The sequence below is a fragment of the Biomphalaria glabrata genome, chromosome 1 (assembly GCF_947242115.1).
Source record: "Biomphalaria glabrata chromosome 1, xgBioGlab47.1, whole genome shotgun sequence".
Classification (NCBI taxonomy): domain Eukaryota; kingdom Metazoa; phylum Mollusca; class Gastropoda; family Planorbidae; genus Biomphalaria; species Biomphalaria glabrata.
The window spans coordinates 24,252,794-24,324,882 of NC_074711.1; the positions used below are offsets into that span (position 1 = coordinate 24,252,794).

Here is a 72,089-nt window from a genome sequence, read left to right on the forward strand (position 1 = left end):
ACAATGCCGATTTTTTTTTATCGCGAGTAGCATTGGCGTTGTTCATATTTAATGACACCCCAAAATGACAATTTTGCCTGTTTTTAAGGAGATTTGCATCAGTTTTCAGATTTTAATAATTTAAGATTTTCATGACTTTTTCGTATATTTTAGAACTTCAGAAGAATTCCAGGAAGCCTTTAATAATAAATAAAAATGGTTTAATTCAATAATGTACACCTAGAATTCGCGCGGGGCCTATGAAAGTGAGGGCCCACTGCGGCCGCATAGGTTGCAGTGACCTAAGATCGGCCCTGCATGGTAGACATCCCCATCGTTTGCAATGATGCTGCTTATAAGGTATGTGAACTTTTCCAGCTCTTCAAGCTTTGACTCACCAAGCCTGACGGAAGCACCCTTTGCTTTATATCCCACTCGCACAATTTTAGTTTTATCCAAGTTTATGCGGAGGCCAATTTTGATTGCCTATATATCTATATTTACATGTAGACCCGAGTAGTGCAACGTTATCAGCGAAGTCCAAGTCAGTCATTATAATCTATTTACGCCTTGGAATACCAAACGCAGTCTGATTCATTGCTCTCCTCATTATGTAGTCGATGTTTAGGAGGAAAAGGAAGGGAGATAAGATGCACCGATGTCCTACACCTGTCTCGATGCTAATTAAAAAGAACTCAGTTGTTCCTTGTTTTAATGCAGTAGCTATATTGGCTGTTAAGGTGTCGTAGGATCAGGTAATCTCCATAGAGTTTTTCTTCTATAGGGATGTTGTGATATTTAGATGATTCTCTTTCAAGTTTCATTTGCGTAAACCCTGACTTGGCATAGAGTAGCCTACCGAGAATATCTTCGAACCTGGAATGTTAGTGATCACATCTTAAATTGTTTTTATAGTGTGAGTTCCCGGTTGATTGCTTTTTTTGAGATCTTTTGGATCAATGCATTTTTGTAAAATATTTGTCATTCCTGAAAGATACAACCACAGTAGAGCTAACTCATTCAGTAAGCTCGACATGTACTGGAGTAATAAATCCATCGGAATGCATTTCTTTGTTTTTCTACAACTTTCTTTTTGCTAAGCGACGTGGCATTCACCGCGAACTGGATCTTGTATTCTGGCAGCATTGCAGGGAATTCTGTTTGTAACTCGTCTTCAGTCTTGGATTCTATGCTGTTTATTCGTTGTAATAGTCCTAAGCATTGTACCGCGTCACCACTCAAAATGTTTTCTTGACTAAAGTTAACCTCAAACCTTGCTTTCATCTCTTGGGTATTACTTTTCAAAGGTAGCAAAAGTCTTAATCAGATGATTTGTATAATTGTACTTGTGTGACTGCTGAATAAGCAAGTTTTTACTTTTCAGATGTTCAAACTCTTGACTTCACAAGAATGTTACACCTTGCACAAAGTGTCAATACGGAAAATTAATCTTTCACTAGTTTTTCAGTTCACTTGTCTTCTATGACATGTTCTCAATTTTTTTAGCTCTGAAAATTTTATTTCAATAGTTTCTTAAGTTTTTAAAAAGTAATATTCCAATGAGAGCTCAAAGAATCTCTACAATCATTTTTACTAAGCCTCTAATTTTTTCTTACCATTAGCGAATAATTGGTGTTATATGAAAGATACTTAACAAAATTAAAATTAAGACAATTGAAATCAACAATGGGGCAGACACAACTTTCATAATTGGCATTTCTGTCTATTGAAAATGTAGATTTTATGAATTTATTGGTACGTTTAAAAGTTTGAAATCTAGAAAAGGGAACTTTTAATTTGTGATAGCATTTTATTATTTTTTGTACTCTTTTAACTGCTAAGTTTATTTGATATTTTTGTAATGTTTTTTTTTTCAAAATAAATTTAATATATTTTCCGAAAGGTTACAGTGTGTGATTCGTCCTTCCAAACTTAATAGTATAAGGTAAAATGGTTTCCTCACGAAGCTCTTTAAAGTCTGATAAGGAAAATGTGTTAATTTTAGGACAGTTTCTTAATTTTAAATACCTTTAATAACAATTTATCAATGTTATGAATGTAGGCAATTAGCTCAATGTATTATGGTTGGACAAAAGGACAAACCAGCGCATGGATGGTGGTGGAAGGCTTGCACCCTGCGGGCTCTTGCAATGGAGAAGATTACTTTGATTTACTTTTATTGTGAGAATCCCAAATACACAAACAATGTAATCTCTAAGGATAGCACACAAAAATCTAGAGTTATACTAAATACATCAAATGGAAAATAAAAATAATGGAAATGCAAATAACAAAAAATAGAAACATTTAAAGAAGATGAAAATATAGCACATATAGATCTATATTTAACAAGAATGAAACAAAAATAAATATTTTGCATCAGCTTTCTTAGCTCCAGGAAACCAATACTTACAGATAATTTAAACCAAGTTAAAAAAAAAAGGAGATATAGATTGACAGTGAAAAGAAATCTATCAACTTTTAGCTTCCAAGCTGAGATTTAGTTGTCTAAGTGTCTTTCCAGTTGTGATGTCATATATTCTTTACCATTTTCTGCATGTAATTTGAAAAAAAAATGTATAGTAATAATTTTGTAAAAATATAACTGAATTGCAACAACAGCTAATAAACTCATCTCTAATACATTTACAAATCATTCTAAACTGAGTATTTTGCATGTTACTCTTACTATAGTAAATATACTGCAGTAACTAATAACAATACCAACAATTATCAATTGCTAAATTCAGCAAAATGAGGAATGTAAATATAAATACAATTTAAAAAAAATTACTTTTAGAAAACAATTTTGAATGATTGAGCTAAAGTAATATAAAATATAAAATGAATAAAATTATCCTCATGTTGTTGCCCACCTGTATATGAAAAGGAAGAGAGTTTTTTTGATAACCTAATGCAAATGGATTTTGATCAAGGTAAGTGGACAAACTAAGTTATCCACATCAATACAGCATCCCAATTTTAAGGTTCAGTGAAAAAGTGTAAAATAAATACAACATTTTTAAAAAGTGTAGAATGATTTAATCTAAAAGTGTAGATAAAATTTAAAAAAATACAGATTCTGTAATAAAAAATTATAGATATGGTATGCTAAATGTGCAAGTCTAATTAATTGTTTAAAAAGTAACAAACATAAAATAATATCACAACATTTGTAAAATATCATTAAACTCAAGTTTTCTTCTATAAAACTTATATAACAAATATTATACAATAGTATCAGATCTTTGAAAGTAAGAATAATAAACGCAATATCAAAAGCTGTTTAAAAAAAAAATCCACTCCACACAAATGTGATAACAGAGACAAAACCAGACATTTATTAAGAAGCAACTTCAAGAGAAGTGCATAAGATGAACAATAGTTTAAGAAACATGGATCTAAAAAATATATTTCTAATGAGGCTAAGTAACAACCAATTTCGTTGGGGAAAAAAAAAATAGCAGAAGGCAAAATGATTGCAGAAAATGACAAAAGTTCAGGTTTGTTCTTCATCATGTGACTGGTTTTTTCAAATGTAAGTAAGTCTTAATACCGCTACGAAGCAGAAGCAACAATACAAATGTATATAATAAAATAATATACATATTTTCAAGCATTTGTTGTTACTATTTACAAAACTCAACTGTAAATCAACATTGGAGCATATTACTTTGTTTCTAAAGTCCAGAAAACATAATTCTCTACTACAATTTTCTTCTCTTTTTTTTGACACATTTGTTTAAATATTTTGAAGCTAAAATAAAGGTTGACATTAAAATTTTAAAATCGAGCTAGTAGTCTTTGAACTCTGTTTCACAAAATCCAGGTCCATTGATTTCTTCGGCAGGGAAACCTCGTCTATAAATTTAGTAATAAAAAGTAAAAAGTTATTATAAAATATAAATTTATGATATTGGTAAACTGTATCATTATTATTTGTTCATCCTATGGAATGTTAAGTTTATAAAATCATATTAACAGTAAGTAGTTCTTAAAGTATTTCTCAACCTTATCATTCTGCATCTGTGTTCTGACAGCCGAGGAAGAGCTGCTTGAAATTCATTCACTTCAACTGGACTCCAAAGTCTCTCTGCAACAACTGAAGCACTTGGCCTAAAATAACAAAAAAAAAAACACTAATGTAACTTAAATGTATTTGAAAAGAAATTAGAGTTGAAATAATTGGATTATTAAATTTTTAACTATACATGGAAAAAAATATATTGAAGGATAATCAAGAATCCTTGTCAAAAATTGCTCTTCAAACTACAAATTAAAGTACCGGTACATATTAAATAGATTTGTTACAGAAAAGGGTAGCTAAAATGTTTGATAATTATAATATTAAATTTCTCAAATTGCTTTGAATTAATGTTTCTTTTTTTGAAAGTAAATAGATAAACATTTATAGAATGTAAAACAAAACAAAAAACCCAAAAAAACTTACCAAACTCTAGACAGTACAACAGTATCATCTACATACTCTCCCCACATACAGGCTTCTCCTCCAACTACTAGAGACTTTAGCTTGTCAGTACCTAAAAATGTAGTAGTTCTTTTAATACAAATTGAATTAGACATAATATTTAGACAAAACCTTTACATATATGCAAAAAGAACAAAAAATACCATTGAATTTGAGTGGCTCACAGTTGTAATTATCAACCCAGTCACTGCCATAATGTATATCATTCAGATACCAGCATGATGACAACAATGTCTGATAGCCCAGCTTTGTGACTTTGCTCATCTCATCTTGCCAGCCATCTTTCCAAACATGAACAATAGTGTCCTCATTCATCTAAAATAGGGCATTCTCAATGTTACTGACCAAAAACCAGGAAAAACTTTTTTATTTTACAAATATTGATAGAACATACAAGTAATATTACTTCTGATGAAATGAAATAGTCCTACTTACTTTGACCCCATTGTCAACTACTTCCTGCCAGACCATGTAACCTTTCTGAAGACTGCCAACTATATCCAAAAGTCTGGTGAGTCATAAGTATATTAAACTGAGGTAAAAACTAAAACAAATTATGCATTATCAATGTCAATAATTAATTTGTTCTAACTCCCACCTTTGCATGTAATACTCTTCCAACTGTTCAAACTAAGTAAAATTCATGCTTAACATGAACTTCTTCACATCTGGGTTGGTGCTCCTAGAAAGAAATAAAATACACCCATCTTTGAGACTGTAAAACCCTTGTTCATTTGGAAAACATATATTCAGTCTATCACACCACCATAATGTAGAAACTCACAACAGTGGTGTGCAGAGTGGGGGACAGTGCAACAGCCTCAGCAAATTAATACTAGAATTGAGGGTATAAAACATCTAATCTAGAGCTTGGAGCTTTTTTTTTTTATTTCAAAGCTTAATATCAAGTATAATAGTTGGGAATCACGGGAGATATCAACCTATCTATTTATAAACTGACAAACATCAAAAACTTTCAAATAGAAATAAGTTATACTTTTTACAGGCAATTTATAAAACTTTAACCAGGAATAATCAACACGAGGCACTACAAGGTCAAAATAATATAATTATTTCTATTAACTTCCTTACAAAAACAAAATAAAAAAATTTAAGTTTTTAATCCTCCCACATCCCATCCTTTGTTTAATTGATAATATATATATGCAATGTTATCAAATTACAATGTATTCTTAGTGGAATCCAGAGAATTCAAACTCAAATAAAAATTATGCTTTATTCAAAGTCTTTTCATCAATTTTCTTTTTCATTATTTGTCCCTAATTGAAAAATGTGGTTGATTGAAGGTCAGTTAAGCCTGGTTCTTAATCATTTGAAAAAGCACTGAAAATGATCTGTGCACTTCAAACCTTTTTGCACAAACCCATAACAAGCCAGTAAGTAGGCTTATGGCAGTCATAAAACATTCAACATGCCAGTCCGTTTTTTAGCATCACTTTGTATTTTTGTGTGTATGGTAGGTTACATCATGTATATGCATGAAGAGGCATATTGTTTGGGTGGGTGGGCCTAGTGAGGGACCAACACTGGAAGTGTGACACTTCTCCACCATGCCCCTCTTCTTCTCAGTCAGACAATAAACTATAATTATTAACACCTGCTGTATTGTTGTTATGCTAAGTTCTAAACAAAATGGCAGCACTAAGTCCAATCCTATGACCTAATCAAGCCTATAAGAAAAAATTATAGTGAGAAAAGAGGAGCCCCCACTGTGTTGTGATTGTAACTGTGGCCTCATGGTAGAAAGATACCAGGACATTAGAAGAAAATATTTTAATTCTAACAACCTAAAAACACTGCTTGACAATGTAGATCCTGGGAAAGTATTGGGTTTTATCTGGGAAGTAGGACTGACTGTTAACATTTAAGAGATTTATGCACACACACACATATATATAAATACAATAGATTCTTATTAAATTATTTTTTAAAAATTTAATTTATGAATTATAAACTTATTTTAACACTTGAAACAGTAACCTGTATAGATTTTAATGTTCCTACTGTTGAATGGAGGTGGAGGACTAAGGCAGGGTTTCTGCACCAAAGTCAATATGAAATTCAAGGAGTTTTCCAGGAGAAATTTTAAAATTCCAGGACATAAAATTTGCGCAAAAATATTACATAACAATTGTCTGATTATTATTATTGCTCATTAATCTTCAGACTCGAAGAGAAGCCTTATACATATATATATATATATATATATAAGTAAGTTATCTTTTAATCTAGTAACAACTTGACTGTCATCCCAAAACCTCAAACAAACATTTTTCTTTTCAAAGATTTATTAAAGAACATTACAAATGTTTGCTATTCCATTTTTTTAAAAATAAGAAACATTCTTAGAGTTGCCTTCTCTGTGGTGGAAATGTAGGCTACATTTTTAGTTCCTATGTGTATGCATTTTTATTAACTGTGCTTAAATCATCCTCATAAACAGAGCCTGTAACTTACAGGCCTATTTGTGTGTTTAGTAAATAGCTTACTAAATAATGGCTTTTGGATTATTTTTTTTGGGGGGGCGAGGGGGAGGTATTAAACCCATTAGCGTTTTTTTTTCCAAGCACAATTTCTTTTTCAACTCTATAGTTTCCCTGTCTTTTACAACCGAAATAACTTTAACGGACTTTCACAGCTGTGTGTGAAATATTTTCCTTAAATCTACAGTAGATCTAGAGTCTAGATCTAAGTCACAAAATTCGCGGACTTTTCACGGCTGTGAGTGAATTATCTTCACTAGATTCTATGATTTAGTGTAAAATTTAGAGTCTAGATCTAAATTTAAGACACTAAAATTTGCGACTTTTCACGGCTGTGTGACAATAATCTTCCCTTAATCTTTAGATCTAAGTCACTAAAATTCGCGGACTTTTCACAGCTATGTGAGAATTATCTTCACCGAATCTACCGTAGCCTAAATCCAGACTCTAGATCTAATTTAAGTCACTAAAATTTGCAAGTTTTTCTAGGCTTCAGTACATTCTAGAGCTAGTGATTTAGCGTAAATCTAGAATCTAGCGTATTTCTAGAATAATCTAGAAATTAGATGTATCGAGATCATTAAATGGACTAAAATTCACAAAGTTTTCAAGTTAGGTGTAAATTATCTTCACTACATCTAAATCTAGATACTATTTCTAGCTAGAGTCTAGATGATTTACGCAAAAACACTCTGTTACAAAAAGATTTTAGGTGAGGGAAGGCCCTTCAGAAAAATAATCATTATAATGCCAGGTGAAATGCCCTTGCTTTTAGCCAAGGCCATCTTCAATCACGAGAACACGCTTCACAAGTGGGTGAAAGGCGGATATAACCCTAGCCCGTAAAAAGTTATGGAACGTAGTTTGGATGAAAATCAACGTGCTCAGTGAAAAAGCGATCCGATAACAATACTAATCTATAAATAGATTAGATCTATCTATTGTCAAGGAGCAGTATCTATTTCCACCGCGACGGCCCATCCACAGCAACGGTGGCAATTTTTTTTTATACTTTTTTTTTTTCGATCGGTGAAATTCAAGGACATTCAAGGAGATATTTTTAAATTCCAGGAGATTTCCAGGACTTTTATATTTTTTCTGAAATTCCAGGAGATTCAAGGACATCCTTGAATTTCAGGAGGCCGCGGACACCCTGCTAAGGGCACGACATGGCCTAAATTGTGCAGATGTGCCATAAAATAAACAAAAATGTTCTGTTTTAATTAAAGAATACATTACCAGCAATCAAAGCTGACTTCATCTCCACCCAAATGAATGTAGTGATCTTTAAATGTCTGGCTGATCTCCTTAAAGAAAGCTGACAGGAATGTAAATGATGATTCCAAAGCTGGGTTGATTGGTCCATAATTTCCATTAAACTTGCCTTTTGAGTAGCACTCTGTTAGCAGGTTATCGTGACCTTTTCCCCAGGATTCAGTGTGACCTAAAAGATGAGCAAACTCTTGGTTAGTCACAATTCAATTATTATGCCTTTCCCAATATTTGACAACTGCAAATGATGTTGCAAAAAAAAACCTGCATTTATAAAAAAAAATATTATACTGCCTAGTATGCCAGTAAAAAAAATACAAGATAAAAATATATATATATATAAAAAAGTAAAGTTCCCCTTTCAGACCTTGTGGTCTAAAGGGCAGATGATGTAAAGGTCATCCAATTCTGTGGCCTACCATTTACAAGGGTGTCATATGGCCAGCACAATGACCAACCGCCTTTACTTTTCTCCAACTAATGTCAGGTACCCATTAGAGCTGGGTGGACTCAGAGGCGCCCAAAGATCCCGAAATTAAAAATCCCAGTCTTTACCAGGATTCGAACCCGGGACCCCTGGTTCAGAAGCCAAGCGCTTTACGGCTCGGCCGCCGCGCCTCCTAAGATAAAAAATATAAAGGACAACAAACGTTCAACAGTAGATCATCAAAAGTGTACCTACAATACTACTCGAAAAGAATTTCTGGTGTCATTTACTCTTTGGCATTTTACGTCTCGAGAGAGAATCTTTTCCCTTTGCAACTTCTTGTGTGACTAAAGAGGCCAATCCTTGATATACAGCTGCGGTCACAGGTTGGGCATATGTAATCACCATGTGACATTGCATTTTCACCCTTCTTACTAATGCTGGCATCTGCAATCCGAGAGCCTTCCTTGATGCTTACTCTCCGTGTGGATATATCCAGTGCCACTTTTCCCAGCTGCTAGTGTCGATTTTGAAGAGCTTCATTTCTGATTCAGATCTGAATACTGTAAAAGTGGATGACCAGCAGTTCTCCTGTCTTCTGTAAGATCACCATACAGAATATCTTGTGGAAGTTGATCTACTGGCATTGTATGAACGTGGCCAAGCCAGCCAAGGCGTCTGCTGCTGATAACACCGTGGATGTCCTGGCACCCTGCTCTTCTTCTTTCAGTTTCAGCGTCCAACTTTCACAACCAAGAGTACAGAGACCACTAGCAACATACAAAGAGAAATGATCTATCAGAGATTTCAGTACTATAATCACCTTCAGCCAATAATAAATAAAAAAAAATGGTTCCTAAGCGAAACAGGATTTTTATAAATTCACCAGAGAAACATTCAAACCTATAAAGGAGAATTAAAATTCCAATGACAAGAAATCAGGAAGGATTAATTTTTTATATAATATAGTTTACTTATGTTTAAGATATATAATTTTCAAAATAAAATAACTTTTTGAAAAAAAAAGCCATATTTCATAAAATATTTTACTTGATAACTATTTCACAAGACATAACAATTATAATTAGTCACTAACCAATTGAAAGTCTTTAAAAAAAATTAAGGGTAAAAAAAAATATAAACAAAATAAATGTAAAAATGTGAAGTATAATATCCTTCCAAATCACAGGAAAGGTTGATTCTAGTGATGCCATGTTTCTCCCTCAAAAGTTATGGTTTGCAGGCTTTTTCAGTGGAACAAAGTTAGGGACTCACTTCCCATTGATCTCACATTCAACATGCTTCACTACATTCAAGAAGAACATTAAGACCTATATGTTCAAAACTTTTTTAGATTAGTTTGTCATTTTAGCTCTAGTGTTTATATTTGTAATATTATCACAGTGCCTTGAGTCTACATTATATGTTTGAAAACAGTGCTCTGTAAATTAAATTATTTAATGGAAAAACATATATAAATTAAAACATCTCACCAGGAGTGTCAAATTCAACAAGGACACGGATCCCCAGAATTCTTGCATATTCAATGACACCTGAAACATCTTTAGGTGTGTAAACATGAGTGTTGGCATTATATGCACCCTGGATTCAGGGGAAAAAAAATCAAAAGTTTTGTTTTACTTGTGACAAAGCAGTCTAAGAGAATTTTGGTAACTGATATATTTATATATTAACAATTTAATTAATTATACTTGCTAGCCTTTATTTCTTATCCCAACATTTACCTTCAAACTGAGATTTGGAAAAGTCTGGCTGACGTATGGAAAAGATGGGTCATCCACAATGTGCCAATGAAATACATTGTACTTATTTTGTGCCATAGCATCCTGTAAATAGTATGTTAAGATACAGACATTTCTGGGTAGATCAAAACATCAGTCTTCCTAGCTCTTTTTAAAGAACTGAACAGTATATTTGATTTTTTTTCCATAGAGTAACATAGAATAAAATGCAGCATAAAATGTTTATAAATTTCATATTAAATTTTTGTTTTTGTATTTCAACTATTAAAAAAACATTCTTTTAAGAGTTATAATAATCAGGAAAACAAATGGCTTAGAAGACTTGAAATCTGTATTTAATACAAATGACTAGTAGGTGAATTAATATAAAACATGATAATTTTCTTTTTCAAGGAACATAGGTAGTTTAGAAGATACCATATATAATAACTATCTAATAAAGTAATAACAAATGACATTTTACTTACTAGAGTTTTTAAGATGTAATGTTTAGAAATGAAGTGTCTGGACGTATCTAGTAGGAGTCCTCTGTGTGGGAACCTTTGAGCATCCACTACAACAGATTGGTTGACAGCAAACTGATTAGAAGGAAAATTAGTTTATATTTTTAATATTCTGATTTACATATGCATAAAATATTTAATATAATAATATATATATATAATAATATATATATATATATATTATTGTAAACTAAAGCAAGCAACTCAACAAAAAGGAATCATAAAAGATGAGGATATAAAATTACAGAATTAAGGTGAAAGGATGTTTGATTAAAACACATAAAGGTTCCCCTTCAACACACAGTTCCATTACTTGTAAGCTCCCAATTATAAACATCGCCAGAACTCCTTTTACAACAAAAAAAGTCCATTTCAGTCATGTGTAATACAACATACAAGATAGTATGCACATTGTGCATTATCTGCATGGTGGTGTGTAAGGCAGAGTTTCAACAATAAAATATTAAATTAGTATATATTATTTTCTTTATATATATATATATATATAAATTATTATATGTTAAAGAAACAATAAACAAAAAATAAGAATAGTGTATGACTATAAAACTTTAACATTATTAGAAATAATGATCACCACTAAAAACTAATACAATAAATGAAATAAACAGTTTCTAATTTAAACTATGATATTTTAAGTTCAATGAATTCTTTTCAAAATTAAAAATGTATTTATTTACTGCGCCTGAGTCTAATCGATAAACAAGCTGGCTGAAAGTTTCTAGACCTCTAAGTGCTCCCCATACTTCTTTAGATTCAATGCGAGATGAGCCAGGAGAAACAATTAGACTGTCTAAAAAATATTTAAAAAGATAAAAAATTAAATTAAATATTATATATATATACTACAATAACACATAGATTAAAACAGTATTATCTTGTTAATTTGAGATTAAAAATGGCTTATTCTAGAAACACAACTTAAAAAAAACAAAAAAACTATTTTATGAGTTAGCCCAAATGTAAACTAAAAAATATTTTTTTAATTTACTTTTACTTTCTGAGTAGTTTTTTTTTTTTTTTAAAGTTATGATTTAGTTTTTAGTGAATTACTGCATTATTTAGTCCTAAAAAGTTTCCAATTTAAGTAATTTAAAAAACTTTTATGTTAACCTAAAAACTTGCTTAAGATTTTTAAATGTTTAAAAAATGTGGGAATTCCAAGAGGAAATTTTATTTTTTCAACATCCATGTTTAATGATTGCTATTTAGTTACATTATTACCATGACCACAAGAAGCATTTTTTAAATAATTTTTGTTTAGTACTACCTATCTGATTGGAAAGCTAAGTTTAAATACATTAAACTTTATCTCTGCAACTCATCCATTTCTATTCTTTTGCAATATTTTAGTATCTTGTTAGGTTTTTTTTTTGGTTTTAGTTATCCGCAAAAGTTTTTCTTTTGCTTCAGGAATATTGTCATATAAGCTAGCATGCAGGGCCCAAGAGATTAGCTTTTTTTAAATGCTTTGTATATTATAGTACTTGTGACAGATCTATGTTGTATAGAAGGGATATTATATTCCTCACTTAATGCAGAAAATATCTAATTTCCTTTTACACCACCTGTCCATAATATTAAGTGTTTTTGTGTATTTGAAAACTTAAGAAGCTGTAATAAATAGACTAATTTAAAATATGCTTCAAATCTGCCTAGAATATATTTATAGATAAGCTGTTATTGTCCAAAGTGATTATGTATTATTTATTTAGACCTACCATTGTCATAATGAATGTAGGACAATGGTATAGCTAAGAAGTACTGTATTAGTTTAATGCTAAGTTCTAATGGTATTCAAGTCATTTTTCAACATTAAATCTATAATTATTCAAATTAATTACTTAAATTGTTTTACAATTTCTTCATCAAGGAAGGGAATTTTATAATGATGTTTTAAAATTTCAAAAGTAAATTTCCAGAACTAAAATTGCTACAGAAAAGTCATCTGTCCTCTTAAAAATGTGTCATATTGTGAAATTTGTGAAACTTACAAGATTCATCAGATTGAAAATTAGGATAGATTGAGCCACTGCATGGTGTCTTGACAGCCATTTCAAGCACATTCATTGTTTTATCCCATTTAGAATATGACTTGCTGATGAAATAGAAGTACAAATGTTTTTTATTTATTATTTTTTACTTTTAGATAATAACTTTTATTATTATAAAACTACTGGAAGATAAGATTGCTTAAGTAGGTCTTAAAGGCTAATCTGACTGGTTAAAAAAATACCCAAAAAAAGGGTTGGGTTACTTAATACTAATAATAGTATAAACTGAAATTTTACTTAATTTGAATTTTTTTTATTCTTTACTCAAAGTCACTTGGGCCTGCTTCCAGATTAATATAAATATCCCTTCTAAAGCCTATCATGGCGTCTCGACTCCATGGACATGTCCATAAGGAGAAATGGATAGGCTAATAATGGATAGCAAAGACTCCCTCCAGCAGCTACCAAAATATGTTCTAGTGAACATATATATTTATAGCTTTTATATAGCGCTACTTTCATGCTTATAGCATGCTCAGAGCGCTTTGGTCCAATGTCATTTGTGGACCAGTGGGGGGAGGGGGTATCTAGGAGTTGGTTTTCCATGCTGCCTTTAGGCGCTCAGTAAACACAACTCTGCTCAAATATATTAATGTGCAGTATTTTATTTTTTACACTCGTGAATAATGTTCCAGAACTGTGGAACTAGCCAACTAGTTGTTACCCTTGTGACTGCTGTCAAATTACAGTCAGTCAACGTCGATCAGTGACTATACTTGTTTATTTTCCACAAAAAAAATGCTTGTTCACTGAATGAGACAATATGTATATATTCTGGAAGTTAAATGTCGGGAGGAGCGAAACCTGCCCTTGTGGAGAATCACCAGAGAATGCTGACCATGTCCTTCAATGGTGCATACTAAATCAAGAGACCCGAACAAGACTCTGGCGCCAAAACCTCCTATAGAACAAAAACTATTCCTAGAACTGCCTGATCTGGAAACCACTGCACGGTTCATCTCAGATATAGAATTACTGATATATCTGAACCCTCCAACAAGTAAAATGATAAAGAAGAAGAGATGTACGGCATGTGTACCCAAATAGTGTGAACAGCAGCAAAGTTATTTTCAAGTGTGGATATACAGCTTTTGGCACCCATAACGCTCGCGTGGAAGTACTCTGAACTTCTCTTTGTTTGGAGTTATGTCCTCTGAAGCTAAATCAGCTTCGCTAAATGGTGATCTGATGGTATTGAAAACTGGTTCTTAACGCCTTAAAATTTGCTTTAATAAATTGCACAATTAAGGAATCTAAATAAGTGTTGTACTTTTAATCATTTCACTTGAAATAGTTTCACCTTTCAGCAAAGAAAAATGACAAAACCTGTTTTCTTTTGCTTGTAAAATGTTTTACATGTTTCGGATGTTCCTTCAGAGTTGAAGATAGTTCCTAGTCCAAACCTCCAGCAGGATGACGAGGGATGGGAGCGGGCAGGATTTGAGCCCTTGACCATCAATAAATCCGAACGACAGTCTCATTTGCCTAGCCCATGCTAAGAAAGCAGATACATTGGATTATTTTGTTCCTAAATTGAACCCTCTGTGGTTAACACCTCTAGCTCTAATAAGTTAGATTACTATGACATGCTGATCAATAATATAATGTAATTTTATGAAGCTTCTGCAAACTTTTCTGTTTAGAGTTTAATTAAATGGTTATAAAAAACAAGAACTATTTTTTCTCAGTCAAAGATCAAGATCCATCAATCCATCTTTTTCCAAGTCTTCCCAACAGTTTTTCATAGCATTGAATAAATACTGATCAGAGATTGTGTCTTGAATTGAGTGTATTGATGTATAGCAAATAAGAATAATCTTCATTTACTTGAAACTTTTTATAATTAGAAGACAGTTTCAATAATTTATATAGATCTATACATAAATCATATATTATAATATATATTATAATATATATATATATTTAATTATATATTTATATATATGAGTGTTTCTCCAGTACTGGTGCCAAAAAGTGTCACATTTTGCTAAAAATTAAAGTTGAAGTTTTTGGTTTCATTTCAACTGTATTCACTTCTTCAACCAGTTCACTTTAAGAATTTATCAATAGAAAATGAATTGCAAGATGTAGATTTTGACAGCAGTGACGCAGTGTCTATTCAAGGGGTACCCCCTTTTGAGTGACAGGTGCATCACTTGATAATTTAACAACTACCAATTGATAAATTCATTGTATTTTAGCATAATATAACTGTCTTTATTGTTACTTGTCTACTTTAGATACTGAAATTTATGCTTTTGCATAAAAAAAGTGGATTTGAATTTGAGCTCAATTCAAAAATTGGGCACACCTGATTTCTGCAGGTGTCGGAGGGTCGTAATTTGCCCACCCCTGTTAATAGACTAGATCTAATTTGTAGCCTACATCACGACTCATGAAAATTCTCACCCGAATTTTTTAAATCCACCAAATGTCAAGGAGTAATATCGTTGATAGGCATTTCTCAAGATATCGCAATCTATTTCACCGACACTCAAAAATTTAAAATTTTCTGCATCTAACTGAAGAACTGTCGAAGTTGGCTGGTATTTTTGTGGTAATGGCCATGGTTGACCAACACTTTGAACAGTTGGACAAATTGGTAATTTCCGCTTTTAGCTGGCGTATTTACGTCTCTAGGCAGCACCTGGCAACCACTGGCCAGATTTTTGCGATGCCTCAGCGTTGAATCGATGCTAAAAAAATTATTTTCAGGGGGAGATAACCTAGTATATTTTTAATATCGCCAGCTGAAACCATACTCGAAGAGAGAGGAAATAAAAACATATAGAAATAATAGAATTAATAGCGCTTTAGAGCCGACTCACAGACCTATATAAATATCGCCAGCTTATAGCGGATTGCAAGAGAGAGAAAATAAAACAAATAGAAATAATAGGAATATTTACTATTGTAGTAGAAGTAGTACTTTAAAAAAAGGAATGGGGGGGAGGGGGAGTAAATTATTATTATTTAAAATTGGAATGACATTAATAAAGCGTAAATTTAGGTACCTATTTTTTTTTTCATAGAAATTTCAGAAATTGAATTTAAATAGATTTAGGCCTATATTGCCCTATATATGATGGGATTATTTATATAGATCTATGAAGTTATATTTTAAATGATTTGATGAAGATTTAAGGTGCTGACAGCTTGTAACATTTTTCAATAAAGCTGAAATGAATGTTGAATTTAAATAGATCTAAATCTAAGCCTAAATCTAGTGGACTAGTCTAGTGTAATGTTGTGCGTTATGAGACTTGTTGCATTGTATCTAGAATGTTCTTGAGGATACATGCAATAAACAACTGATGTCCTTATAGAAAAGAATTTCATATATAAATATTTATTCATTTAATAGAAATATCCCTCAAGAGTCAAGGAATGTGGCTAGGTAACCAAGGTCACTGAAACCGTGAAGGCGCCGCTGAAACTGACTGACTGGCTCAAGAAATTGTTGAAACTTTGGGAGCGGGCTGGGAGGGTCAGGGGTGGGGGTTAAACAGCGGGAGCAGACTGGGAGGGTGGTCAGGGGGTGGGGTGAAAATGCGGGGGCGGGCAGGGAGGGGTCAGGGGAGGGGTGGGTGTGTATAGCTGGATCCTTTGATCGGGAAACAACAGATTGACCAGAGAATGATGAAGTCCAGATCTTACTGTAATAGGGCGTGTCGAAGGTGCCGAATAGGGCCAGATGCATTGCGCAATCCTGTGACTGTAGGCCAATGAAAGTAACTATCAGTGCTTGCTTACAGGGAACTTCTACTGTCAAAAACAGTCTTTAGATCTCTATCGGCATTTTCTCTTGTGACCAATCCATCTCCACTTCCTCTCTAAGATCTATATTTTTCTGCCCACTCATCTCCCACATTTTGGTGTTTTCTACTTTGTCATACCAGTGTATTTTTAGGATATTTCTCAGGCATCTGTTGATGAAGGTCTGTACTATTTTTGTTGTCACTTCAGTTGTTCTCCATGTTTCCGAATCATTCAATAGGACAGCCTTGACAATAGAGTTAAAGATTCTTAGTTTAGTCTTGTTTGAGATGTGAGGAGATTTACAGTCAGGTTGGTTTTAGCTGTGTACATCAGTCAATGTCTGACGTGCTAGATTTATACGACGTTTAATGTCTTCAGGGTTAGGGTTAGGGTTAGTCATTTTTTTGTTAGATTTATCTGAATTTGACAAATTTATCATTCTGTTCTGCCTTCCCTTCCACAAGCACATCTTAAAGGTTAAGGTAGTTGGGGATAAGGCGATTATATTTATCGTCATCACACCCGATCCGACTCTGTATCTATCATCGGAATCTTTTGCTTTGTCGTTTAAAGGGGGGGGGGGAGCTGAAATGGTAAAATTCAATACTCTACCATCAAACTTGACTTTGCATTTACTACTGACTTATTAGTGGCTGAATTTTACATTAGAGAGAGGTAGCGACATAATATATATTTAAAAAAAATAATATGAACAATTAATCTAAAGGGTTGGTGGTGGATGTGAAGCATTAAGCGGGAAATCATCTCTACCTCCCCTCCACAGAATCCTTTGATATGCAGGCCTAAATTATATAATGTGATTTTCCCCCGCATTCTTGTGATTGTAGGCCTACTTTTTTTCCGTTTGTCAGCTTTTCTTTTGATTCATGAACATTCTGTTGAAAATTAGTTATTGTTGGTATTTTCGGAATAAAACATGCGCTAAAAAAATCAATTATCTTCTAAATTAAGTCTCTATTGAAGAGTGCCTAATTTTCTGCCTTGTCAAAAAGTGCCCGATTTCCCGGTCCCGGATGCTTAAATTACTGGGAGCTTAAATATTTCCAGACACCAGTCGATTGTGAGTCAGAAAGAATAAAATCATATGTTAATAGCAGAGCTGAGTTTGTCACCTAGTCCATCTACTGTACATACACACACACACCGTTTTCCATTCATTGGACCAAGGCAGACTCAGCTTCGGGTCACAGAGGTCGTTTAGCTTCCCTCCCCTTATCACTGTTAAAGCAAAGAGGGACACCCATGAGCCGCTAGCCGAAAACGCCATCGTCTGGATGTTATGTCATCCTGGATGTCTTGCTAACTTCGGTTCCCCCTCCCCCCCCCCCCAGTAAGACTTAGTTTTCTTTCGCCACTTTCTCTTCCCTCCCCTCTTCTTGACATTCTTTCATTTTCCATATATGACTCCCCTCCCCTCGTGTGAATGGTAATTGGTGTGCGTGTGAGGCGTATTGTATGAGTGTGACTTATATAACGCACCTGTGGTGTATTGCTCCAGTGGTCAAATATGGGACGTCTAGTAAGTGAGGTATGTCTTTGATGGTTGTGAGATATGAACAATATGGGTATTTGGCGCAGTGAAAGTGGGCGCTGTTTTCTTTTGAACTTCCAGACCGCCGAGCAGCAACTTTAGAACAGAATTAGAATACGACTAATTTCGTATTTATCACCAGGATCCACTTGTCCGGGTATTACGTTATGTTGTAATTATCTTTGACTCAACTCTTTTGACACACAAAATAATCAGCTCTGCAAAGGTTTAAAGTGCTTTGTTAACAGCGCTTAATAAATTAAAGTATTATTTTGTAGTTATTTGCAGGAGCTTGCATACCTAGATAAACCTAACTCTATCCTAACCCTAACATTAACGGTACCTAAACAGTAGGCCTATATCTAGAGGAAAAATGTCGATTTTTGCACATTAACGTAACCTGTAGCTAATCAGTTAATGAGCAGATTAGCTAGCTTAAATATATGGCTCCTCCTTCGTAGCTGAAGATGAGATTATTTCCCATTTTCTATGAATTTGACGATGGCTTTGGAGTCCATTTTTTCTTTTAAAAAGCCGACCACATAGATGGCATGGATTGCTGCAGATATGCCTGCTTCATTTCTCACCTTCCTTTTTTTTTTTTTTAATCTTAGATCTACGTTCTTTGTTAATTACCAAGCTCCTTGCGTTATATCATGAAACACGACACTCACGGCCGCAGTCAATAAGAAAGGACCCAGAGCTATAGCGTTTCCCTCACACTCCTTGAGAGAACTCTTAAGGGTGTCTTTGTAACGTTTGTGTTGACCCTCCCACGCAATTGTTGCTGTGGCATGGATACTGTTTATCCGTAACAACGTCTGTTATGTGGTCAAGCCAATAAACCAAATGGATTATTCTTTAATGCAACTCTAATGTCCAACTCAAACCAAAGACTAGCCAAGTAATGTGCACATTGACGGATTTTAAGCTATAGCGGTACTGTGTCAGCGTGCACTTGTCTCCTCTACCGCCTTAAAATCGTTTTCTAAACTAAAATGTACTAAAATAATGGTACTGATAAATCTACCTTAGTCTAGTCCCCTGCCTAGAATGAGAAAGGAGGGGATGGTGGAATTAATATATCTCATTAATTGTTTTACCATTAATAAGATACTTGATAAGCTAAGTATTTTTTAACTCTCAATAATTTCATATAAAATACACGCGCAAGTACGTACGCACACACATACACATATATACACACATATGTACATACACACACATAATGAATAAAGCATCATCAAATTTAAAAAAAAAAGAACATCTAGATCTATGTGAAAAAACAAAAAATACCGATTTTTTTTTTTTTTTTTTCAGATTCAATAGAACACAAAAACATGTATCCTTAACAAACTCAATCTACACCAACACATACAAAATAAAATATTGAGAAATAATATAGATTCACACTAGTAAAATGTACATCTATTTCCTGTTTAAATAAATAGGTCTACATTCCCTCTTATCTAAATGTATTCAGATTTTATTTATGTAATAGTTGGCAGCACACTATAACTCATTTTATTTATTTTAACCAACAAAATCCATCTGGCAACAATTGGTTGCCTGGGAGCTGTTGCTATCATCATTTTAATATGGCGGCCGCCAGCTAAAACATGATCATACCAAATTTTTAATGCTATTAAATTGCCAATATTCAAAACAATTGAAAAAGACAATAAAATTAACTTAGTCATCCACTGTTTCTCCATATTGAAAGTCACACGATCTGTCACGCGACCGTTCTATCTATATAATGTAATACGGTGCTTCTCGTTTTAAAAATGACAAATGTTATCTTCTACAGCTCTATTATTTCTATTAGTTTATTTTCTCTCTCTTCCTATCCGGTATTTAAAAAACAACTAGGTTATTCCCCCTTTTGATAATGCTTTTGGTCTTGATCCTGCTCCTTGACAACGCAGAAAAATGGCCAGGCGTGTAAATACCGACGCTAAATGCGGATATTGCCCAATCAGGAAAGTCCTGATATTAAATCAATAAATGTATATATAAATATAGATCTATATATACATAAATATATTTATATGGTTCCAAGACATTTCGTTCACTTGATACTCGAGTCAACACCCAGTTTTAACAGTTTGGTGCTTGTTAGAAAAAATCTGGAAGGTTGAACATAACGCATGATGGAATAGGTATGTTAATTTAACATCTGGACCGTAATTAAAAACGCTAAGCACACAGAGGTGGGGCGAACAAGACTACACGACGGACAAATGAGGGTCCATTCAGCTATTAAATTATGTTGTAAGGTTGCATTTTTTTTCCCTTTTCTTTGTTAAGTCCAATTTGTAAACGCATAGCATATACTATCCTCGTATTTTAGAAAAATTAACAAAGAAACTTGAATTAGGTAATCAAATGTATTTTAGGAAATAATAGCAACAAAAGTTAGAGGCATAATCAGTGGCGTCACCCAGTGCGGTCAGCTCATGCAGGGTGTCACCACACTGGCGGATCAAGGGGGGGGGGGAGCGGTAGGGGCGATCGCCCCCCCCCCCCCCGACCCCCCGAAGGAGGGGGGGGCGGACGAATTTTAGTATAGAATTCACACAATTTGTATACGAATTCATTACTTATGTTAATAATATATACTAATTATTTATATTTCAACCTATTTTTAGATTATTTCGCCCCCCCCCTCTAGTATGTTGGCCGATTTGGTGGGGTCGGGAGGGGGCGATGGTATCAATCCCGCCCCCCCCCATAAACTTTCGAGTGGGGGGGGCGGTCCAATTTCTTTGTAGAAATCACAGCTTGCTAACAGAATCAATTAAATATCTATGTGATTAAAACTTGTTATTGATATTTTAACCGATCTTTGTATTATGTCGTTCCCTGTTTGCCAATTTATCTCTGCTGCCCTTCCCACCTAAACCTTTTGAGGGGGGTGGCGGTCCTACTTTAATGGAGAAATCATAGTTTGTGAACAAAATTAGTTGAATTAATATATAGATTTATATTATGTCGCTCGCCTTCTTGTATCTTGGCCGTTTCGGTGAGGTTGGGGGAAATTGCATGTACTGCCCTTCCAACTCTAGCCCTTTGAGTGGGGGGGGGGGGGCGGTCCTATTTTTATGGAGAATCATAGTTTGTGAACAAAATTAGTTGAATATCTATATAATATAAACTACATATTGATATGTGAACTCATTGTATATTATGTCGTACCACACTCTAATCTCAAATTTTATCATTAGTAAAATTTAAATGAAAAAGGGTTGTACAAGGTGGGAGGGGCGATTCATGCAATCGCCTTTCCCCCATCGGACAAACCAATACTTTTTCTTTTTGTATTACAGTTAGGAAATTACAAAACAAAAACATCTGTCACTAATATAATTTATATATACTATAAATTAAATTCTTATATCGAGTCGCCACACCCCTATTCTTTAATGCCAAATGCAATCTTTAGCAGAAATTATTAAAGGAGCGAGGATTAATCGTTTTCACTCTACCGCCCCTCCAATTTCCAGACAGAGTTTATGTAATTTCACATGAATTTATCATAACTATTTTAAATAAGAGTCACGATTGAGATGAGTTCTAAACCCAAATTATTTTTTCCTAGTCGCCTTTTTCTAACCTTTACTCAATCTGATATTTTTCTAGTTAAATAAATTTGGGACTATAACTCACAATTTATACTTTGATTTTATTGAATATTATTTATAGAATAATTTTTTTTCGGCGGAGATCCTCAAAGCCAAAATCTAAATATGTGGGGTATCTTATCTTTTCAAGGAACAAATCGGATTTTTTGCAATGTATTAAGGGCCTATAAATTCATATTAGAATATTTTTCAAGTACAACATTATTCAAAAGGTCCTTTTTTAATAGTATGAATAATGAGCTGTAGATGTCAGGAGAATGCGTTACTGCAATGAAGAATGCAACAAAACGCTTTTGGCGGCGGGGCTTCGCCCCGAACTCCATTGATAAATAATGAGTTGTAGATGTCAGGAGAATGCGTTATTGCAATGAATAATGCAACAAAACGCTTTTGGCGGCGGGGCTTCGCCCCGAACTCCACTGATAAATAATGAGCTGTAAATGTCAGGAAAATACTTTTCTGCAGTGAAAAAAGCAAGAAAACGCTTTTGTCGTCGGGGCTTCGCCCCGAACTCCATTGATAAATAATGAGCTGTAAATGTCAGGAGAATGTGTTTCTACAGTGAAGAATGCAAGAAAACGCTTTTGGCGGCGGGGCTTCGCCCCGAACTCCACTGATAAATAATGAGCTGTAAATGTCAGGAGAATACTTTTCTGCAGTGAAAAAAAGCAAGAAAACGCTTTTGTTGAAAACCTTATAGCGATGCCCCAGTTGTTTTGTTTTTCACCAAAGGTTGAGAAATGCTACTTTTTAAAAATTCTCATATATATACGCACGTTTATGCATAGGGTTAGGGTTTACTGGGCATTAGGGTTAGGGTTTGGAAAAAAATCGCCCCCCCCCCACTCAAAAGTTCTGGATCCGCCAGTGTGTCACCACCGCCCCCCACCCCCTAAATTTTGTTTTCCGTTTGTTCGTTTCGCTGTAATACATACAGTTTATAATTACCTCTGTTATTGAATTTTAAAATTCAGTTGTTTATTACAATTTACAGTTCACTGTGTTTGTGTAGTCATGTGAAACTCTACACTCATCCTTAATCTTTGGAGTCGAAGACATTGCTATTAATCTACTGTTCATTTTGCAACAATGTAACCATCAGTAAATTACACTGTTTTTTCTTCTGGATTTCAAACTTGAAAACTTATAATTAACTTTATCAAAGTTAATGTCTTTAACGATCTCATTTTTAATAAAAATCCCTTTGTCAAAATGTCGTTTGTTTCTCTGTCTCAAAAAGTTCTTAATTTTAAGTTTAAAAATCCTTTTTCACATGACCCCAGAGATAAGCAGATGGTAAGAAACAGTTGAAGGCTTTGTTAAATGATTTAGAGATATTTTCTAACGTCTTAGTGGCATATGAATCATGCACAGTCAACTTTTATTTTCTTCAAGAATAAATATTGTTGCCTTTAGATCTTTTCTCAGTCATGGTATTTCTGTTGGAATGTTGCCTTTTGAAAAATCATCATATACGCCAATATTTTGAAACTGGCATCTACAATACTTCGTTGGTTGCTGAACAAAAGAATTTTTCGGTTGGATTGCTTCAAATTTATCTGCTATATCAATGATTGCTTAAAGTAGGAGTTGATTCGAAGCTCAGAGTTAAAAAAACGATCAATGCACATAAGAATGAACCTCTTCGCAGGACGACGGGGGATGGGAGCGGGCAGGGTTTGAACCCTAGATCGTCGATAAATCCGAACGACAGTCCAGCGCGCAAACCGCACGACCAGGCAGCCATCTTTTTCTCTTCTTAAATAATGAGTCCGGCATCTATATAGTGATTGCTCGATTAGAATTTTCTTCTTGTTTTAAATATTTTTTTTCTTCTGAATCAGTGCTTTTTTTTTATTTAGAAGAGCCTTTTTTATTACACTTAGCGCTATAGTGTTATGCTTTTGTTAAAGAAAATATTTAATTAGTCACCACATTGTTATTGTCAATAGTTTAAAGATAGGCATACTCTTGTGTATCTTCTACCCCCCCCCCCCCCCCCAAAAAAAAAAAGTAAAGATAGGTAAAATAAAAGATCTTAAGATTCGCCTCTAGTGGCAATAATTTCAGAATGAAAAAAGTATTTCAAATTAATATCGTATCAAAAAATGCTCAGCAAAAAACTCATTTCTGAACAAGAATGTTGACCACGTAGACTGAGTGAATGTTCTACACATCTATTGAATGCCTTTTTGGTGTTGGTTCTTAATACATTCCCCGTACTCCTCCATGGATACAGACATTGAAGTTGCATTTTTATATCTTTGAACTCCAAAATTAAATTCGAGCTCAATCTTTTCTAGACATTTTAAGATATTAAGTTGATCTATTTTGTCTCCCTTAAAATCGTATAACTTCTGAATCTGATAGTGTGTGTTGTTAAGTGTGCTATGTCAGGTGTCAAACCAAATACAAAGGTGCTTACATAGTCATTCTGACTCAAATCTTTTAGGCCTACGTCGTTTGCTAAAACATTTATAAACTTTTTAACATTACAAATTTACTTCCATCTTCTCAAGGAAATTCTTTATTCAATAAATACCCGTTGATAATACAGTGGCAATAAATGTAAAATATATCCTTCCACTGTTTTTCTTCTTTACATCAATCATAGCAACGACTTCATTGTCGATTGTATTTACTATTTGCAGCCGGATGCCCTTTTTTTCCAATATAGATGAATTCATCATACGTCTTTTAATATTCCTATTTAGGACTTTATTTCAATCACACATTAAATTAAGTTACAAATGTATATTTTATTTCTATACAATCAGTTGAAAATAGTCGACAACAAAACAATACAGCTTTTAGCTGTTAAGTGACTAAATCGTCCTTATTAGGAAGCATCAGAACCATTCTTGGCACTAGCCAAGAAGAAAAATAATTCCCCTAAAATATTCAAGTATATCCTTCGACTGACACATAGTAACAATTCCTTTTATCTTGGCTAGAACTTCTTTTACAGAAAAATTAAATTACATTATCATCACAAATCTCAAAGGCCACTTATTTACTATGCAATTCTACAAAATTTACAATAATTACATGTGAGATTTCAATAATATTTAATGCCTGAAGAATGTCGCCATTTGTTAAACAGTGACTATTGGTTAATGGCATCCAGATATTACGGTGCTAGCAAAGTCAATAGATTCGATTAAAACTTTTGTTTTTAATCAAAGCAGTGTTCATAAACATACATGTAGCTGGTATACATTTGAAACTAATTAATTAATTAATCACGTTTTTTGTTGATATATTAAGTATGATATAGCATTTAAAACATTTTGATAGAATTAAACAATTAAAATATGTTTAGTTGAAATGAAAAACAAAGTATGTAGATCTATTTATTTATTTTGAATAGCATGTTCCAATAGTTAGCCAGTCGTTTTTATTTTTTGTCAGTTATTCACCAAGTGCATTTTTTACTTGGGTGTCACCCCATAACGGATGTCACCCGGTGCGAACCACACACTCCTAGTGACGCCATTGGGCATAATGTAGGCTATCAATCCCCTGTATGTACTTTTAATGTACACACACGCGACGAGAATATAGGCATAATATTAACAATATGTTATCCAGTGAACGAACAGTCGTGTCGGTACGCGCGCTATTCGTCTCGATGGTCCCGGGTTCATACCGTATACAATTCGAATAAGAATCACGCTTGGTATGTACAATGCACATTAATTAGCAACATACAAAAACAAATTTTGCTATTTGTAGCCTACCCGTATATAATTTCCATATCAATCAATAAAAGGAAAAAAACAACCACACTTTTCAAATTAGCATATGGCGTTCCCAATATTAGTTGATAACCGAAGCAAAAGTGAAGGCCACGAAAAAAACAACCTACATATGGGTCTCCTAATTATTTTGAGCATAAGGTTACATTTTTTCGAACTCTGGTAAGTGATGACTAAATATGACAGACCTGTTAGGTGGAATGTTAGTTTTCAATTTAAAAAAATCACAAAATATATGGCAAGAGATATATGAAAAAGTGCATTGTTAACTATTTTAGATTTGGCAGACAGTAGAGTGGCTTAAGTTCTGGACATAATCACTTGTGTTCATAAGATTTAAGACATAGAATCTGCACAAAACGATCGCACCATCAATCATAAATGCAAAGTTCTGCTTAATACGACTACTCAACAGACTAAATCAAGCGGACATCATATCTTTTAAAAAGGCCAATTTCAGGATGAAATGCAGCGCAAGTTACTTTGTGAAAAGTGCTTCTACACCACAAAGTATCTGCTTAACAACAGGTGTTTTGGGTCAAGGTTTACAACAAAAGGAGTAGCATTGCCTAGCTAAGTTTATTGGAGGAAATAGTCACTGACTTTATGACACACATAGAATGAAAAGCATTGCAGAGAAAATTCACTTCACAATTAAAGAATATTTGTCTTCTGAACAGGGCATTTTCAACATTTTTTTTAACCCCTCAGGAATATAAACTACTTTAACTTATTTACTTGCTTTGTATTTGTATCTAGCAATGAGAAAATCTGACTTGCTAATTTTAAGAAATTCAATTACTTGATCATTTTTTTTTTATGAAACTATGGTATCTACTAGTCTAGTTTCATACCACCCCACTCATATGACACTTGGTAACTGGTATTTCTTGTAGATTTTTTCTTTAAAAAAAAAAAAAAAAAAAAGGAACTCAGCAATACTTTAAAAAAAAAGTATAACAATTTATTTAGTTGTTTTTTTCTTTGAATTTATAATCAAATAGCTATTGGCCAAAGAAAAAGAAATAGAATAAAGAATTGATTATTCAAATTGTAACATATTGTAACATGTTAAATTTTGTGATAGTTTTCCAAAATTTAATTTTCAACATTTTCTTTTGGGCACACGATTTTAGTCAGCTCTTGGTTCTCAACCACAGTTGATGGGGTGGACAAAATTAGAAGATGCCTTCTCAACAGCACAAAAGGAGCTGCCATTCCAACACCAAAGAGTGCAATGTATACAATGGTAAACACAGTTTTATTGGATGATGAAAAAGGCATGTTCTGAAAAAAAAAAAGGTTAATACTTATAGATACACACTGACAAAGGTACACAATTCATAAACAAAACAAAGAACATTTTTTAAAAAGCATTAACATACTAACATTTTTTAGACATAATATTCCTTTAAAAAGTGTACTTTTATTGGACTACTCTGGAGTTTTCTTAAGATTTTAGTATAGTCCCCACATTTTACAGCACACAATGCTACACTCTGGCAGAGCCTATGAAGAATTGGTACTTGTTCTTCCACTGAACACATCTGCTGTGTGGAGATGGGAAATGCTGTGTGGGCTACATTTTCCAGGCATTCATCTCATTTCTTTTAGAAGATCCATAGTCGCTTCACGACTGAAGAAGGCCAGAGAGAAAGAGAGTAAAGCAAGGATATAAATAAACAGAGTGTGCTACTAGGTTTAGATTAGACATTTATTTTTGGAATGAACAGTTATGTAGTAATTGTGTCAGTGCCAGAATTTGAGAAAGCTTTAGTATATCTAACTAAAAGTTATTATTTGCAAAGTTAAACAGGTTTAATTTGATTTTATATGCTTAATATAGATCTAAACTAAACATTTTTCTTTTATCAGGTTTGCTGGGTCTAAATAAAAGAAGTTGATGAGGCTAGTGGCTAGGATGTAGCAATCTTCAACTCTGAAGGAATGTCTGAAACTTGTACCCAGAAAAACAATGCTACAATTCTATACAGATCTAGATCTAGTATCTTATTTATTACAGACATTACTTCAAAAAAGATCTATCCACATAAAAATAAAAATGCTGAAAATTTTAACTATTTTAATCTAAACTTGATCTTGGTAATTAAATCAAGATTAGAGAGTCTAAATCTATCTAATTATCTATGTCAAGATTCTATATCTAAAAATTAAAATATTATAGATCTAGATCTATATTAGGCCCCTATAATATAGACCTACCATGAGTTGAGCAGACCTTCACTAAGTCTAAATATCAAGATTATATTATATAATCTTGACTGACTTGACCTAGTCTAGACTCCACTAGGCACTAGATCTAGTAGTAACTATACTACTATAGCCATAGGCATAGGCCTACTAACTACTTCGTTGGTTAGTGACTAACCTGTTACCTAGAATCAAAGACTTTATCGTTTATGAAAAAAAAAATGATTATAAATGGATCAGAGGATGGATCTAGATCTTGATCTGATTAAATAACTAAGCTTATAGGCTTAAGCTTGCTTAGCTTACCGATCCAGGAATGCCTTCCTGTTGCCAATGTTGACTGAACATTTTGGGTGTTGTTGCAAGAGATCTTCGGAATGGCATTGCACTTTTTAAAGGATAACACTTTAACTTGAAGCATTTCAATAATGTTGCCATTTTGTTGAATTTATCTATAAGGCCTATAGATCTAGATATCGATCTAATTGCTATAAGTAGTATAAGATTAAATATCTAGACCAGATCTTGATTCTGCAACTGTTTAAAATGCCGTACTAATCAACTGACAATTCTAGCCAGATTTTCTTTCTTGTAATTATTTGTAAGAAGCCAATTTGTCGTTTCCTTCGTAAAAGACGAAATGGATCGTAAATATTAAAATTAGTACCTTCAAATAAGTTATATATATATATATATATATATATATATATATATATATATATATATATATATATATATATATATATAAACACCTTGGAGGAGGAAAACTCTGAATTCAAACCTCTGTTGCCTTGCAGCTATACCCAATCATGGGAAAGGCTTCGGGAGTCAATCCTGAGGAAAAATCAGGAGCTGGCGACCCTAAGGCAGTTTGCAGCACCCAGTGCTACACTCTGGCAGAACCTGCGACGCCGCTGACCCCAAACTGTATCGGCACTGTCGTTCCTTTGGATACATCAGCTGCGTGGAGTGGGGGGAACTGATGTGTGGGTGACATATCGTTCCGACCACAGCTAATGCACAGGCATTCATCTCATTTCCATGAGATGATCCATAGTCGCTTCGCGACTGAAGGAAGCCATAGAGAGATCGAGATATATACACACTAGCATCATTTTTTATTAAACAATCATTGACTTGTTAATATTAAACTAACCGCATTTTGATTACTAATACATTGAACTGCTATTATCGAAAAACATTTAAAATACTCTTTATATATTTTATAAAATATTCTTGCTCGTATTGTGAGGGTTGCCAAACGTCCGACGAAAGAAGAGCATGTCTTACTTTTCAGGTTGTGTAGGGCTACTCCGTCCGTCTTTAGACTGCTCGTCACGCTTTCGTCAAAAAGTCGATCAATGTCAGGCTTTTATTTTCAAAATCTGATTTAGCACATCGCATTTCTTATCTTATCTCATATAGGCCTAATACAGACGTTACTTTAAAAAAAGATGATGATTAAGTCCTACGCGTCATGCATCTAGTCACGCATGTTAACCAATGACTTAAATTCTACCAAGTCACTGGTTTTCCTGGCTAGCTCAGGCAACCCATTCCATGCTCTAATAGCACTAGGGAAGAAGGAGCATTTGTACACATTTGTCCATTCAAAACTAACAGACAAACCAGATTTCGAAGTGTTTTTTTTTTATTGCCGCTGACGAGTCTATCGACATATCTGATACCACTCAAAATCTTGGTATTTTTTCGCGATAAAAATAACAGTTTTGAAATCAGAGAAGTTAGTAGCTATGAGGAGCGTGCATGGGAACACCACTAGCAAAGTCCGTTATTGAAGTTTCAACCATCACAGAGGATCTTTCTCTTACTTGAGAAATAAGTGGGAGTGACTACTGAAGGTGCCACAAGTATGGTTGAAAGCAAGAGTTAATAGAAAAGTTGTTTAGTTTAATGGAACAGAGCCTAGGTGTTTTATTGAATTATTCACCAACGAAATCTATGTGGCAAGGTATCAAGTCTGTACCATGTGATGATGGTCGTGTTCAGATTGAACAAAGTTAGTCGTTTCGAAAATCCACCTGCGGCCAATGTTTCAAGTGCCCAGACAAAGCTAAACATCCCTGCTTGACAAATTTCAAGTGATTCAGATCATGGATTTCTACTCTGTGTTGCTTGCAGAAACATTTCTAAATCTCCGAAAACAAGCGTAAACGGCGATCACAATAATTACTTATTTGTGAGGACAAATGAATCGGGTGTTACCCATATTACGTAATCGTCTCACGACGAGGCTGAACGGTAAAGCGTTTGGCTTCCGAACAGGAGATACCGGGTTCGAATTCTGGTTAAGACTGGGATTTTTAATTTTGTGATCTTTGGGCGCCTCCTTATCCACTCAGCTCTAATGGGTACCTGACATAAGTTGGGGAAAAGTAAATGCGGTTGGTCGTTGTGCTGGCCACATGACACCCTAGTTATCTCTGGCCACATAAACAGATGACCTTTACATCATCTGCCCTATAGATCACAAGGTCTGAAAGGGAAACTTTACTTTTACTCACGGACGAACATGTAGAATTCTAGATTCAGGGCTCCAACTCGGCGTCTCATATATGCAGCCAAATGATTAAAAGTTGGTTTAGGATAAACTTCTCATGATTCAATGTACCGGTAAGTAGTAGGTTTATAATAAAAATGGTTTATTGTTGTTGTTTTTGTTGATGTGGCCCACGACACGACTGTTTGAAATTAAAATGGCCCGCCGACCGAATAAGGTTGAGCATCACTGCTTTAGTCAAATGTGAATATTCGTTAGTTATGAATCTCACTCCTCTATTTTGTGTCTGTTCCAGTTTCTTAATGTTTTCTTGAGTTAAGGGTCTCAAACAGAGGATGCATAGGCCTATTCTATTATTGGGCTAACCAAGGTTAAATAACATTTTAGTTTTAGGCGCGATGTCTGAGCGATAAAGCACTTGGCTTTTGAACCGGGGGTACCGGGTTCGAATTCTGGTAAAGACTTGGGATTTTTAGTTTCGTGATCTTTGGGCGCCTCTGAGCTCCGTGACCCCAGGCCGTAAGGCTGGTTTGTGACGTAGTAGGTCAGCGACCATTGTTTCTGATCGTAACCAGAGCCTGGCTGTGTGTTAGCGCTTAGGCGAAGTGTTGTAAACTGTAACACAGCCAACGTGTAGTTGTCCTGATGACTATAAACAGACGTATTATTAAACTAGACTAATCACTGGATCTAGACTTTATGTATTTACTTAATATACACACTAAGTGATTGTGTTAGCATTAGCGCTTAGGCGAAGTGTTGTAAAATGTAACACAACCAACATGTAGTTGTTGTCCTCATTACTATAAACAGACGTATTATTAAACTAGACAATTTACTAGGTCTAGAATTAGATCCTCATAACTATAAACAGACGTATTATTAAAGTAGACAAATTACTAGGTCTATAATTAGATCCTCATAACTATAAACAGACGTATTATTAAAATAGACAAATTACTAGGTCTAGAATTAGATCCTCATAACTATAAACAGACGTATTATTAAAGTAGATTAAGAACTAGATCTAGACTTAGATCCTCATAACTATAAACAGACGTATTATTAAAGCAGACAAATTACTAGGTCTACACTTTATGTATTTACTTAATATACACACTAAGTGATTGAAGACTGCTTTGTGTGTGTTGTAAACTGTAGTGTGTTGTAAACTGAACTGTAGCACACCTGACTGAATGTTTGCATTAGTGCTTAGGCTAAGTGATATAGTCTGTAACTCATTAAAGTGTAGTCATGTATGTTATGACTTTTCTATAAACAGTATTACACCTACATATGTTATTAGAATATAAAATTGATCAGTTGCTTTACAACTTAATGTACACACTAATGATAACAAGCATCACAACAGAAATAACACAACATGAAAACAAATGTGTGGTGTTATATAGCAATTTTATTTGCAAAAAGTTAAGTTTTTATTGCAATTGCTTAATGAACATATGGAGAAAAAAAAATTTCAATAATTTACAATACACATATTAAAAATACAATGATTACATATAATGTTAATGTGATTTAAATATATGGATGGCTGCCTGTTCAAGCGGTTTGCTCATATAATGTTAATGTTATTTAAATTATATATTATATATATATGGATGGCTGCTTGCGCTCCGGACTGTCGCTTAGATTTATTGATGGTCCCAAGTTCAAACCCTGGCCGCTCCCATCCCCAGTCATGCAGTCATTAAATTTCTTTAGAACCACATGAACACAATAACCAGCAACATATCTTATCTTATAGATTACACAAATTACTTTAAAAAAAACAAGATAATTACGCATAATATAACATCTAACAGTTAGACTTACAGAGAACCTTTATGATGTTTTGATGAATCATTAAAATTAGGAAAGATAAAAGAAATATTTTCATCTTTTTGATTTATCCCACTGTATCTTAACCCTTTAAATATATGTAGTGTACATGGTCAATAACTTATATAAGCAGGAATCTGCAGGATGTGGGTAGACAATACTTAATTTAGATAGTCCATAAAAAGTGACATGGTCTTTTTATTTAGTCCTGTTTGGTTTAAGTCAATTTAATATATTTATTTCATTGTCATTTTTTGTATTTGTGTACTTAGTGTTTTCTTTAATAGCATTTAAACTGTTAGTATTGTTGGTAAAATTTTTTGTAGAATATTGTTCTATGAGTTCTAACAAATTAGTAATTTCATAAATGTAGGATACAGTTTTAAGAAGTAGCTTATCACCTTTACCAAATACTTCTGTTTGTTAAAAAAAAAATATCAAAGAGATGTACCAAGAACAATAGAATATATATATACTACCTTAACTGGACCAGAACCTTTACAATGTACATAAATCATACACTCCTCTTGACAAAGAACATCCAAAACGAAGACACATTTATATTTCTTGAAATTCACTGAAATCACTGATATGTTTTTTTTACTATTATATCCTTATATGTTTGACATGTTTCGGATGTTCCTTCAGAGTTGACGACAGGGGATGGGAGCGGGCAGGGTTTGAACCAGAGACATCGATAAATCCAAACGACAGTCCAGCGCGCAAACCACAAGACCAGGCAGCCATCCTGCGACTTCCTGAGACTTAACACTTTTTTTAATGCACTCTCTACTCTTTCATGTGTAGTAGCTAGTCCACAATACTTCATCGTCGTCAAAATGTTAACGGCAGATCTGAAAGTTAAATAAAGTTTACTATTAATATTTTTTAGATGAAATGCAAACTGTAAATAAATACTGTATATAATATAATAATATCAAACATTTACTAGAATATCTATTGATAGAATCGTTATTAAATTAATAGATTTACATAGTTCTAGCCTAAAGTAGTATTTACTTCCTAGCAATAGCCTCTTTTTATAGTCTTGTTGATCATCAAAAGCATAAAAAATTTAAATTATTTATAATACTAATATTATATGCTAGATGCTAGTAATAATTATTACTTACTTTAGAGTATTCCTTTATAGTACGTAATCCTTCAATACTGTCCATGATACTTCGTCTTGAAAATGTTAATGGCAGATCTGAAAGTTTACAATTAATTTTTTTGAAATGAAATGCAAACTGTATAAAATATAAAATAAAATGTATATATTAGGCCTATATATAACATCTAACATTTACTAGAATAATTTGGTAGATCTATATACCAGGGTATTAAATATGACAGATCTAATAGTAACTGTCTAACAGAATGAGTCTATGTAACTATAGAATACTAGTAATAGACTACAATAGATTATAGATCTGTACTTCTACTGGTTATATAAATATAATATATATATATATATATATATAATATATATATTATATGTATCTCTATCTATTATAAATCTATAAGTTACTACCTGTCTATTTGTACTTCTATATAATATACGGACTATACTATGCTATTGGTATATAAACTAGATCTAGACTCTATAATTATTGACAGAATCGTTATTAAATGAATAGATTTACAATTAGATCTACATCGTCCTAGCCTAGATTAGATCAAGTATTCAATTCCTAGGCTAGGCCTAGATTTCTAGATCTACCCACTTTGACTTTATTTAATGATTATCATGTTAATCATCAAAAGCATAAAAGTCAATTAATTATGTAGGCTATATATATAATGTTAATATGCTGGATCTAGAAATATTTACTTACTCCTTTAATGGTACGTAGATCTAATCCTTCTACTAAGCCAAATTACCGCTGGCCATTTTTTCTTTCTAAGCCACCATTCATCATCTTTTGGTAATCGGAAAGCATATCTGCTAGTAGTGCTAGATCTAGATCCTTTACAAAACGAGACATTTGTTCACCATTGTAGATCTAGAGTTTTAATCCATGATGAATATTTTGAAAAGTCTAAATCATATTTAGATAAAGATTCTATTTGTTTCAAAAGAAATCTTTCTGTCTATGTAAACTACACAGCAACACAGTGGACTGAGTGGTTACGTACACACGCATCAGTGACGCATAACCTTGGCCTCTGACCAGTGATGACGTAGGCCGCGACCTGGTCAGAGCTAAGGCTTTCTATGTCGAAGGCGCCGCTCTGAGTCCCCTCCAGCTCTAACGGGTAGGCCTACCTGACATTAGTTTGGGGAAAGTAAAGCCGTTTGATCGTTGTGCTGGCCACATGACACCTTCAGAAACAGATGACCTTTCTGTTAGCCTTAGTTTCATAATCATTATGTGTTAAGTTATCTTTTGATGAATAACTTCAAAGTCTCCGTCTTGATCCTTATTTAGAAGCTTTTCGTACTACTTTGTTTGATGCGTGATGGACGCGCAGATATAACAAAACACTTAATACAGATCGTCATTAAAACGCTTAGCAGTTGGAAGCTTCTAGTAGGCTATCAGTTGCAGAGGTTTTTATTGTCTGTCACAGTTTTCTATAATCAAAGTTTAAATCAATGAATTGTTGCGTTGAAATCGCTTCGAAAAATGAATGACCCCAAACTCACATGGGCATTAACCAAATGTTACAGACGTCTTTGCCAGTTTTATACTGAACAAAGTAAAGAATCAGGCTAGTGATGGCCAGTTTGTGACAGTGTTCACTTGGAACCACAAAGACGTGAAATTGTTTCCCCTGATGATACGTTTCTTTGTGTGAACGTTGAAGTATTAGAAATAGAGTCACCTCCAGAAGAAACTGATGAAACTGTTTATAAAAATATTGCCAATGCTTTACAAAAAAACATGGACTGACAGAGAAAGTTGTCGGTTTTGGCGCCGATAACGCTAGTACAAATTTTAAAGGGCTAAACGAGCGAAAACAAACAAATATTTTAGAGGCAATGCTTCAATCGGTGTTGGCAAGAAACTCAAATCTTGGCTGTGCTGCTCAGTTGTACAAAATGCCATAAAACTACCTGTAGCCTACTGCGGATTGTCTTCCAATAGACTTGGACACATATTGGCTACGTGAACTTTTATTTTTGATTCTGTTTCTACAAGGTTCGCTTGGAATCTCAAATAATTTTGCGAATTTGTCTTAAAATCGGAGTAGCCTACTGCTCCTTTCATCTGGTGGGCATGGAGGCACTGCACATAAGCATCACATTGTGTTGGGAAAACACTGTTTATCTAAATCAGCTTTTTCAATCATTGGGGCGCTCTAAACCGACACCTTCGACATATGTCTTGTAGGTCACGACTAAACTGACAGGAGATGAATGTATCTTTTTTTTTTTTTAGTGAAAAATCGGTTGTGTTTGCTATGTAGGCCTATTTAGGGACTAAACATTCATATTTGAATAGGCCTATTAAGTAAAATCATTATTCAAAGGGTTCTTGCAAATAAGACATTTTAATAAGTATAGGCTTATGTTTACTGTATGGAAATGTGGAATTGGTTGTATGCAGCAGTCTCTATTAGTGGCGAGGGTTAGAGTCCAACTGTTGCCTAAAATGTTTTCCACACATTTTTGAAACCAAACAAGATTGAACAGATGGAAGGAGGGATAGACACATAAAGTTAAATAAAAATGTATGACAAACACTGGTGTCTCAAAGACGTAGAAAGCAAGATGCTCAAGAGGACAGCCACAAAGCTTTCTCTCAGATACTTACTTAATCCTGTGTACTCCCAGGGGAGCATAGGGCCGCAACCACACCTCTCCACCGAACTCGGTTCTGAGCAGCTTTCTTCATCTGCTCCCATGTCATTCCAGTACCGTCAGCTTCACTGATGACTGACCTCTTCCAGGTTTGCTTAGGTCTGCCCACTTTCCTTGTGGGTTCCAGTCAAGTGCCTGCCTTGCAACATTGGTAGCTGGTTTTCGCAGCGTGTGTCCTATCCAGCTCCATTTTCGTTTTGTGATGTCTTAATGGGCTGTGCGCCTTTGTCTAGTTCTCTCTCACAAATCGATAGTAGTTATCTTTTCTGGCCACCTAATTCCTAATGTCCGGCGTAGGCATCTGTTAACAAAAGTCTGGAGCTTTTCAATATTTTAGTGACTCTCCAAGTTTCTGAACCGTATAGAAGGACAGACTTAACGATAAGTGCCTTAGAGCGCCAGATTGTTTGAAGAGTTGAAAAAGCAGACCTAGCTTTATTGATCCGAATTAATATATCATCATCAGCTCCGGCGTCTTTACTAACTCTACTTCCCAGATAAGTGAAGTGGTCTGTATCAAGGATGTTCTCTCCCTGTAGCTTGATTGAGTTCTCTTGTCTGTTGTTGACCCTCATAACTTCCTTTTTCTTTTTGTTGATTAGAAGTCCAGTCTTTTTCTCTATTTCCGAGAGTCTGGTGAGTTTGGTCTGAGCATTTTGTTGTGTATGGGAGAGGAGGCAGATGTCATCGGCGCAATCCAGGTCCTCTAAATGTTGTGTTAGTGTCCATTGTATGCCGCTTGTATTATCTAAGACTGTCTGTCTCATGACCCAATCAATCACCGCAAAAATATCAAGGGCGAAAGCATACATCCCTGTCTTACTCCTGTTTTTACTTGAAAAGGGTTGGTCAGCTTACCATTGTGTATTACTTGACATGAGGAGTCATCGTATAACTGTTTAATGATATTGGTGAATTTTGTTGGAATTCCGTAGTGATTCATCAGTCTCCAGATTATGTCTGTGTCAATACTGTCGAAGGTTTTCTCATAACTAACCATAAATTAATACTTAGAATGTTTTGCCAAACAAATAAAAGCACTTTAAATGCAATAGGCCCTACTTATTTAAGAGCAAGATATGTAGACCAATATACATTAGACTTTATCATTTATCAAATACACCTGATCTAATGTTGCTAAAAACCTAATTTTTGTGTACAATATAGTCACTTCTGATAATGTTTTACTATAATGGTAAGATCAGCTTATTATCTGCTAGGTTAAATGGGCTACTTTCAACTCAACCTTAGCCCTTGGTCTATTATTTTTTATCAAAAACATTTTTATCAGGTCAAGGTAGCTGATACTCCTTCCTGAATGTAAACAGATAATTCATTTTTATCATTATGAAAAAAAAATTATTGAGATGAGATGGGTTTTATTGTCTAAGAAAATGGATGAACATTTTTTCCCACTTTTCTTTCAATGAAGTAATTGTAGAAAAAAAAAGTATTCTTTTTGTATTTTCTACTTGTTTGTTTTAATTGCTTTTTTAGATATTAAACTCAGATTTATCGTATTGAAGACTACTGTAAGAAGTAGAAGAATGTAGAGAAAGTGGGTTGTGAGTGTTCTTTTTTTTTACATGCAAGATTAGGAATGAATGTAAGAATAAACATTTATTAAAAAACTAGCATTTACTAAAAGCTTATCAACTTTATAAGCTCACACAGACAAATACATCATATAAAGTAATATACACAGTATAGCCATTGTTTATTTTTTTTTTTGCATAGTTTATTATAATAATAATCATTATTATCAATAAGGAACTTTGTCTCACAATTTGTACATTACACCAATGTGGCAAATAACACTTTTGTTACAAAATAATAAAAAAGGAATGTGTGAACGGTTAGTTACAATTATTTTAATATAAAAAATCAATGCACAGTTGGCAAATATCTAAATTAAGTACAAAAAAATTATCACATTTTGACAATGCTATTACCCCAAAACAAATAAAAGTTGTTTTGAAGAAGTTCTCTCCATTGTGAAATATTCACCTGACCTTTAAAACTCTAAGTCACAGTATCCTGGTCCAAGTGGCTCTTCGGCAGGAATACCTCTCCTGAAAAAAAGTAAGTGTGTGAAAAGTGTGATGCTCAGGTTACAAATAATAACAGTGAACCTAAGATACTAAGGAAAAAAAAAAGATGAAAATGTAAATGAATGATTACCTGACCATACGACATCTGTGCTCTGCCATCCGATTCTCCACAGCTTTCAACTCAAGTTTATCTGACATTGCTGGACTCCACAGTCTTTCAGCTACAGCTGAAGCACGAGGCCTGAATGGAAAGTATTGTGATTCTTTAAACTGATATTTTTTATATTTTTCAACTAACCTCAGGCAAATTAATAAGTAAATTTTTTTAAATTAGAAAAAGAAAAAAAAAGTTATTATAACCAGATATTAATTACCATAATCTTGGTGTAAGGTTTGTATCATCAACAAATTCACCCCACAATGCTGCCTCACCACCAAGAACTAAATTTTTCTGGGCATCTGTGCCTGAGAAATAAAAAAAAGCTCTAATTAGTATAAAGATAAGCTTTTAAAAAAAAAGTTGTCAAACATAGCCATACATTTTGTTTCTAATGTCTGTAAATAATAAAATATGTAGAAGGCGAAACACAATCTGACAACTCTGATATGGACACCATAGAGTGAGAGAAAGAGAAGAATGCCAAGGGAAAAGTTACAAAAAGAATGAGCTAAAGTAAGGTAGTTTATCTTTTAAGCAGAGTTGATATCCTTGGAATGTCACAAACATGTTGAAGTGATGGTGAGAGATGATGGAAAATAAAGTAAAAAGTTTTTCATCATATTAAATTTTTTGTTGCTTACAACTAAAATAGGCATGGTTGTATTTAATCAAGAATCTTTGTAAAGCTGAAAAAAAAAATCCAAATAATTATGCTAAACATAAAAAGAACATCCTCATACCAGTTGCACATCTGCCACATCACCAAGCAAAGGACAACAAAAATTAAGGCTACTAAGAAAAATATCCTCTTTTAGTGTGAAAAGCCTTGTCACTGTTTTACCATGCTCAGATCTGCCTAGTTTGGCAATCTTAACAATAAAAATAAACTTTATAAAATTCTAAATGTTGTTAGTAAGATCATTGGCAACAAACAAACCCCACTTGGCCACCTACTAGAGAAAAAACAGATCTAAAGATTGTATCCATTAAAAAACACCATCTGGTTCATGATTTCAACATTTAACCTCACAAAGGAGATGTAAGACACCAATCACAAAAACAAAGAGACACACAAGAACTCTTTTATTCCTTTGGCAATTAAATCATTGAACAAAAATGCAACTAACTGTTGTAGGTATATTTTGTGTTAAGTTAAAAAAAAGCCAAGTTCCCCTTTTAGACCTTGCAATTTATTAGACAGATGATGTTAAGGTCACTCATTTCTTTGGTAAATTGTTAATGAGCAGGGTTTCATGTGGCCAGCATAATGACCAACCCATTAGAGTTGGGTGGACTCAAAGGCGCCCTAAAAATCCTGAAATTCAGAATCCCAGTCTTCACTGACATTCAAATCCAGGATCCCAGGTTAGAAAGCCAAGCACATTTTGTCTGCTATCATATAAAATTTTTGCTCTAATAATGAATGTTATGTGTAATGCACTGTTGTTAAACAAATTTTCTCATGGATAATAAAAATTATTATTATGATGTATTTTACCATTAAATTTGTGTGGATCACACTGGTAGTATCTCTGCCAATCACTTCCATAACTGATGTAATCAAGGTACCAACATGATGACAGTAATGTCTTCAAACCCATGGCAGTAACTTTGGCCATTTCATCCTCCCAACCTCCTTTCCAGACATCAACAACAGTATCTGCAGCTACCTGAATTGAAATCATTCACTGCATTTGAAACCTAAAGTCAAGATGCAAATAGGGCTAATTGCTAAATACCAAACCGAAAAGCCCTAAAACAAGAATAGTAAAATGTTTACATAGGGTGTCTAAATGGCCAGTATAGGCCATTATTAAAAACTATGTTTGTGGAAAGCATTTAAAAATATATGCCTTGAACTTGAAACAAGAAAACAAATTCTGACAATGTATTTGTGAATGTCTAAAGATAAGATAAATGCAAACAAAGAATAATACCTTAGCACCATTATCAATAACTTCCTGCCATATCATGTAGCCTTTGTTTAGGGATGAAATTATATCTAGCAACCTGGCAAAAAAATGAATACATAAAATTATAATAGCAAAGCACAAGAAAAGGGAATATTGAAGTTTTGTGAGTTTCAATATATTAACTCAAATAGTTACCATGAATAGAGATACAGAGACATTTTTAGTAAGCCAAAGAAATAGTTTTAGCAAAATACTCTTACAAAACTTCCAAACCAAGTTTAACATGATTAAATATCAGTAGCCTATATAACAAATGATGGTTCATAAGCTATAATTTGTCATTATGCCTTTTAATTAGATATTAACTCCCTGGAAAAGAATACAGGATTGAAAGTAAAAAAATACGACTAAATATCTTTGAAGTTAAATGGAAGCAGCAAATAACTAATTTTATGCTGTTTTAGTAACTTTTATAATGATTCTATTGTATAAAACATTTTACTATTTGAACCTTTAAATTGAAACAAATTACCATTTGACTTTTTAAAAAACAAATGATGCTAGCCTCACAACTTACTGTTGCATATAATACTCTTCTATTTTAGAGTAATCAGTTCCATAACCCATCTTTTGCATGAAGGCTGTTATAATAGGATTAGTCTTCCTAGAAATGAAAAAAACATAAATCTCATTAATTCTCATTGTTACACTTCCTTTCTTAAATGATTTATCATAATTAAACCTTTGATATTTCAATAAAATAAAACTACCAGCAACTGAAATCCACTTCATCACCACCAAGAAAGATATAGTGATCAGGAAAAACTTGAGCGACTTCAGCAAAGAACTGCTTGAGAAATGGGAATGTTGTGTTTAAAGCTGGATTGATTGGTCCATAATTGCCATTGAACTGTCCACCACTGTAGCATTCTGTAAGTAGCCCTGGCTGACCATTTCCCCAAGACAATGTATGGCCTAAAGAGCATGGAATTTTTAGAAATTGAAATACAATTTTTTTGAAATTTTAATTTTGACTTGAAAAGACAAATTAAGGTAATTATTTATAATAATAAATTCTGTTTAAAATTTCTCTCAGCTTTGCTTTTGTCATTACTGTAAGTGTTAAAATGTATTCGTATTTCAGTTAAAATTATTTGTACTGCATTAATGTTAAAAAAATCAATTGACAAATCTTCTTACCGGGCGAATCAAATTCAACCATTACTCTAATTCCACGGTATTTGGCAAATTGAATTATATCATTTACATCTTCAGGTGTGTAGACATGTGTTCTGGGATTATAAGCACCCTAAAGTAATATTACAGTTGAAATTTGTGAATATTGAAAAAAAAAAAATACAAAAAAAAAAAAAATTAAATTTGCTAATTCTATAATAATAATATCATGTAAATATTTAAAACTACTATTTAAAAATACATTTTAGTAGGATTTGAAGAAAAAAAAAAAAATTACCTTTCCACTAAGATCGGGAAAAGATGAACTGTAGTATGGAAATGATTGATCATCAACAATATGCCAGTGAAATACATTGAATTTATTTTGGGCCATAGCTTCCTTTTAGAAGATATAAATTAAAAAAAAAACTTATTCATATACATACAAGTAAGAGATTATACAATTCAAAATGATTATAAAAAGTCTTACACTATCTACAATGAATTAAGTATTAATTTGCTTACAGGATCTACAATGAGTTGAGTAGTAGTTTGCTTACAATATTTTGAAAAATATATTCCTTTTTTAAATAATGTCTTGATGTATCAAGAAGCACTCCTCTATGTTTAAATCTTGGAAAATCAACGATGTCAGTAGCATTCACAACAAACTATTGTGAAGAAAGACATTTTTTTAGATTAAAAAAAATGTAATGAAATATTTTTTTTTTACATTTCACATAATAAAAATATTACAGGCCAATATATTATTTATTCCTATCTTTGTTTATATCTATAATAAACTCTCAGGCCTAGAAATAGAGCACAAATAATTTCAAACATAAATTATAAAATGAATCATTAAAATTACTTCTCCAGTGTTAAGGCGATAAACAAGTTGACTAAATGTTTCTAAGCCTCTAATAGCACCCCAAGTTTCATTGGAACTCAACAAGGCTCCAGTTGGTGTAATAGACAGAGTATCTATAAATAAAACAAACAATATATATTGTATTAACATTCTAAATGACACCTTCCTAACATTTAGGATCATATACACATGAAGTAGCAATAATTTTAAGCAGTTTTTTCAATGTTAATCTAAAAAATTTAGTTTTCATGTTTTTTATAGTTTCCTTAATGAAAACAATTCCATTTTGCCTGATACCATCACTTTGAATCACAAGATCTGTCACATCACTTGTTTCTTAGTTTAAATGTTCTATTTTTAAAATATAAAATGATTCTTGTGTTAAATCAATCCTAATCTTTTGTTGACTATTAGCTTACTTATGATAATTAAAAGAAAATTGTTTTTTTTGACTAATTGCTCTCATCCAAACTATGCTTATGGTGAGATTGCTGGTTAGAGAAGCAAGTAGGGCATTTTTAGCCTTTGCCCAGCCAAATATCTTCTCAATTTAAAGCAACTGTCTTACTTTCCACATCTAATACCATTTTGTTGATTACTGCTTGACACAGTTTTAAGATAATGCACAATAGGGTGCCTTAGTTGAAAAGAAAAATTAACATATTTAAAATAATGTTTACACAATCTTTTATAGACAATGTTGAACTGCCTTTCAGTTGCATCTTTTTAGCCAGCAATATTCCTTGCTGCTGAAATTTTGTGATGTAAGACTTTTTTTTTCACTTTTCCACAGCCATGTTCCTTGTCCATGATGCTGATAACACAACTATATTGTGGATTTTGGTATGCATAATAAAGGTAAGGCAGGAAAGGTACCATGTAAATCATAAAAGAAATTGCCAATACGCCCCTTTTTTTGCTCCATTTCTCTTTAGAGCTGCATAATCCTCCATCATTTCACTTTGCTGTTGACAAGACATTTGAAGGAATAGCTGCAGCTTAAATTTGTCCCTTAATTTTTTTTTTGGTTGCAGCATCAATTGTATTATAGAAGATTACACTACTGTATTACTACTACACATATTGTTACACACGTTTTTACAAATGAATGGTAGTTGTGCAGAGATACAAAATTTATTTTACTTATAAACATAGTATAATGGAAACTATAAACATGCCAGTTTGTCTTAACACCTCTATAGTTCGCTGTGTGGTAAAATACCAATAATCAATTGTGACAAGTTTACAATATAAGCCATGCTTTGCATATATAAGGGTGCGGGTTGTACAATTCTGTTTTTATTTATTTTGTAATTTGTGCAGGGTATATGTACCCACATAACGGATATATGTGTGAAAATATGGTAGTTAAGTCTTTTGTGTTATTCATACATTTTAACATACTCAAATAATTTTGTGCTAATGGTAACAAATTCACTATAATAATAAAATGTATCAAGTCTTTGAGTAATGATGGCATTATTATATTTTGTAATACTTTATTTATAGACCTATTAATGTGTAACTAAAGTAGCAATAAAGTAGGTGAGAAATTATTCCTTACATGATTCATCCATTTCAAAACTTGGTCCTCCATGTCCTCCTGTTTTTGAATTCACCAAAAGTGTATTCAGCACAGAGTCAGAACTTTTAATTTTAGATTCTTGTTGGAAGTTTAAGGGCCTAAAAAGAAACTTTTGAATCAAAAATTTTTCAAATGAAGTCAAAGCTTATAGATTTAAACAGCAATCATTGTATCATTAAAAAAACTTGTTTATCAAAAATAAAAATTTTTCTTCAACCTATTTTAAGAAACTAATTAGGAGAAAATTTGATGAAGCATAATTAATGTTATTTCACAAGCTATTCAATGAAGCTAATTTGTTCACACTATTGGCAAAGTGAAAATTGCACATGGTTATATTCATTGGGCCAGCAACAATTTTTTTTCTTCAGCCCAACATAAACATACTGATATTATTACAAGCTACTTTTCACACCATTTTCAAGAAATATAAAGACAAAGCATAAACATTGTCAGACTAAATTTTTTAAAGAGTATGTGTATCTCAAGTTGAGAAAGCTATGCTAACATGATAAGTGCTGAGAAGCCAACATCATTTTTTTTATAATGTATGAGTCCTTATTTGATCCTTTATTTGTTATAAATTTGTGTTTAAACAAAAAAATTGAATCTAATATTAAATGAATAAATGTTCAAGTTTGGGTGATAATTATTGACCATAATCTGACAGGCAGATAGTCATTGCGATGTGTCTGGTATTAACACAAAATTCATTTCATCTAGTCAAAATGACAAGAATATAATAGATAGAATCAAACTTTTTATGTAGAAATTTATTGATGCTAAGGCTAAATATAAAGGATAGAATCGGTTCAGGACTCAGTTCTTTGAATAAAATAGTTTGAATCAATGTGATTGGAGAAACTGTTGCACTTAATAACATTGTACATAGCATTCAATTTAAACAAATTCAATCTTTTCACAGCCTTGAGTTCCATTGTTTTCTTTTTCAAATCTGCACCTAGATCAAGTGAGAAACAAAGACATCTTCATATAATGTGACAATAATATTTCTTGGTTCATCCATCAGTAAAGATATGGTGGCACTCTTTATTCACACTCAACTAACCCCATTAGTCATAGCTCTTGAAGACAAATAAAATGAAAGTTGACACTAATGACAGGGCAGCTAGTGATTTTTGTTTGTAATCACTTTTTAATTTATGAGATAGGACCTTTATTATTAATACTATGTACTTAGCACAGTGGCTAAGTGATTATAAGCACTTGGCTTCCCAACTTGGGGTCCTGGGATTGAATCTCAGTGAAGACTGGGATTTTGAACTTTGGGATTTTTAGGGCTCCCCTAACTGAGTCTAATGGATACCTGACTTTAGTTGGGGGAATGTAAAGGTGGTTGGTCATAGTGCTAGTCGTATGAAACCCTGCTTGTTAACCATTGGCCAAAGAAACAGATGACCTATATAACATCATCTGCCTTAATTATAGACTGCTTGGTTTGAAAGGGAAACTTTATTTTCTATATAGATCTACTACTATTATAAGATAATTTTTATGCAGGTCTCTCTATATATTGTCTTATACCAGTTTTAGAACCCCTCTAATATTTAGTGACTTGTAGTCACTTTACTATTCCGTGCAGTTAGCACGAGATTTTGCTTGGTCAAGTAACTGACCACGGGGTGAACACCTCAGTTGATTTTTGGACTCCTGAGAGTAAGGAGCTTATGTGATGTATCTAAGAGTATTTCCATTGGATTCTAATGTACTAGTGTTTTACGTCTATTTCTTGATGGCTGAGATTGCCAATTATTGTATACTTTATTATGAAGAATAAATATTTCGTCTGCTAATAGAGTCTGTTTTAAGTATACATGTTGTGGTTCTATTACTTAGCGACCTTAGTAAAACTATGCATCAACAAAGTTGAAGGGTGTGAGGATGTTTATTAATCACACAAAAAACATTCTGACAAGGCCAGAAGAGGCCCTAACACAATCCAAAGACATCTCTCACCAATAGAGGCACTACATTGGTGAAGAGAGGTGTTACAATGGTGGCCAGTATGGGGACCAAACCCACGACATTCGCGTTATCAGGTGTTACATATATCTATACATAAAATCCATGAGTCTAATAATCCTATATGACTTCATTACATAAAGGATAAAACAGGTATGTATGATGATAATTTTTTAGGGTCAGTATGAAGAGAAACATATCATGAGCCAAATATGGCCCATATGTATTACACTAGTACAGACACATTACTAGTCTTAATTTACTAGTTCTGGGTATATATATATACATATATGGCTGCCTGGTCGTGCGGTTTGCACGCTGGACTGTCATTCAGATTTATCGACGGTCGAGGGTTCAAACCCTGCCCGCTCCCATCCCCCGTCGTCCTGCGGGAGGTTTGGACTAGGAAGTAAACTATCTTCAACTCTGAAGGAACAGCCGAAATATGTAAAACAAACAAACAAACATATGTTTATAGAGTCTAGTTATAATATAGATCTATCTAGATATCGATCTATCTGCCTGATCTATATGCATGCTGAACTGTCATTTACTAGACTAGATATGGTCCTATGTTAATGCCCAGCCCGCTGTCATATTTAGATTATAACAGATCTCCTGTCTTCCTGCCGGGGGGGGGGGGGGGGGTAAGCTGGACATGGATTAGGCAAATATATCTTCAAATCTGAAGGAACATCCAAAACATGTAAAAACAGAATCTAGAAAAAAAAAAAAAGATCGATTTTTTAAAAATCTTATCCTACCTTGCAGGTGAATTGGATGCAAAAATGATTTTCGAGTATCTTTTGAATGCATCTGTCAGAAATTCACAATTTACCCCAACGTTGATAAATTGGAAGTCAACTACATCTAAATTTATAACAATTCCTGAAGGCTTGTAAGACTGCGGCATTGGCCAAGGCTGCCCTTGTGTTTTAGAGATGGCAACATTTTCTAATCTTTCTCCATTTGAAGTTATGTAGTGGGCATTACAAAATACGATTGTGGCGATTAGATTTAGAATAAAACACAAGCAGATCACTTCACGTTTCAATGTCATTTTCTTTTAACTCTCTGTTATAACTATAAACTAAGCTAGAAAACTAAATCTAAGTGTAGATTATAGCATACCGATTATAGATCTAACTTAGGACTTAGATCTAGATATATTATACAATATAATTGAATATACACTACAGAGTACAGAGACAATTGACTTAATTCATTAGATACATAAAAATGATAAATCAATCAAATCAAGTACTAAACCTTGTTACCGGGTTAGGGTAAACAAGTACGTCATATGACTGTCATGTGATTTACAAACTTTATGCCAGGTTGCCCAATCTAGATATACATAGTAAAAAAACAATGCATCGCGTTACTCAAACTGTGGGGCGACCCCTTCACTGGGTGTGGAAGGGGAAGGGACGACGTCCTGAAAAAAAAAAAAAAGAAAAAAGGTGGGTGGAAGCGGGTAAATCTATTTATCAAGGGGGAAAAGTATATTTTCATTGTAGTTATCAATTCATGTATGAATGTTATGTTAACCAAGTAAAATGGCATAAAAATGTTAGCGATGTTTTAAAAATTAACATTTTTAATATGGAGTTTTTGTTTAAAGTTTTCGCCAGCGGCGTCAGCAACAATGTCAATTTAATTATCAAAAAGATTTTGAAGAAGGCATTTCAAAAATATCACATACTATGTAGCAGTGGCGTCACTATGGTCGGTGTCACCCGGTCCGGTTAGCTCAGGGTGTCAACCCCCTCCCCCCCCCCCCGGTCAACTTTCACTAAAATTTCCTAATAAACACTTTCGTTATTTTCTTGATGTTCAACCAATGCAGTGATCTGATGAACTACTTTAATTGATTGTTACACAAACGTAAAAGGGGTTTCTATTCTGTTATAAAATCCCATTGTTTATGACATTTATTCAATAGTTATTGCGTATTTTACTATGTAAGTTTATTACCTGAACATGTTTCCTTTGTTAGACTTTTTAGACGGAAACGGTAAACTATAACATTATGATGTGTTGTTTAAACTTCAACCACCATCTACCAGAAAATGTATGTTTGTCCATAGCAATTAGTCTGGGGGAGCACTAAAAGCTCTAACAACGGAGTCCAGGGAGGAGCCCAGGGCCAAGCACTTTTCAGCTTTTCTGATCTTCAGAAACACATTCTCCTAAAGTCTACCTTGCACTATTTCTCCTAGTAAGAAGATTGTATTACACAAAATGTGAGAGACATCTGACTTCATCCCAGACAAATGAGCAGTGATTCTCAATCTTTTACTGTTGGCGTCCCATTAAACGTCTTTTTCTTTTCAGAAATAGTGCTTTGTAGATAATTATCATGTGTCTGTATAACCGAAAAAGTTATTTCTGGAGATAATATTAGATATGCATTGAGGAAGCGCCGCTAACTCCTCCTATCGTTTTCCTACTTTCTAAACTTCATAAATTCTTTCCCGTAGTAAGAGAGCTCCATGTTAATCAGGGGCTGACTGGCTATATATATATGGGCATTCGAGAAAATGCCCGGTGGGCCGGTACCCATTTGGGCAGGTAGGGCCAGTGAAAGGGACAGGGCCACACGAATTTCACCAAGACTCGAATTAAATTGTAAAAAAATTCTATAATATTCTCTTATAAAAGTAGCACACAGAGCGTCATGATTGACATACTCTACAGTGTACTAGGGCTACCAATGTAATACACTTTCCGATATAATTTAATAGCTTGCATATGTATACAGTGCTTGTTATGGGCTTCATCCATCATGGTGGCCTACACACTAAGCGATTAACAAGCAACATAAGGCATATATTTCTTTAAAAAAAAATTAAGTTCACGTTGGTGTGAATATATTCGAATGAGTCTATAAAGGGACCAATCACGATGCTCCCAGTCTTAGAGTTGGAATGTCCAGTCACATACCAATTGGTATGGTTTATCTTTTATTATCATTATTATCTTGAGGAGAACGTGCAGGTATGATGCTATAGTTGCTGTTATAAACTTATAGATACATAGTTTTAAAGATGTACACTTTAGTGACAGGGGTGTATCTTGTAATTATACTGTTTTGTACGCAATGAGCTTGTGAACGAAGTCACTGCATATTAAAGATGTGTACAGAATTGGCTGAGAAGCATCATGACAAAAGGCATACAAAGTCATGGTGACGGCTGTTGCTAAAGACTTTCTACGAGTAATCCGTTTGGACACAGTCGAATAGTTCGTTGATGGGGGATCTTAACGAGCCTTGTATATGAAAATCAAGTAGGCCTACATGGTTATGTTAATATTGGCCTATATGGTAGCATGATTTTTTAAAGTTATATAAAATCGAATATAGTCATTTAGAAATAACAAATAGTTTAAAAAAATCATGAAATACACTAACTAACCATGCAGGCTGCCTACTAGTAGAATGCATTTAGTTATGTAAACCCAGTTTTCGTCACATTCTCAAACTAAGCAAAATGATTTTTAGGAGATTTATAATTCAAAGTCCATCATATATCATGTTGGTGGCCGGATTACATAGAAATGCCCGGACCGGTTTTGACACCCAGTCCGCCCCTGATGTCAATGTTTAAGTATAACAAAGTGGGATGTTCGGAAAATGAGCACACTATTCATCCTAATAAAAACAAAATTCACTAAAATTAAGTCTAATAAAGAAAGAGGCAGCATAGGCTAAAACTATTATGCAAGGGATGTTCGAAGTACAAACAGCGCACATATGTCTTAAGATAAGTTAAAATACACTTCGTGTTAAGTAAGGATCCTTGCCGCGAACTTTTTAGTTTTTGTCACAAAAGACGATGATATGAAGTCTTTAACTTACAATATTTTAAGTTTTTAAACATTGATAATAATATTATTTACTTGGTTAATATTCAAAGTTGATTGATAACGACTATGAAATACACATTTTAGATTTCAAGAGCTTTGCCCCCCTCGCCAATGGTCAGGACTTCGCGCCTTCCATGAGAGAACGTCGATTGTAATAGCCCTTGTTCTACTAAGATCATCCTCGTGTTTAGCAAGGTGTCTTATAGCAGGCCTGTTCTGTTCACGTAAAAAACTTTTATAGTAGGCCTAAGAAAATAAGTTAGTCGGGAGAAATTAATTAGTACGTTTGGCCGTAAAAAGGAGGTAGATTATAGACTCGTGTTGGTGAAGAGGCATTAAAATGTTTTCTTTAAAGAATCTTTTTAATTGATCTTGTTGCTAAGAAAAATTCTACTTAGAAGATGCAATGAAGTCTCTTAAATTAATAATTTAATTTCTTAAAATTTGATGCTAATGTCATTTTTACCTGAGTCATACTAAAGTATAAAATAACTACAATGCAAACACAAGGGATTTTTTTTAAAAAAAGAAAGACAACTATTGCGTCCTCCTTGTATGCATGTACTGTAACATGTAACTGTAAATACAATAAGGCCTAAGAACTATCAATGACGCGCAGGACGTAATCATCTTCTTTTTTGAAGTAACGTCGGTATCATATAAGATAAGATAAAATATTTAGATGTAGATGTGCCTTGGCATGTTTGGGTATATATCTAGAGATTTTTTTATGTGTCAGCTGTTGTCAAGAAATAATTTTTCCCACTTATGGGTGTCACTCCCCATATGGGTGTACCCCAGTGCGGGCCGCACCACCCTAATGACGCCACTACTATGTAGTTCTACCTAGAGTCTCCCTTGAATGATAGTATTGGCCCTTGCTGCCTTATTCTTTATTAGAATTAATTTGATCAGAAAATTGTATTTTATTACCATGAAAAGTGCGTTCAGATTACAAGAAAACATTTCAATATAGGCCACCTCTCTCCTTTTTTTTTTTACCTTTTCCATGCGCTCTTTTTACTTAGGAAAAAAAAAGTGTTTTGACGCCAGGAGAAAGAATTTCTGATGCTTAGAACGCAGGAGAAATTACGCCCGGTGCTCTGCCGCGGATCACACTAAGGAAGCTTAAAGCGTTTCCCCAGAACCACTTGCTGCTGGAGAAAGAGCATGCTGCATTTCAAATATGATCTCCAGAAAATTGCTCTTACAGTTTTATCTTTACATTTCCTTTCGTTTTCATTACATTTTCCTCCAGGTTCCATCTGGCTACTAGGATGAGGGCGTGAGTGAAGTTTTCTTTTCATTTAGGGGGCGCCACAGGTGTGTCAAATCAGATACAATGGGGACATTTTCAGCTCATTTCTTTATAGAGAATAGTGTGAAGCAGGTTGTGTGGTTGCTTCAACACTCGTAGCAATTTTCTTTGGAAGAATGTTAAATAAAATGAGGTGATGTCTGCATGAGGGCGGCATCTACATCAAGCTCCGCACCGATGGCAGCACATTTCACATACGTACTAAAATACAAAAGAGAAGATTGCTACTGAGCTGCTCTATTGACGATAATTGCACCCATCTTGCACACACCAAACAGGGGCTTCAACTTGCCGTCAATGACTTAGCTGAGGCTGCTGCCTCGTTTGGGCTGTCTATCAACATTTAAAAAAAAAACTTAGGTCAGTAGGTCATGTTTCAGATGTCCCCAAACGAAACTAACCCTGCTTTGAAAATCAATATGAAGGCCACTTCCTTAATGTCGCCAAACATTTTATGTACCTGAGCAGCAATGCGTCACTGCCCTGAAAAGTAGACAGCCGTCTCGCTAAGGCCAACAGCGCTTTTGGTTGCCTGCAATTGAGAGTATCGAGGAATAGGTTTCTTCACCTAACAAAAATCGCTCTCACTACACTTTTGTATGGTTCTAAGACCTGGGTGCTCTACAGAAGGCTCCTCCAATGCTTCCATCAAAGGTGTCTTCGTTCCATAATGGGTACAGGCAAGACTACCTTACTAATTCATGTTCTGCTGGGCAATGTAGAAGCACTACTTACCCCGCACGGGGGACGACTACATGCTAACGGCGATCTTTTTTTTGACGAGGAGGACCGCGTAATAGCAATGCCCCCGTAATCGGCGCCTTCGACATTGGCCACGGAGGTCACGCCGTAATCGCTATAAAACCCTCCATTTTGTCCTCACCTGGCAGCATATGTATTCAGAAAGAGACAGCTGGAGAGCTCTCACGATGGCCTCTGGAGACACATTTGAGGCCCAAAGAAAAGTCCTTGTAGAAGACGTAAAAACAACAAAAACTTAACTAGACCCCCGGCTGACATCAGATGTAGAATAATATACAAGGTCGCAAATGGGCATGAAACACTGCACTCATCCTTAACTCTTCAGAAATCAAAAAACATTGCCATTATATTATCAGTTGTAGCAACTGAAAAAGCAATAACTGACCAAATAAAAACAACAACACACAACCTAATTAAAAAAAGACACAAAGATAAAAGCACATTTCTTATTCAGTGGAAACATTTCTACAAGTTCTCCTTTTTCCCTATTAGAGCGTGGAACAGGTTGCCCAAATCAGCCATGAAAACCAATGAGTTTAACATGCACAACTAGATGAACACATGGATACGTGAAGGACATAAGACCTTCTTTTATAAAGGAATGTCTGTAATTAAGGCCTTTAAGATACAACAATGACATATTGAAAGTTTAAATATCTTCAATATTTTTTCTTCAATTGAAGTGGCTAAGTAATAAGTCTTGCTTTTCTGTTGTTACATTTTTTTTCTTCACTTTATTAAATTTTTGTCTTTTTTTTAAATCATGAAAGCTAATTAGGTTATAACATATAATCACATAAAAGAAATATTGTCATTAATGACTGGCAAACAAAATTAGCTGATTTTATATTTTATTATTACATTCTACAAACATCATGAAAAGGCTTTCTATTGCGGTAATCTCGCCATGTAGGGGGCATGTTATTCTGTAAATATTTCCCACATTTTTGACAAGGTACTGAGAACAGATTTGAAAAGCCATGTAGCCACATCTATGGAGAAAAAAATAAAGAAATAAAAAAAAAAATTATTTGACACAACTAATTTTGACTAAAATGCCATGATGATGTACTATGTGGTACTAATTATATTAGAAGTCTAAGTAGGATAAATAATTCACTTACTGTGTACATAAATGGTGACAGAATAAAATAAATATATTAGTACCCGTATTAACAATTACGTATTTGGTGAATAGAAATGAACTGATAAAGCAATAGTTTACCAAAAAACTCAACATGATAAACATTAAGATTTAATATTGATTTTACTATACAAAAGACAAAATCACAAGGTCTATTTGTGAATGAGCATGGTTAAAAGGTATTTTTATAGTTTACAAACCATGCATGAAATCAAACAATTCTTTTTCTAATAAGTGAATCAAATTAAAAACTAAAGTTAATCATCATGTACAGCCAATCATGAGTTATTGTGAATCCTGATCTGTTGCCAATCGTTTTCCCTAACATAAATCTTGAATCCTATAGACATTTGTTGTTATGTTCTTAATTTAGATGTGAATAATGGGAAGCTTTGTTTTAGAAAAATGAGCTGACTTTGTTGTGGCCCTATGTTGTTATGTTCTTAATTTAGATGTGAATAATGGGAAGCTTTGTTTTAGAAAAATGAGCTGACTTTGTTGTGGCCCTATGCTCCCCTGGGAGTACACATGATTAAGTCAAGTCAGTCAGTGGTTACATATGATGAGACTGCATAGATTAATGTTATAATTAGATAATACCTATAGAAAGAAATGAGTTATTTGATGATAAGTGACATCAAAGCTTTTTTTCCAATCTGTAAATAAACCCTGTTCACAGAATGCTTCTTATCCAGTGTATTACTTAGTCCTGTAATACAGCACAACTCAACAAGAGACAATCATAAAAAAAAAAAAAAAGAAGCACAAAATAAGGCAAAGGAGGATTTATGTAAAAACAAATAAATAAATAAACAAGGTTGGACCTACCACAAAAGATTTAATGGCTAAATCTGGCTTAGTTGGAGCATAGTAATGTAATGAGGCAGCTTCTGCATGATGTGTGAGCTACAAATATTGATAAAAAAGATGGCCATGTAGTAAACAAAAGAAAAAAATATAGGTCACATATTTATGTGGATGCCAAAAGCAGAGAAATAATTGAGAAAGAAAAATAAAACCTATTTTTTTAAAGTGTGAACTTTTTTCACCTTCACCTATCCTTTCTTCTGGTGGGGCAACACACATAAATAGAGCTAGGCCATATTTACTATTATTTGAAAAAAATAATATACATATATATATATATATATATATATATATATATATATATATATATATATATATATATATATATATATATATATATTGTTGTAACTCCAGTGGCGGACTGAAAGGCTTAATGTGTGTGCGGCCTACTGATACACACGACTCAGGCCAATCACACAGGTCAACGGCTGTCGATAGACAAGGGACAGTACTGCTAGTTCACGCAAGTATGACCTGTGTTGTGGTCATGTGATCAAGAGCCTTCACGGTCGAGAGACAGTGTGTAACAAGAGACAGTTGAGTCCAGGACAGCAAGGCAGTAAGGACTTGTGGTACCTTTGAGTCCTCGAAGATGTAGCTGTACGAGCTAGGGAGACTAGTAATGTTTAGTTAGGCAGTTCTGTTAAGTTACAAGAAAGCATTTGAACTGATGTAGCCAATTGTGTTGAATTGGCTGTTGATGTAAATTAAATCGCCACTTTGTTACTTGAAGCTCTTGTTGTCAAGTTCTTGATTTAGATGTGCTGTGTTGTGTGTATCAGTAGGCCGCACATACATTAACCCTTTAGTCATATATGACTTAAATTCTGCTAAGTCACTGGTTTTCCTGGCTAGCTCAGGCAACCCATTCCATGCTCTAATAGCACTAGGGAAGAAGGAGCATTTTTTATTATTCAGGCAAATTGAGATTTACATCTTCAATGACGTGCTTTTAATTAAAAAATGTATCTGCAAAATGCAAAGAATATATTAGGAAAAAGTCATCACCCCAAATAATTTAGTTTTTGGCCAAGAGAAGAGAAGAAGATATCAACCATTGTAATTCTATGTAATATTAAACTTTTCTGGCTTTAATAGTCTTTTAACCAAAGGTAGATAAATCGATTTTATACTGAATTTATTTATTTTAAACCTGTATTTGTATATAATAGTCCAGGGGTCTCCGATAACTTTTTATTAGCTAGAATCCCATTTTATGACATTCTGGTGTCAAATAACTCCCTTAATGTGCTGCAGCATGGATGTTTTTTGCATTTTAGGTAAAAAAAATGCAGACATAAAAAACTAAACATTAACATTTTTGTTATAAACAGCTCAAAATAGACATTTATGAATTTGTGGGTGCTATTGTACCCTTATAGAGTGACATAATTACATTAATAAATATGCAGCATAAAATCTTTTCATTATGAGAAATCAATTATTTCACAAACTATAAGACTTGTATATAGATCTAGTTTTTTAAAACTTTAGATTAAGAAGAATTACACATAGGGTACCTTTTGAAATACTTGATATCTTGACGATGACCAAATGTCAATCTTCGAAAAAAAAATAGCATAAAAATAAGCAAGCAAGTATTATATCAAATTTTTTTTTTAGTACTTGAATATTTATAAAAATCTAAATAAAAGTATGTAAAAAGATTTAAATCCCTTACAGTAGTAAGTACATCAGATAAGTATGACCTATTAATGAATTTTAAAACTGCATTCTCAAAAGACCTTCAAAATGAAGAGGTTTTACTTTTTAAGCTATATTTAATTACTTTTTTTTTTCATTTCAATATGAAATTATATATATTCCAATATATTTTAAAAATATATCTGCAGTGAAACGTTACCAATGTCACAAAATCTAAAAACACTAGAAATGAAAAAAAAAAAATGGTTAGTTTACTTTTACTTTTTTGGGTTTCCTTAATCTTTTCTAACAAGCCTTAATGAATTAATTAAAAAACAAAATGCAGCCAATGTGTCTAATTGAATTTAAAAGTAGTAAAACTTTAGTCTTTTTAGAATTGTAATAATAATCTTGGGGTATTTAGTCATGAAAACTAGGAGCATTAAAAAACAAAATGAAATCTTGATTTAAAAAAATGAATATATATGATTTTCAGTCAATGTTATGAATTATTACAGAACAAGTTATCTACTTAAATACAAAATTATAAAATTCAGGTGATGTAACTTCAAATAATAAAAATCTTTTTCTGCAAAAAGAAGTTACCTGACCATCATCTGTTTTGAAAGTTTCATCAAACCCTTTTATCTTAACCCATTCTATGGTCAAACCACGCAATACTACAACAGCTTTTAAAGTCTTTCCTATTTCAATCTGTGAACAAATTATTTTCATTTTTTTTTTTATAAAATAAAATATATTTAAAAAATTGCTACTCCTTTTATATTGTTCTAATCTTATTCAAAAAATGTTTTAGTTAGTTTTTGTTTTTAATTTTAAAATTTAACCTGCAAAGCAGCACATCCTCCTAAAGGCCGTGACCATGTAAAATTAGAACCAGGATGATCTTGATTTAATACAGAAAGGCACTGATCAACTGTTCTTAAAATAAAATTGAAACAAGAAAAATATTAAAAATACTCAACCCCCCCCCCCCCAAAAAAAAAAACACAGCTTATATTAAGTGTAATTGTATAAATTAGTTTGAATCAGTTATGTAATTAAATTTGAAATAATTTGACTAATAATAATAAATCTGTGCGATTAGAAATATTTTTATCAATTGTTTTTTTTTAGCACAATTTCCTTTTACAACTCAGCACTCTGCGAGTTGCTATTAAATAAGCTTTGTAAATATGCTTATATTGTGGTTAAAAATGTAACTTTGTAACATATTTTAATTCCATAAAACAAAATAAAAGAATACTGCCTTATAGTAATATTTATGTACGAACATTTTGAATGCTTTTACTTGATATACACTTACTGCTGTGGGGCCACCCATGCAGACAGAGTATTTCCTTTCAGTTTTTTGACATTTGTGAATTTTGGAGATTGGGTCCGTTTCAATGTATTTTGGCCCAATATAGTAACTGCTTGATCTGAAAGTTCATGCATCTGCAGAAGAAATAAGTCATTTCCAGTTGAATTAGTTCATGCAATTCACTTTTCTGAAAGAGAGGAAAAATAATGAAATATGGCACCTAAATTAAATGAACATTATAAAACCAAACTAAATATACTTTTATTTGCTGAAATCTAGGATGGACTTGTATAACACTATAACTTATATAATGTGGCTGCACTTCTAATTCTCTATACAATTTCTTGTTACTAAAGCTTCCAAGTGTTTTGTCTGTGCCTACTGATACAAACAAAAGGGATTAAAAGGAGAAGATAACATATAATGAGACTAAAGCTAACATTCTAAATAAATACTTTGAATCAGCATTCTCAGCCCCAAGAGACAAATATATTGCTCAATTTAAACCGTGTTGAAAACGTAGGAGCTATAATTATTCAAGAAAAAGGGCTCCATAAACTATCATAAAAACATAAAACAAATTTAATATATGATAGCATCTTGACCTGATGGTATTCAAGCTATTTTAAATAAGGAAAAAGCTAGCATCAGTGTTCAAAATAATTTTTCTGGCATCTCTTAATCAGGGTACAGAGGGAAAGAAGTTAATGTCAATCTACTATTTAAAAAAAAAAGAGATAAATCTGATCCAGGAAGCTACAGACCAGTATCACTCACCAGCATCACATGTAAAATATTAGAACACATAATATGTAGAAACATCATAACTACTTAGATAAACATAACGTCCTTCCTTACTAGATACAAGGATGCAAGCAAGGAAGCCTTGTCTTGCCTGCAAGGGGGGATCAGCAACCACAAAAAACCTTCAAGCACGATGCCTCTTATATCTTCACAACATAAATAAAATATTAACTGTTTTATATATAAGATTATATATATATATATATATATATATATATATATATATATGTGACAGGTGGGGAAATGTGATGTGTGTTTGGCGCGTTTTATGTCTAGGGGATAATTATTTTTAAAGCTATCACACACCAACCTATCAGCATATGAATCGGGAGCAGACACGCAACGAGACAAGCAATGAAAGATAGATACAAAAGTTAAAAATGAAGAATATTTATTTACATAAATATACATATAAGAATAAAAAGGGGGAGGGTTTGCATCTATCTCTAAATAATACTAGATTTAATCATCACTCTTGCACCTAATAAGAGAGTATGTCACTTTGTCCTCTGACTTAGCTGGTTTTCCTGTTGATGTCGCAGCTGGCTGTGTCCTGGCTTGAGGTTCTGCAGCTGGAGGTGGCGCTCTAGCGGATAGAGGGACGCCGGTGATATAGTTCTTGTGGAGTCTCAATCCCAAGTTCTAATATCTGTAGTGGGCACAGTAGGGCGGGTGGCCGGCTACCGTGGGCACAAGGTTACTGCGGGCAGAGCTGATCTGCCGTGGGCAGCGTAGTTGACAGGATATGTCCAGTGAGTTGCAGAGGGTTGGCGTAGCTATGACGTCTCGCACAGACCTGAGTCTTTAGGGACGTCGCACCTAATAAGTTGACAGGTGGGCTGTCGAATAGGCGGGCAAGGCCGATAGCGCCAAGTAGTAGAGTTAAGTAATGTCGTGTAGACACTGAACAGCAAATGGCAAATAGTTGAGTAGTGTCGAGTAGACACTAAGCGGCAAATAGCAAATAAATAGGCAGGTAAATAGATCGTTGATCCAATAAATAGGCAGACACCTGAGGGAGGCTGCGGATAAATAAAGACAAGTTAGGACATGTCTCTCATGCATCTTATCGATGCCCTCGACTGAGGTGCATTCGTCAGATTGGTAAAATTGCTTTAGAGCACAATGGGGAGATGATGACAAATGGGATTTGGAAAATAGATGGCTGATAGTAGCAATATAAAAAGGTACATAAAAGGGAAAGTAATAATATAAAATGTACATAAAAGGGAAAATAATAATCTCAAATAAATAACACAGGTGGATAGAGAAAGAGAGGGGGGGGGGTGAATTGGGCGGTGGTCAGCGACCAAGACGGTTTGTTTACATATGACCGTGGGTCGAGAACAATGGAGCGCGCTTGAATGGAGAGGGTGTCAGTTCAAGCGGCGCAACTCTCGTTAGAGTGAAATGACTACAGGGGAGATAATTCAATCCAGGGGAGATAACTCATATCTCTTTTCTAGACGCAGTATTAGTGCGCTAGTAAAATTATCAAGGCGGTCAACCGAGATAAAGGAAATAAAATAAGATGTACAAATATATACATGGTTGCATCAACGATCAATTGAGCAACGTAGCATTAATAGATTAATGCAATTCATAAATACATACATAGGACATGTTTATGTTCTCTACTTACGCCAGTGAGAAATACACAATGCACTAATTACATACAAATGAACTAAGCAAAATACACATGATAATATCCAGTGGAAATAGCACAAAAGTAATTAAGATGGAACTTGTGATTAAGTTCGGCTTACCACCAGGTATTCCTCTAGGAGTGAGAATAAATGATGTAGTCCAGACTCGTTGGTAGCGATAGAGGAGTGAAAAGGGTCTGGCTTGATTTAATCTACCTTATATACAAAGGCCTGGAAAATGTGGGCGGAAACAGGAAATGCCCTAGGCTTAGAATTATCTTACACGTGGGTGAATTAGACTTGAGATGGGAGTCGCACATTGGGAAGATCAATGGGCGTGTTTGTCCTCGTGGTCTCCTAGATCAAAGAGAGACGTGGGAAAAAATGGGGGGGGGGGGGGGGGAGAAAGATTGGTTTGCATTCCAACCAAGGTGGTGTCAACCGCGACCGTACTTCAGACATCCGGCGGGTAAGACAAAAGAGATTGTGTGTTTACCTTTCCCCGATCAGGGGCAGATAAATGAAAGGACGCGCCTTAGCTATCTCCAATGTGGTCAACTAAGTCTAGTCTGGAGAGAGGAAAGGTGGTGGGGGTGGAGAATTTAGGGGTAGGATGGGGAAATAATTAAAATAAAATAAATAAATAATGAAAAATAATAATTAATGCTGTGATAAATTTGAGTGACTCTGACAGCGAGTTTTTGACTTGTCACAATATATATATATATATATATATATATATATATATATATATATATATATATAGGCCTATATAAAATATCTAAATCTAATCAAATCTAGAACTAGTTAACCCTTAACTGGATCTTCTAACTAATAGTCGTAGTAGCGTACACTGATTTACTAGATTATGTACATCTAGTCAAGATTTCATTCATATTCTATGATAATAGTAACAGAGTAGATCCATCAATTTGCACCTATCTATATCTAGATCTAGGTCTAATAAAGAAACTATTAATTATTAGAGATCTCATCATCTAGACATATCCACAATAGTCTTTTAGTCTAAGTCTAGACTTTCAACTTTTCTAGGAATAGAGTGTCACTAGAGTCAGAGCTACTAGATAACTACTTAACTAGATTTGAACTAGACCTAGATCCAAATTAAAATTAGATCATCTATACTATATACTCTAAGAGTCTAGACTCTAGATTTAGTTTTAGTTCTTGAAGTTAGATCTAGATACTAATCTAGTAATGCTAAGTGAAGTCTAGCTCTAGCTAGAATCATATCTCTATTAGATCTAGAGTCTAGCCTTTTTTTAAAATAAGTTTTTTATTAGATTTAATTAGATCTAGATAGTCTAGAACCTAGACTTTACTAGTTACTAGTAATGAGTATAGGAATATGATACGGCGATGATACAGTAATTTGAAATTAAATTTAGCAGTTTCTAGTAAATACATTCAACTTCTAAAATCATTTTAAAATGTAGAAATAGATCTAGATCTCTACACTAGATCTAGACTCTAGGTCGGGTTTCAATTTTTTTAAAAAAGAAGATATATGTTTTTATGCCGGCAGATCAAGCCGGGGCATTACAGATTTGTTTATAACTTTAATTTACATTTTTTTATAGCGAAAGTTCGGAAAAATGTGCAGTAAATTAAGTAATGTTACTTCCCGTCTTTCTTTTAGGAAATATATGTCATACACATATTCAACTAATAGGTCTAATAGATGATTTTTCAAAAAGCTTCTAAAATAAAAAATAATAATGAGCCAAAAAAAAAAAAATTGATGCCATTTTATTAGACTTTTCTAAGGCATTTGAAAAAGTTCACCACCATAACTTGCTTAAAAATTAAAATATTTCAGCATATAACTGGTCCATTTACCTTTTTGAATTCTAACCAATAATTTTAAAACATTGTTCTTTTAAATTACCTTATTAGTCCATTTGTACGACTGCAAAAGCTGTGAATGTGTTACAGTGTTCTTATCAACTGGATCCAAGCTAAGGTTGTCAATATTAGAAAACATTTGAACAGGTCCAATGTTTGCACCAGTTTTTTCCAAATCACTGTAATTATTTAGAACAATAATATAAAATTTACAATATGATTTAATGTATATTATGCACATAGTATTCATATACATGTGTTATTTTCTAAAAGCAACTATTATTATATATAGACAAGGTAGATGAATTTAATTATCAATAATAATATATAAATATAATGCATTAAAAGTTTACATTTAGATATATATCTAGATTTTTAGGTCTCTAGATGTAGATTTGTAGGAAAAAAGTGTAAGACTAACACTAGTAACTTTATTTATATATAATATATGTATAGATCTATATTTTTATAATATAAATATATAAAAATTTAATTTCGACCTGAAATCATGACTAATTGTCTCCAAAGATTTTTTCAGTGTCTTCAAAATAGCTCTGTGTTTTTCATGATGCTCTTCAGATTTCTCATGACTGGGACCTGTGGTGTCTTTCTGATCTTGTGTTGCTGCTTTATCTTTTGATACATCTTTATTACTACCTCCATCATTTTCATCTTTCTCTGCAGGTTCTTCAATATATTCACTGATCCCATCTGAGAGATCTTTAAATACTTGTCCAACATCATGTCGTAATTTTTGAATTAAATGAATTGATTGAAATATTAATTCCGCTTGAGTAGTGTCTTTATTCATTTTATTATTTGTATAAAGACAACAAAGTATGAAATCACAATAATGTCAATAACTTGAATAATATAAGACAATAAGTTCTGTGTCAACTCAAATTTAATAACTGTGTGATTATAACTAGATTCTAGATCTGGATGATTATGATCTATAGATACTTTTCTATAGATCATTAGGTGATTCTAAAGATAGACGTCTATAGACTGACTATATAGTAAATAGTACTAGACATCTAGTTATTAGTAAGTACTACTACTTGTACGTCTATATAGAAGATTCAAGATGTAAATTATACTATTTACTATCATTTATATATTGTATTTATTTTGTATAGAGTACTATAGAGTCTAATAATAATAGTAATTAATTGATCTAGAGATTCTAGACTCTACCAGACCTAAAATCCTAAATCTACATTTAAATTGGGTCTGTAGACTCAATACACCTACTTTACCTAGGCCTAGATGAGTAGATCTAGATTCTAAATCTAATCATTCTAATCTTAAATCTAGACTTGGTAATCATGAATGTGAGCGTCAAAAATTATTTTTCGCGACATTCCTTGTTTATTTAGAGTAGTCAAAGTAGTCTAACTCTGGTCTAAGTCTAAGTCAGTAGTCTCAGTAGAGTAGTGTAAATAAGTGAATTAAGTGTATTAGTGTCACTCTGGTAGTGAATACTTTAGTAGACTTTACTGACTTATCTTAAAGGGTAACTCCGATGGTTTTGACAATTTTTGATATAATATGTGTTTTGATTTATAGATAATGAATATATTATTCTTTTTTTTTTATTTGCAAGAATAACTTAGTAATTGATGTTTTTGTGACATAATTTTTCTGCGCATCCAAAACAGTCAGATTTTCACTGAATTTCTGTGTGACGTCACGACGGTGCACTCAAATCCTATTGATACTCATTGATAGGGAGGCGAAAAAGAAATTATCTTTGATAAAAAAAATTTTTCGTTATTACATCATTAAAATACTTTAAAAGAAATTTCTAATGGTGTATAAATTATGACTGTATGTTTGACCGTAATAAAATTATGATTTTTTTGTGCTGTTTCGACCTAACATTGGTTGACATGGAAAAAGTGATGAGAGAGCTTGACGCTGGCTCAGCCGGCGAGACACACCCCCAAGGTCAAAAGTTAAAAAGTTGGAATTGAGTTTCGTAGACGATAGATCTACTTATTAAATAAGAAATTTAATAGTAGATCTAGTATTCGTAGTAAATTTCTAGCTCACAAATCTGATTTCATTTATATTTATGAACTTCAGTTGTTTAAAATGTCTCAGTAGTATCATTAATTGAATTCTTTGGCCTGGAAATCCAATGTATTGTTGGTACTGCACCTGGTATTAACTTCAATTTTTTTTTTAAATCCCATTTCCACAGCAATGAAGTTGCTGAAACAGCTTCTCTCAAAATGGTTTGAGCACAAACAGGAATTAGCTAATGCCTTTGTAAAATATTTGCTCTTCAGGCGAATAAATTTTCCCTTTAAAACTTCATCTCTTGGAAACAAATGAAAAGAGACACTAATTTCTGTATCAGCATACTTGCTGATTTTATCTTTGTGATTGGAACTACTGCAACAAGCTGAAGAACAATATTTAATTTTCTTCAAGTAGAAATAGAGGTTTATAAACAATGACCGATTATAAATCAACGTGGAGACTAGATCTAGCTGTGAAGCGTAACAATAAATGCGATCCGATAGGTCTAGATCTAGACTAGAGAGTGTATCGGTTATATAGGTGAGGTCTAGATCTATATTTAGCCAGCACCTTCGTGACGTCACGTTTTTAAAAACTAAAAACATCTCGCAGAACCCCGTTTTTTGGGGGGCGTGGAGAATTTTCTGTCTAATTTATTAAATATAAAATTTTCCGAGCATTTAAATAAAAAATGATATAATGTTTACTATTACAACTTTTTACGCAGAATTTAAATATGTCAATAACTAGAATTTGAAAAACTATCGGAGTTTCCCTTTAAGACTTTAGTCAGTTTAGAGTTTTAGTTTAGACTAAACTTTTCACTAAACCTTTAAAGTAAAGCCGGCTTTAGTCACTTTAGAGTTTAGTTAGACTTATACTTTACCGGCTTATGAATGATTTATAATTTTATTTGACTATCAATCATTATTCATTATATTTAGATCTAATTTATTTATGATTTATCATTTATTGATTATGATTATTGATGATTATCAACGTAGATTATATAGATCTATATGTATAATTTATAATATAGACGTCTAGTAGATAACTAGATTAGTAGCTGACCATTTAAATTGATGATTCTATTCACGTAAACTAATACGAATTACCCTACGCCTCTAGATCTATTATATTCAATCTAGACCTCTACTGATCTAGAGCTGTTGCTTTGTTGCACTGTGACTTTTCATTCAATAGTTTAAATTTAATTTATGAACATTGTTGATGGTAAACCTAAATCTAATATTATTACGGAAGTGAATAGATGTTTTGTGTAACGGAGATAGTAAAATAAATTATTCGTATTATTAAATAATTATTAACTTATGACAAATTTAGATTTAGATATCGAACAAATATTCTGGATTGGAAAACTATATGCGGTCATCTCAGGGTGTCACCCCACCCCCCCCCCTTTAAAAAAAATCTTTTTTTTTCGTTTGTTTAATGCGCTGTAATACATAAAATGTTTAATTACCTACGTTATTTGATTGAGTGTCATTTAAATTTTAAAATTCAGTTGTCGATTACCATTTTTATATATAGTTAACTGGGTTTGCAAAGTCGTGTGAAATTCTGCACGCATCCTTGATCTCTAGAATCAAAGACATCGCCATTAGTCTATAGTTCAATTTTGCAACAATGCAACCATAAGTGAATTACACTGTTTTTTTTTTCTGGATTTTAAACTTGAAAACGTATCATAAGACGATCTCACTTTTAATAAAATTCCCATTTGTGAAAGTGTCGTTTGTTCCTTTGTCTCAAAATGTTCTTAATTTTAATTTTAAATTCTTTTTCACATGACGCCATACTTAAGCGGATGAAACGGTTGAAGGCTTTGTTAAATGATTTAGAGATATTTTTAAGGTCTCAGTGATTAGTGGCATATGAATCATGCACTGTCGACTTTTATTTTCTACAAGAACATTTGTTGCATTTAGACCCTTCTCAGTCGTAGTATTTCTGTTGAATGTCGCCTTTTAAAAAATTATCATATACGCCAATATTTTGAAACTAATATCTACTATACTTTGTTGGTTGTTGAACTAAAGAATTTTTGGTCGTATTGCGCAATGATTGCTTCCAGTAGGAGTTGAAGCTCGGTTTTAAAAAACGATCAATGCACATAAGAATGAACCTCTTTTTCTCTTCTTAAATAGTGAGTCCGGCATCTTGTTATCTCTCGCCTGACATTTTCTTCTAGTTTTAATTTTTTTTTCCTTCTGAATCACAGGGCTTTTTTTTTTTAGAAGAGCCTTTTTTTTAATAACACTTTGCGCTAACGAGTTAGGCTTTTGTTAAAGAAAAGGTTTAATTAGTCACCACTTTGACAATAGTCTAAAGATAGACCTACTCTTGTTTATAAAATTGGGCCTTCTAGTAGGCCTACATCTCTCCCCCCCCCCAAAAAAAAAAAAAGTAAAGATAGATAAAATAAAAGACCTTTAGCTGCGCCTCTAGTGGCAATAATTTCAGAACGAAAAATGTATTTCAATCGTATCAAAAAATGCGAGGCAAAAAGCTAATTTCTGAAAAAGAATGTTCACATGTTATACACACCTATTAAATAGCTATTCTATTGGTTGTTAATAAATGTCCTATACTCCTTCATGGTTCCAGACATTGAAGCTGCATTTTCATATCTTTGGGCTCCACATATAAATTCAAGCTCAACCTTTTCTAGACATTTTAAGAAATTAAGTTGATCTCTCGTTGATCAGCGTGTGCTATGTTATTTGTGCTATGTCAGGTGCATAGTCAAACAAAATACAAAAGTGCTTGCAGTCATTCTGACTCTAATATCATTTACGTCGTTTACTAAAACATTTATAAACTTTTTAACATTACAAAATGATGTATTTTCAGCTATGGGTTTGAACTACATAACATTTCCATCATCTCAAGGAAATTCTTTATTCAATAAAGACTCGTTGTTAATATGGTCACAAAATGTCAAATATTCTGCTTTTATAAAAACAGTTCGCGCAATATATCCTTCCATTGTTTTTTCTTCTTTACATCAATCATATCAACGACTAAATTGTCAATTGAATTTGTAGCCCTTGTTTTCAAATTTTCCAATCCAGATGAATTCTTCATATGTCTTTTAATATTCAATATCGTACTTTATTTCAATACAATCAGTTGAAACTAGTCGACAACAAAAGAATATTTTATTTGCTATTATGTAACTAAATCGTTCCCATTAGGAAGCATCAGAATCATCTTGACACTAGCCAAGAAGAAAAATCCCCTAAAATATTCACGTATATCACTGGACTGACACATTGTAACATTTCCTTCATCTTGGCTAAAGCTTCTTTTACAGAAAAATCAAATTACATCATTATCTTTAGATATCTCAATGGCCACTTATTTACTTTACGATTCTACAAAATTCACATTAATTACATATTTTAATAATATTTTATGCCTGAAGAATGTCGTCATTTGTTAAATAGTGACTCTTTGTTGGCATCCAGATATTACGGTGCTAGCTACAAATACAATAGATTCGATTAAAACATCTTCTTAAAATCAAAGCAGTTTTCATATACATACATGTAGCTGATATACATCTGAAAATAAGTTTTCACGTTTTCCTTTTGATATATTAAATATGATACAGAAATTTGAAATAATTTCATTAAAAAATATGTTTAGTCAAAATGAAAAAAAAAAGTATATAGATCTATTTATAAATTGTGAATAACATGTTTTAATGTTTAGCAAGGGTTGCTATTTTTTTTTTTCATAAAGTGAATTTTTTTACTTGGTTGTCACCTTCTAACGGGTGTCACCCGGTGCGGACCGCACTCCTGCACACCCGTAGTGACGCCACTGTATAGTAATATACTAAATATAGATATATCTAGATGAGTCTAGCTCTATAATTGACTATATTACTACATGGTTTAATGATTTGCAACTCTGTGATGCGCACTGACATCTCGTTTCTGCAAAAGTTGTGCACTGTTAGGAACTAGAGTCTGTTGTGTTGACATTGAGGGTCTTGAGAAGAAACTATGCTAAAGACACTGTTATGCTCTGTGCGTCTGTTCTTGTGATATTCTGATAAATAATAAAGACCTGCCCTCCTTGAGCTGCCTCCCTTAGGTTTATTACACTAAGAACGAAAAAATATTTTGGCTGATTTGAAATCAACAAAGCGAACGTAGCGAGCCCTTACCGAAGCACCCATCTTGATTTGAGCAGAAACCTAAGTCATAGAAATCTTCAAACCTTTAGTAAAACCTCACCATTTTAAAGTTGTGGTTTGCACAGTAAATACAGTGATTGCCCGATAACCAATGTTTTGTCTACTTATAATGAAGATACCATGATACTAATCATAGCTAGAGGCTTGCAGTTGATTTCAAGGCAAAAGATGTTTTTTTTTTTTGCTAGGAGTATTTTTTGTTTAAACTAAGTCTGCAGACTTCTTGTACTCTAAGATATAAAATGCTAGAAATAACCCGTTAATTGCTATTTCTTTTGATATCCTGTCAACGGAGATCACGAGACAATATCAGCAACCGATGTTAATGTAATCAAACTTTAGGTCTTGAATGCTGTCAAAATTTATAGATAAAAATGAATTGGTTTTTCTTTTTCTTTTGGCAACATCCACATTTCCCAACAAGTCTATAACTACGTTTTGAATAGATAGAAGTAGTTATTACTTTTGTTTTTAAGAAGCTCTTCAAATACTAGATCAAACACTATATCATATTTGGAAATCAAATATATCACATCTAAAAAGTTTTATTACTTTTGCCACCTAATTTTCACGATAGCAGCCAAATGAAAAGTTGTTACCGGTACATCATACTAATAAGGTTTAAATTACATTGATTTGTTGCACAATGAATCAGGAATTTTAGAATCTATCAATGCACCAAGAAATAAGACAGTCCAAATCTAATTACAAGATGATCTACAGTAGTCTACCATAAAATATAATAGTACTAATATCCATAGACATGTGTCTGAGTCTTTCTAGATTCTATTGAGTCTCACATCTCAGTTTTGAAAGAGTTTCTCCTCTTAGTTTCTAAGATATAGATTTAAAAACAAAAAATAAAATAAAAAAAAATATTATCTAACATCCAGCAGTGGGACCAACAGGAAGTAAAATATTCTCCATGCTTACTTCTATAAAATATTAATTATATTTAAAGCAAAAAAACAGAATTAGTGAATCGGCTAAATTTTTAGAATAGGAGCTATTTGCATTGACCCCAACTTCTGTCATAATACAGAGTATTTCCTAAAGTGAACAAAATTTCATCGTGTTCTGATGAAAAATACTGACAGTTCTAATGACACAAGAACAATGATTTACAGCGTATTTGTACAAGTATGAAAACATTAATAACAAAATTGTGCACAACACTAACAAATATTGAAACCATATTTTAATGTTTATTTGTCATCTCAGAGTTGTTTCGGAATTCAAATTAAGAAATAGAACATTTTTTGTTTAAATAATGAAAACATAATTAAAACAATTCACAAAAGAAATATTATATGCACAATACATCACCGATGTTTTAAAAGCATTCTTACTATACGGTTATCCCCACTTTCTAGATTATCTATCCCTAATGGTGATATGTCAAGACCAGCACATATTTGTGTAACTTAACGCGTTTTCAATGCCACCATTTCCCGCCATTAAGGCTGCAATGATCTAGGAAGTCTGAATTACCATATATAAAGATAAATGAAGAGACCACAATGACATAGATATTATATAATTATTTCATTAATATTTCATTCTCACGAGAACCTATAATATACATGGCGATATTTATATTGTGTACTTAACAAGGAATGAATTGTGATATAACAATGAAATGATATTGAATAAATAATATCAAATTAATACACAAACATTCATCTACTAATTGATCTTTATTTAAGTAAGAATTATTTCAGTTTGTAGATGATAAAATACTAAATTAATAAACTCTAATACCCATTTTAAATTGGCAAACATTTCCGAGGCTTATTAAATTAAAAAGAAATGTATTTTTACCAAGTGCATGTTCATTTAAATTTTTGTAAACAAGATAACTTACATGCAATATATTCTTTAAATTGATTGGAACCAATCCATATTTCTTGTAATGTTTCTAATATTGTTTTGTTTCACAGCATTCAACTATAAATTGTGTCGAAAATGTTTACTTTTTGTTTTGTATGTGTATTACACTTTTCAAAAGTATAGAGTCATAACTGGATGTCCAAAGACCTATATATTTGGTTTCGTATGTTTGACTTACAGAATATCTCTAATCTCTACTTGAAAGGTCTTATCAAATGATTATTTATAATGAATGTAACTAGAGTAGTCCAATTGAGATCGTTGTACATGAGTAGAAAGACCATTTATATAATGTACAGCGACACTCCCAACGTTACGTTCGTTCACGATTTGAACTTCGTCCAGCCACGATGGAAGGTTTACATCAAGCACATATTTCAACACACATACAAGCACACACAAACACTCACCGTTTATTTCGGTATATAGCGCAGGCGCCTAATTAAGTTAATAAGTATACACGATTACTTTTGGCTTGTTAGTAGATTCTATCATGTTCAGCCTTATTTAGACCATACTCCATTAGCCACAGCTTAAGTTCTCTAGGAAATCTACAGGTCATTAGCGCAGACAGGTTGTTGTCATTAACTAATTAACGCAAACCTTGATCTTAGAGAAAATATGTAACTGTATCAAAACTTGAAACGATTTTATTCACATTCGATACTAGAATTCAAAAAAAAAAAGGTTGATATACTGGGCATATAATAGACACTGTATAAATAACTAAAAAATGAACTAATGTTAACGTTTTCCTAAGCACAAGGCCGACCTTTTAAATTGCGAGACCCCTCTTCAATTTTTTTTTACACTAACAATTACTATCAATTAGATCATTATGTCAAAATTTATTACACAGAATGCAAAGGAAGCAATAAATGCAATAGGAGCCAGAGGCTTAATTAAAGTTACGCTAATTGTACTATAGACTAAATATGTTAACCCTTTAGGTCCTATATCTTTAAAAGCCTTTGACTAGAGCCATATGCTAAATGTAATTTGCGGGTCCCCCGAAAGGTGCGGGACCCAATTTGGAGCAATAGGTAAAGTCGGCTTAAGGCCGGCCATGACTAAGCATGGTATCAAACTTACGGTGAAACAATGCTATTTAAATGACATTGGTATACTTAAAAAAAAAAGATGATTAGGAATAGCGTGGCACCACGTAAAAGAATTGAAGTTTTGGTGCGTAAGTACATAACATTTTTTTCTTTTGAAATTTATCCTATACTTGAAATTATTTATATTATTTATATTTTCATTTATATATCTAATTTAAAGTAATAGAACCAAGACCGGATTTAGAATTGATGAGGGACTTAACCATTCAAGATATGACTTTTTATTTTCCTTCGCTATTTCTTCAAAATATTTGAAAATATCTATGGAACCATTTTTTAGGGCCCCTCCAGCAAGTGGGGGCCCTAATCTATAGCTTGTGCTGCCTATGGTAAAATCCAGCGCCAAATTACTTTACAAACAATTTAAATATTTTTTGTTTTGTTTTAAGTCAACAAGATCATACATTAGGCCTACTGAAACACAAAATTTCACAAGACATTCGCAGACAGTCCAGAACATGTCTTCTATAGAGAAATGATGTCAATGATATGAACAAACAAAATCAATTGTGCAGAGCATATCACAATCAACGATTTGAGATCAACTTAACATACAAAACAAAAAGATTCAACAGTAAACCTTAAAAACAAACAACCCAACTCTTATTAAACAATAAAACAATTTGCATTCCGAAAAAGATGAAAAGAAACAACAACAAGATTTAACTCTAAAACTCATAGATCTAAATCGATCTAGTAGGCTACTGTTTTCAATGAAAAAAACGCATAGAGAGTGATCTGCTGACACTTGTATTTCGGGTATACTTTAAATAGCATTGCTCCCCCCCCCCCCTTAACTTTTGAATTAAATCTAGATCATCTGCCTAGACATTTATAAAACATATCACATTTTTGAACATTATTTTTCATTTTTGTAGAATACATATTCATACAGCGTTTTATACAAAAAAAACAACTTTGATTTATCCAACTATCCAACTGAGATTTAAAGAGATGATTTATTAAACATACACTCGGGTTACACTTGTAATCATTTAGAAAGATAAATTAGTAATCCACATACTAAATGATTGTGCGGGTTGGCACAATTCAGCAGTTATAGCATACACACACACACACACACACACACATATATATATCATGGGCGAAGCCAGGGGGGGTTTTTGGGGTTCAAACCCCCCCCCCCCCGAAATGAAATCCCCCCCCCCCCCGAAGGGGAGGAGTTTGAATTTAGTGACTGATTTTTTGCTTTGATTTTGTTTATTTTAGTTGAGATTTTAATACTAAACCATCACTTGCCCCAGCACAACAAAAGGGGTTTTGAGTTTAAAACCCCCTACCAGGGGGGTTCGAGTTTAAAAACCCCTACCAGGGGGGTTCGAGTTTAAAACCCCTACCAGAGGGTTTCGAGTTTAAAAACCCCTACCAGGGGTTTTGACTTTTAAACCCTCTACGTTGGGTTTTTGCAGTTAACTCCCCCTCTACTACAAAAGAAAACAAAAAAAATGCAAACGAAAATCCCTTAATTCCAAGAGCACAGTTAAGGAAGATTTTGATTTTAAAACCCCATCTAAAATTTACGATAAACCCCCTCTTCAATATAAAAAAAAAAAGCTAATTACGCACTCAAAATGTTATGAGCGTAGCTAAATGGGTTTTGACTCAGTTTTGAGTTTAAACCCCACTTCAGAGGGGTTTGAAGGTAAAAAATACCTCTTTAATAATAAAAACAAAGCAAATTATACACTCAAAATGTTATGAGTGTAGTCAAAG

At 33.3% G+C, this 72,089-nt stretch overlaps 4 protein-coding genes and 1 long non-coding RNA gene across 10 annotated transcripts; all 5 read right to left on the bottom strand.

Moving 5' to 3' along the window:
- Positions 1-2,139: 2,139 nt before the first annotated feature.
- On the bottom strand, positions 2,140-15,610 carry LOC106078619 (beta-hexosaminidase subunit alpha-like). Its single transcript, XM_013239552.2, is given in 13 exon segments — positions 2,140-3,840; positions 3,991-4,095; positions 4,430-4,520; positions 4,612-4,783; positions 4,904-4,976; positions 5,067-5,150; positions 8,212-8,416; positions 10,165-10,273; positions 10,417-10,518; positions 10,902-11,012; positions 11,636-11,748; positions 12,950-13,053; positions 15,419-15,610. Coding segments are annotated over 12 exon segments (1,308 nt in total). The 5' UTR covers positions 13,026-13,053; positions 15,419-15,610; the 3' UTR covers positions 2,140-3,773.
- An 11,054-nt stretch (positions 15,611-26,664) lies between these two features.
- LOC106078581 (uncharacterized) lies at positions 26,665-28,521 on the bottom strand. Its single transcript, XM_013239480.2, has 2 exons — positions 28,240-28,521; positions 26,665-27,009 (listed from the first exon to the last, which is right to left on the bottom strand). The coding sequence occupies exons 1-2, from the start codon at positions 28,369-28,371 to the stop codon at positions 26,821-26,823; spliced, it is 321 nt and encodes a 106-aa protein (XP_013094934.2). The 5' UTR covers positions 28,372-28,521; the 3' UTR covers positions 26,665-26,820.
- Positions 28,522-32,946: 4,425 nt separating this feature from the next.
- On the bottom strand, positions 32,947-33,970 carry LOC129926279 (uncharacterized). Of its 2 annotated transcripts, XR_008777920.1 has the most exons (3): positions 33,831-33,970; positions 33,430-33,506; positions 32,947-33,150 (listed from the first exon to the last, which is right to left on the bottom strand). It is a non-coding gene; the product is annotated as an uncharacterized LOC129926279 (long non-coding RNA). The 2 variants fall into 2 exon arrangements; XR_008777919.1 differs by lacking the exon at positions 33,831-33,970 and having other exon boundaries at positions 33,430-33,600.
- A 3,843-nt stretch (positions 33,971-37,813) lies between these two features.
- LOC106078628 (beta-hexosaminidase subunit alpha-like) lies at positions 37,814-47,035 on the bottom strand. The gene is made up of 13 exons (XM_013239568.2): positions 46,608-47,035; positions 43,840-43,958; positions 42,276-42,388; positions 41,965-42,075; positions 41,703-41,804; positions 41,429-41,537; positions 40,999-41,203; positions 40,806-40,892; positions 40,253-40,325; positions 39,814-39,985; positions 38,530-38,620; positions 38,286-38,396; positions 37,814-38,176 (listed from the first exon to the last, which is right to left on the bottom strand). The coding sequence occupies exons 1-13, from the start codon at positions 46,901-46,903 to the stop codon at positions 38,119-38,121; spliced, it is 1,647 nt and encodes a 548-aa protein (XP_013095022.2). The 5' UTR covers positions 46,904-47,035; the 3' UTR covers positions 37,814-38,118.
- A 5,592-nt stretch (positions 47,036-52,627) lies between these two features.
- On the bottom strand, positions 52,628-64,353 carry LOC106078576 (mediator of RNA polymerase II transcription subunit 27-like). Of its 5 annotated transcripts, none has more exons than XM_056029346.1 (9): positions 64,232-64,353; positions 61,589-61,951; positions 61,132-61,267; positions 56,776-56,906; positions 56,297-56,390; positions 56,055-56,162; positions 55,325-55,366; positions 53,766-53,843; positions 52,628-52,785 (listed from the first exon to the last, which is right to left on the bottom strand). In XM_056029346.1, exons 2-9 carry the CDS (start codon positions 61,897-61,899, stop codon positions 52,651-52,653), a joined length of 1,035 nt encoding a protein of 344 aa, XP_055885321.1. In that variant the 5' UTR covers positions 61,900-61,951; positions 64,232-64,353; the 3' UTR covers positions 52,628-52,650. The 5 variants fall into 5 exon arrangements, with proteins under 5 accessions (XP_055885321.1, XP_055885359.1, XP_013094929.1 ...); XM_056029384.1 differs by having other exon boundaries at positions 64,237-64,327; XM_013239475.2 differs by having other exon boundaries at positions 61,589-61,999; positions 64,232-64,327.
- Positions 64,354-72,089: the final 7,736 nt, after the last annotated feature.

Excerpts from the sequence above, each read along its gene's own strand:
- LOC106078581 (XM_013239480.2), bottom strand. The coding sequence starts at position 28,371 with ATGGCAACATTATTGAAATGCTTCAAGTTAAAGTGTTATCCTTTAAAA. Across the intron at positions 27,010-28,239 it reads AGGAAGGCATTCCTGGATCG|AACATGCCTTTTTCATCATC; the intron begins GTAAGCTAAGCA and ends TTTTTTTTTCAG.
- LOC106078628 (XM_013239568.2), bottom strand. The coding sequence starts at position 46,903 with ATGACATTGAAACGTGAAGTGATCTGCTTGTGTTTTATTCTAAATCTA. Across the intron at positions 41,805-41,964 it reads AATATATTTTTCAAAATATT|GAAGCTATGGCCCAAAATAA; the intron begins GTAAGCAAACTA and ends ATCTTCTAAAAG. Across the intron at positions 40,893-40,998 it reads GAAGTGGATTTCAGTTGCTG|GAAGACTAATCCTATTATAA; the intron begins GTAGTTTTATTT and ends TTTCATTTCTAG.
- LOC106078576 (XM_056029346.1), bottom strand. The coding sequence starts at position 61,899 with ATGAATAAAGACACTACTCAAGCGGAATTAATATTTCAATCAATTCAT. Across the intron at positions 56,907-61,131 it reads CGTACAAATGGACTAATAAG|ATGCATGAACTTTCAGATCA; the intron begins GTAATTTAAAAG and ends TTTCTTCTGCAG. Across the intron at positions 56,391-56,775 it reads GCATGGGTGGCCCCACAGCA|AACAGTTGATCAGTGCCTTT; the intron begins GTAAGTGTATAT and ends TTTTATTTTAAG.